Genomic DNA, 72,089 nt, shown 5'->3' on the forward strand with positions numbered 1-72,089 from the left:
TAAAACCAGGAGAATTGCACCTAAACTCCTAGGCTTCATCAGGTTCAAAACCGGTACAAGACAGCATTGATGAAACACCTGATGCAGGAAATGCCCACTGTAAATCATCTGTATCCATCCATTTATGTCTCATCTGCTAAGTGTGATGGGAAGGGCCACAAACACAAACAGAGCAAGGCTGATCAGCTTCATAACCTGTGACTCAATTTCTTCCCTGACAGGGCAGGACAGTGGTGCCCCAGGACTGCAGCTGTAGCTGCATTTGCAAAGCATGCTGCCTACATATCCTCCTTGGATCCCTCCCAGGCTAAGAACTGCAGGTATCAGGAACTGCAGCAGGCCCCATATGCAATTTATAGCAAAATATCCCACTGAAATGATAGGTGCTAAGTTTCACTAACAGTTGAGGTCACAATGCACATTTTATTTTGATTAGTTCCTATGACTCTTTCCAATTATTTTTAACCCAGCAACACTGCTTTCCAAGGTGTAGACCTGTGATGATTGGCAATTTCAGTATTGAGAGGGAGTTTTAATGACTTATGGTGAAATACAGCAAAGAAAAAAAAAAAATCCAAAAGCCTCTTTATGCAGGTCTCAAGATTCAACTCGAAAACCAAAGTTACCTGGATATTCTCCTGAGTTTGAAAGTGATATACTAAAAATGAAAATATTTAGAGAATTACGATTAACCATTACTTTGTAGAGACTAGGGTCACCTGAAATGCATAAGGTAGGCTCATTCTGTGAGTTTCTTTTCCACTAGCAAAACCAACTAGGGATGACCAAATGTTTATTTGAGGGCTTCTCCTTCAAGTCATTCAGGTCTACTATTTACGAGAATTAGAAATTCAGTGACTATATGTTTAGTGTTATCGTTAAAGCATTTCTAATTCTATTAAATACTTAACAGGGATCTCAAAAACTGGCTTTTGTGACAGAGGCGCTATCGGAGTGAGAAAAGTGGAATTCCAGATTTTATTTTATTTTTAAAGATTGAAAAAAAAACACACCCGGGATAAAAATTTCGTTGATCGATAAAAGTTCGAGAAAAGGAGCGAGTTGTTCCCAGACCCACTGGTGAACTTGAACTTGTGAACTGGTGAACTTGAACTTGTGAACTGGTGAACTTGAACTTGGAAATGGGGTTTTTGACAAGGGCCACTGTGGGAAACAAAGGTCTGAACCCATCTTCAGACACCACCTCCCGTTTTTCTTCCCACCCCCCAAGTGTTCAAGTGGCAGACAAAATAAATTAGCATAAATTATACGCCAAGGCAACTTAAAAACAACACAACGCGACGCGAGGCTAAGTGTCCCTCGATCCTTGGGGAGGTGTCTAACACTGTGTGCGCTTCTGGCCGCAGGCCCGGCAGGCAGGGACGGCTCACACGTCAGGGTAGTTGCAGTAATACACCGCGGAGCTGGCGTCCGACACCACCGAAGACAGGGCCCCGTGGCCGTCGGGCAGGGTCACGCCGGCGTCGTGTCCCGGGTAGGGGAGCCCCATCTCCGGCTTGCACACGAAGTGCAGGTATTGTTCGAACTCCGTGCGTTCCACCTCCCCGAGTAGCTCGGCCGGGGCGCCCGGGTCCGCGCTGTCCCGGCAGTGCAGCGCCTCGGGCGGGGGCGACGGCTGCCCCGGGCCGGGCGGGGGCGGCTGCGGCGGCATCTGGAAGCCGCGCCCCCCGCCCCCCGCCGCCGCCGCCGCCGCCGCCGGGGAGCCCACGGGGCCGTAGTACATGTGCAGGGCGCTGGGGGGCGCGAGGAGGCCCGGCATCGCGGGTCCTGCAGGCTCCGGGCCCAGCCGCGGGTGCAGAGGCCCCGCGCCGGGCGGCTCCGGGGGCCCAGCGTAGTCCGCGGCCGGGGCGTAGCTGTAGGGCCCAGGGGCCGGACAGTCCGCGGGCAGCGGCGCGGCGAAGAAGGCCGGGTCGGGTTCCACGCCGTCCAGCGGGGACGTGTCGGGCGTGGGCAGAGGGTAGCCGTCGAGCTGGGGCGCGCCCAGGCCTGGGCAGTCGCGGTAGTGGCCGCCCAGGTGCGGGGGCAGCAGCGGCGGGCCCGCTGGGAAGCCCTGCTCCGGGAAGGGCAGGCCCAGGCCGTCCATGGCCACGCGGCCGCCCTCGGGGCCCAGCGCGGCCGCCGCCGGCTCGGCCAGGCCGTGCAGGAAGCCGCCCTCCACCCGCTTCAGCCGCTTCACCTGCTTGCGCCGCCGCGGCCGGTACTTGTAGTTGGGATGGTCCTGCATGTGCTGGACGCGCAGCCGCTCGGCCTCCTCCACGAACGGCCGCTTCTCCGCCAGCGTCAGCGCCTTCCACGACTTGCCTGCGGGGCGCGGGGTGGACAGGGCCGCGGGTTTAGCGTCTGCGCCCCCGCTCCCAGGTCCAACCCGCCCCTACCGCCCCCCTGCAACTTCGGCTGGTGCCACTCCCGGAGGAGAGGGGAGAGAGGGTAAGGGATTAAGGGAAAGGTTGAAGGTTGGGGCTGCGGAGGCCGAGGGCAGGCCGGGCACTCGGGGAAGACGCCAGATCTCCGGGCCCTCCAAGACATTCCCTCCACCCCTCGCCGCCTCTCTGTCGCTCCTGGAAGCGGCTTCCCGCTCACCACCCGCACTCGTTCAAGGAACTGACCAGGAGTCGGGGGAACAGGCGACCCACCCAGCCCCCGCCAGGGTGCCCTCGCCGCCGTTTGGATGCGCGGGGAGCCGCCTCCCCGGAGCCCCAACCAACGGGGAATCCGGGCGCCGAGGCCCAAAGCCGCTTGGAGACTCGGAGAGCGGGCAGCGGGAAGGAACTGGGGCCCCAGGGAAGGACTTGGGGGCCGCGCACCCCTAGCCCCGGGCTTGAGGCCCGCACCTTCTGAGCCTCAACGTTCGCCGGGCCTGGGCCCCGGCGCGGACTCACCCAGCATCTTGCTCAACTCGGCGTTGTGCAGGTCTGGGTTCTGCTGCGCCAGGCGCTTGCGCTCGTCCTTCGCCCACACCATGAAGGCGTTCATCGGCCGCCGGATGCGAGACTCGCCCTTTGCTCGGCCCGCCGGCCCGGCCGGCGCCCCGCCGCTCGCCGCCGCCTCGCCCTTCATCTTCATGTCCCCGAGGGGACTCAGCGACTCGGCCCAGGGACAGGGGCCCAGGCCGGCCATCACGGCGGGCAGCGCGCTCCGGGGCTGGCTCTGCTCGTCACTGGCGTACCCCGCATCCGGGCTGCTCATGGCGCTCCAGCCCGGCCCCGCGCCCCGCAATCCTCCGCCGGACACGCCGCCTCCCCCTGCCGGGGGGGAGGGGGTGGGGAGCAAGAGAGGAGATGCCCAGCGGGCCACCCGCGTCCCCCGGCCGGACCCCGCCGCCCGCGTCCCTGGCAGATCGATCTTAGTCCCTGGCGCAGCCCGCGCCCGCGCCAGCCCAGTGCCACTGTGGGCGCCCCCCAGCCGCCGGGCCTTTTCTGCACAGACCCGGCCAATGGAGCGGCGGGGGCGGGCCGGCCGGCGACATTAGGCCCACGCCCAGCCCGCCGCCCAGGTCCTAAGTTTCAGCTCAACCCCACGCCCGCCCTTCCCCCCTCCCCGGCCCCGCGCCCAGGGCGACACCTGCCCCTGAGAAAACGGGTTGGAGCCGGGCTTTGGCGCCGCGTCGGCTCCCACCCTCCAAGGGGGACCCCTGATCAACCTTCTGGGGTGCTGATCGCCGTGCTGCATAGAAGTACTTGGCCACCGCAGTCTGGATCGACGCACGATGCAGCCACTCAACTTGGAGCTGAGGGGGTTTCAGCGGTGGGGGTCTCGCCTTCTTCTCAGAGTTCCACGGACATCTTCTCCTAACTGGAAAATACTTTCTCTCCCAAAGGACTCGACGTACCTGTATTATAATCAAAATGCTATGTCCGAGGTAAATTCTACTTTCGAAAACAAGATTACAAATGTCATCCTGAATAAATTTTTTTTAAAAAAGCTTTATCCAAAGAGACGAACCCACCCTTGAAAATGTGTACAGGAAATGTTTAATAAACTTAACAAAATGTTCTCCTATGTGTACAGGAAAAAAGGCAAGATTTAGTTTTGATTTCTTAAATGTGGTAAAGATAGCGATATTTATCTAAACGCCTGTCGAATGGAGGAAATAAAGCAACCTTTGAGGAACAAAATACCTGTAGCCCTTCGGGTCAGTTTAAGGTGGGGGGGCGGCGGATTCTTCAATGTTTCTCAAGACTGGAGTGAAAACTTTTAACTTCAGATTTAAACTTCTGTTTAAATTCGAGAGGCCTTTTCGTGGGTTTGTAAACAAACCCTTCTGTCACACACAAACATACAGCACACCAAACATCAGTCAACAAGTTTATCCTTATAACCCTGTGAGGTAGAGGCCATTCTGTCTTACAGGAGAGGAAGCTGAGGCCCAGAGACGTTGAGGACCTTGCCCACTAGCACAGCACTGGAGAGTGGAATTCACCTCCAGAAGTCTGCCCTCAGACTTGGCGCTATTAACCACTAACCCAAGCTGTTGTATTTGTGTATTTGTTTATGTGTTGTGTTGTTTGCTAAAGCAGTGAACACAGCTGCTCCTGCATAAATAGACAACTTTTATCAATCTCCACAACAGATTTGCTTTGTTTACTGTGAAGGGATGATGGAAACTAGGGCTTACATCCGGGATCTGGGAGGCAAGGCCTGAAGCTTATAGTGTGGCATTGCAGGACAGGTAGTCTGTCAAGGCTTCTTACTGGGGGCGTTCATAAAAACAAAGAAACAGCCTTTGAAAGCACTTGGCCTTCAGTTTCTCTGAGTTTGCTATTTCTCCAAAGAATTTCTGCACACTTGTTTTAAGCCAACTTAATTCCGTGAGGATCTGTGACGTTGGCTGCCCCCCACCCCCACCTTCACTGGCCAAAATGTGGTTGTAGTTTCTGGGTCTCTGAGATTCAGACAAGAAAAAAAGTTAATCTGCTTAAGGAAATAATAGAGAAGTATTATTTTTAATAGATAGTTTTGAAACTACTGATAATCTTGAACACATTTAACTAATTATGCACTTTTCCTTTCAGAGCTTATTTTTCCGTAAAAGAAAAATATGGGCTTGCAAATTAAGCATGATTGCATTGCAACTGGTTATCTAAGTAAGGAAACTATAGGAGTAGAGAGAACAAATTAATCCTGTAGGGACTCGTTCCTTGATGTTTTCTTGGCGATCGTCTCTAACTTTGCTGCAAAGTAATAAATATTTTCCAGAGATCTCAAAGCAGGATTTGCTGTTAGGGCAAAAGTTTTTGTGAAATAATAGTGTTCTTAAAATATCGATTGAAAAACCAAACAACAATAATGCCTGTTTCAGAATACATTTATCTCTCTAGATGAATCTATTTGATGAATTTCATAAAAAAAATAACATAGGGTACAGGAAATACAATCCAGGTGTGAGTTCAAAAACTATATATGCACAGGTTTACCCTGTTCATTTTATTCATCCTTAGGTGCCTCTTGGCCACCTCATTACAGGAAGAGGTGCCAAGAGGGTCGAGAAACTGATGGGGGTTTCTTGTTATTATTTGCACTTGTTCTTGGAATCTACTGTTTTTTGGGTTTTGTTTTTGTTTTTGTTTTTGTTTTGAGTAAGATATTGAGAAATTAGGTGAGAGAACAGGATGCATAGGATGGAGTTGGAGCTTCAGATTTTGGTGTCCCTCCCCCTCCCCCACTTATTATAACACTCTCCCTGGGAGTTATAAAGTAACAATTTACTTATATTTACAAGAGAGGAATTGTGGTGCCTTTCCAAGACGAGTCCCTCCTGCAGGCGGTTACCTGCGTCTCATTCCATCTTCTGACCCTGCTCTTGTCATAGATTTGAGGCGAGCATGTTGGGGTGGGGGGGTTGGCGGCGCCGCAGACCGTCCACGAGGTGTGTGTGGACTCTTCTATTTCAGTCTCTTAACGCGGCGTTGGAAGTCGAGCTCTGGATGTTATCAGAGCCAGCCACAAATGCCACATGAAAAGCAGCAAACATCCGGAGTGGCTTCCTGCGAGCCTTGCTTTTCTCATCACGAGAGATTTACGCGGGGGGAGGGGGGCAGACAAGTTGGCGAGGAAGAGCCGTGTCCACCCTCCCGCGTGGCCGGAGCGCGCGGGGACTGGGACCTCTGACTTCTGGCTGCTAATCCATGCCCAGTCCCCAGGCTGGGCCCAAGGCTGGAAAGTCTTGGCAAGGACGCGACTAGCGCGGCGCGAGGCCATGCCCGTTACCCCTCGGGGCCCGTGGCCGGCGGGCGCAGCGATGAATCCGGGTAGGTGGCGAGCCGCGGATCGGACCCCTGCGTGACCAGGCACCGGCCGTGGGTTTCCTGCACGCTTTTGTGTTTCGATGCTCAGGAAGCGAGAGCCGGACGAAGGACGCTTCGGCCTCCGGGGAAGGCCGTGGGCACCGGGACAGACCCTGCTCGGCTCGGGGGCGGGGGGAAAGGGAGGGCGCGCCGTGGGCACCGGGAACCGACAGACAATGGTATCCCCGGAACAAAGAACAACAATCAGGCCTTCGAGTTTATAAGTCGCGTGCCCGCGGCGGCCTCTGGGAGCCGAGCGGAAGGCGGCGCGCGGCACGGAGCGCGCCCAGGGCTCCGCACCGCCCAGGTAGGGCCGCGCGCCGGCTCTGCGTATCTCTCGCGTCTGCTCCCGGTACCCCGGCGGGTCCCCAGCGGGTCCGCGAGGCGAGGTTCAAAGTCGCGGGTGAGATGGGACGGGTGGGGAAGAAGGAGGGCCCGAGAGATCACGGCCACCAGCTCCCACCCCGGAGGCCCCCGAGGGTCAGAGCCCCGCTACCTCTCACCTGGCGCCCTACCCTGCCTTTGGGGCGCCCGCCTCTCCCGCAGAGCCGAGAGGGCTTTGGGGACGCTCGCTCTGCCCCAGGACAGGAGGCGTGCGTTCTGCTCCCACGCCCTCCGCCAGCATCCCGCCCCAGCATCCCGCCTGGTCCGCGGACCCCTCGAGGCCTCCCCGAACCCCGCCCCGGCAGCCGGCGACTCCTCGACCGTCACCCAGTTCCCGCTCGGCCGCGCCGGGGATTTGCACAGGCGAAGCAGGAAATGCGCTGTTCCCGGTCCGTTTCCCTGCTCAGAAACTGGTCCGCGGGGGGTGTTTCTTATATTCCCCCCTCCGCCTCCAGCCCCAGCTCGGGTCCCCGGGTGGGAGTTCTGACAGCTTCCCCTTACTACCCGGCTTGGAGAACCTCAGACTCCGCAGGGAGACGGCGTCGGGGGTGAAGGCAAGGCAATCCAGCTCATCCCCAGGACAGATTGCGGCCACACACTGGTCTGCTCACCCGCTTCATCTTGGCCTCTCTGAGCTCTAAATGCAATCTCAGTAGCGGTTGCTGTGCGCCCACTTCCGCCGACCCCCCCAATCCCACCTTCCTCTCACCCAGGAAAGGCCCGGGCTTTCCTGGTGGAGCTGTGTCGTCAGCTGAGCAGACAGGCTTAGCTGGACGTCCAGGGGAGCAGCAGCAGGACGTCCCCGGGAGCAGACACCTGCACATCGCCCCCTCCCCCTTCAGGGGGGAGCAGACATGGCCCCTGCATCTCAGGAATGCCCAGTAGGTACCATTAGTCTTCCCCTCTGATTGATTCGCGTGCAGCCGGGGTAGAATCTAGGCCCTCTCTACCTCAATCACTTGTTCCTGGCATGGAAAGGTGATGCTGACATCTCTAGGCCAAGCGCTCTGAGATTTTTTTTTTCTCTAGTAGAGGTCCTGCAACCGGTGGCCATTCTGCCCTGCAAACTGGCTTGCCAAGCTTCCCTAGTCAGCAGGGCTGGATTTTGCCAGGTGGTTGGTTAGGGCAAGGTGTGCGTCCTGTGATCATGGGAGTGATCAAAGTGAATAGGCTATAGGACAGGCCACTCCTGACACACTCATTACCCACCCTCTCGTGCAACTTGAACCACAACCACAAGCCTATCAGATTTGGAAATGGAGCCTGAATCGGCTCCAGTGTTTCTAAACAGCAGAGAACCTGAATCCTGTTGGATTCCTCTGCAGTCAGTGTTCAGCTGACCTCGGTTACATGAATTTTCTTCTCTGCCCATTTCTAGACCTTGCCAACAGCTTTATCAACACTCTTTAACGGCCTCTTTATTTTATTTATTTTGCTGGAATATAGTTGATTTACAATGCTGTGTTAGTTTCAGGTGTACAGCAAAGTGAATCAGTTATACATATATCCATTTTCTTAAAAGATTCTTTACCCTTATAGGTCATTACAGAGTACTGAGTAGAGTTCCCTGTGCTATACCATAGGTCCTTAGCTATCTATTTCATATACAGTGTGTGCATACGTCAATCCCAGTCTCCCAGTTTATCTCTCCCCTCAACAGCCTGTTTATGTCTCTCGAGCAGGGATACTGTAACAGTTTTTTTTTTTTTTTAACTTTTTATTTTGTACTGGAGTACAACCATAACAATATTATGATAGTCTCAGGTGGACAGCAAAGGGACTCAGCGATACATACACAAGTATCCATTCTCCCCCCAAATCCCCTGCTATCCAGACTGCCACAGTTGTTCTTGATCAGGTCGTGGGGTCATCTTCTTTGGAGGCAAAGCATTAAGAATTATCTCTGTAAACCTCTGTTTTCATCTGAGACACATCTGTGTAGACACACAGTCATCAGACTTCAGGCCTGCAATATTCTCTCTCACCCTCTCCTTCACCAGAGGTTCAATCTCCAGGCACTAGACACCTGAAATCTCGCCTTTTCTGAGGTTTAACTCAAGTCCTCTGGCTTTTCTGAACCCACTCAGCATGTAAGTCCAGGCTAAGAATGTACTTGGAAAATGTTGCATGTGGATATATGCATACATAAATTTCTATCTTTTGTCAAAACCCAAACCTTTAGTGTTAATTTCTCTGTAATCGTAGATTAGAGTTTACAAAGCAGTTTCTTGTATGTTAACTCATCTGAGTGTCAGGAGAGCCCTGGAGGGAAGCAGGGCAGCTTGTTATTATCCCCGTTTCAGAGAAGGAGATTGAGACTGAGACCAGGGGACCTGTTTGAGGTCCCATGACAAGGTTTCTCAGACCAGCTGTTTGCCCTGCTGTTAACAGTGGTGGGTCTTGTTTTGAGTTTCTTTCCATGCCCTGTCTGTGCCGGTGAAAGACCTCATGGGATTTGTAGAAACTCAATAAACCAGCAGGTAGGAAGGCATGGGTTAAGGACTTTAGCACAGAAACTTCCGGTGTGGTTCCTAATCAGATCACAATCGCACGATCTTTTTTTTTTCTTAAATATCATAGCTGCAGAGCTGTAACAAAAAAGTATTTTCATTTAGAAGATTTATAATTAGGCATTTTATTAGATCACATAATCAAAGCCCAAGATAACATCTCATTTAGAGTATCATTTTATACAAACAAATTCTAATTCAGCTGAAAAAATGAAAACAGTTCAAAGTTATATGGGGATAAAGTTCAGATATAAGGAAACTGAGCTCTCTGAACCTCTGCTCTTGTACTTCATTCAGACTGAAAAAGACATAGTTAACTATACCGAGTTGTGTGGCCTTGTCAGATGTTTAAGGTCTAAGCTGCTGGTCTCCTCTACACCTGTGGCTGACCAAACCTTTGGGGCATAAAAACATACATGTGGCAGCTAGGTAAATTCCCTTCATGTATACTGTTGTTTGGGAGAGAAATGGATAGCAAATATTATCAATTCTATTTTATGAAGTGGAAAATTAAGGCATGGAGCAATTGGGTGATTTCCTTAATGTTTTCAAACCAGTCTAAGAGACAAGAGAATTTCATCTGTTCATTTAATCAACCAATAATTCCCCCAGTACCTGTAAATCTAAGGCTCAGTACAGCATGGTATATTGGTTAAGACCACAGGTTTGGGAGTCAAACTGCTTGGGATTGAACCCTATGCAGCTCACCAGCTGTGCATCCTTGGACATATTGCTGAACCTTTCCGTACCAACTCTGTAAAATGAAGGAGAATTATAGTAATGGCCTCAGAGAATTTTATGTGGATTAAATGAGCTAATTGTTTACTAACTGCTTAGACTACAACCTGACACATAGTAAGAGTTACACAGGTATTTCATAATAAAATAAAATTTAAATTAATGAATGTGTGCACATGAAGACATTGGGAGAATAAATAAGAAAAGGTGACCATGATACTGAATGTGAGTACATTGTAACAGCTAAACAAATGTTTTCAAGGAAAAAATATTGTAACATCTGTGATAACAAGTAATTACTAACATCATGTTTTAATCAAGGTTAGTTGTTACACTGGCAAAAGCTTTTCTAGAGGTCTATTAACTATTGATCATTTTCTAATTACATTTGAAATGTCAACATTTTTACTTTGGTGGTAAAGTAAAAAGTCTATTTTATGCATGTCATTATCAAACTCTGTTAAGATTGTCCAGGAAAAAAAAAAATACACAGAATTGTAAAACATTCAGTATTCCACTAAAAGATCTTTGAAATGCAGACACCTTGCAGTGAGCATTTAACCTGGGTTAAATTCTTCTAAAGGCACAGAAAAAAGTTCAATTTTGAGAACTGTGCCTGGGACTCACATGTTTAAAGGAAAAAAGACCCACGAATGTACATACCCTGCCTAGCTCTTTCAGTGTGAAAAGATCCCAAATTCTTGTCTTCACTGTTCAGTAACATGCTGCCAGGTAATTGCAAGTCACTTAAAACTGCCTCATTTTCAGTGTTCTCAGATAAGAAAGGAGAAAATACCCAATCTCTTGCCCACTGTTCCAGGTACAGAAGAAAACAAATAATCATGCAGTTTTGCAGAATAAGAGTGATCAGTGAAACAGGACTCGTGTCTGCGGATATATGAGTTTATGGACATTCAGAGAAGGTTCTTTGTACATTAAAAAAAAGTAGCAAATTGAGATAAAAATGGAAATAGAGATTGTAAAGAAGACTGTACTGCTTTGGGTAATAATAGAATGCTGCTGTTTTGAAAGCAAAAATGTTTTAAAAGTTACTGCACACTGGGTCCCACCTTTGATCCAGGGCAAACCACGTTGTTTTTGTGAACTAAGGCTCTGGATTTATTGAACAGCCATTATTTTAGTAAATATTGATTATTTCAGTGGTTACTTTGGGTTTTTTTTTTTTTTCTTCTTCTCCCCAGTGGCTAATTTAAAACTGAAATTTGGAGACAAATAGACAACTGGTTCTTTTTTTACACTTTCTTATTATTATTATGTAAAACTTCCTTGGAACTCATCTGACATATACAAGGAGTCCTAGGGCTGAAGAGAACTGCATAACCCATCCTTGCTTTTCAGGTTCTGTAAAATTACCCCAGTGAGAGCTTGGACACAGGGGAATGCCTTACATAGGAAATAACATATTAAATGCTAATATATGAATGCACTTGTTGCTATGCTGGTACACAGCATTCTTTCTAAATCACTTATTTTAAAATAACTTCAAACTTACAGAGAAGTTGCAAGAATAGTATAAAGAAGACTAGCCAATTTCTTAGCATTTTACCTCTTTTGGCTCCATCTTGATTTATAACAACAAAAATTTCCCTACATTTGCTGTCTCTGTTGCTCTCTTTTTAAAAAAAATAAGTAAATGGATATAACAATATAAATCTGTAGTCATATTTATCGTAGAGCATACTGACATATACCGCATACTGACATATACCGATACATTGTAGATAACTACCTAAATATATACTACATCTATATAGCATGTTATATATTAATACCTATGTATGTATGTCTGAATGTGTGTGTGGTTAGCCTTTTTTCTGAACCACTTGAGAGCAGGCTGAGACATAATGTCTCACTCAGCCTAAATACTCCAGAGAACATTCTCCCATATAATCAGCCATCAAATAGCCAACAAATTGGTTATTAGGAAATACCATTCCTACCTAAGCCACTTGCCCGATTCAAATTTTGCAACAAAGTCCATTTCTTTTGGTCCAACATTCTATCCAGGATCACATATTGCCCCTAGGTACCATGTCTCTTTAGACTTCCATCTTTTCTAATAGTTCTTTATGGTTTTCAAGAGTACAGGTCTTTCATTCCATAAGGGTCTCACATGCAGTCTGTCTGGTCTGGGCTCCTGCATTCCTGGCAGGAAAACTACAGAGACGGTGGTGTGCCCTTCCCAGAGCATGACAAGGGAGGCTACCTGAAGCCTCATCATACTGCTGAGTTAACCTTGACCACCTGACCAGTTGGTGTCTGCTCAGTTTCTCTCGCTTCAAGTCACCATTTCCCCCCAATGCAATGGATAAGTATTTTCTGTAGGGGGAACTGTGCCCTGTATTATACCAATATCCTCATCAAGCTTCCACCCACCTGCCTTAGCATCTGCTTAGATGGGTGACAAGGGGTGGTTTTGAATTCCCATCCTTCCTCTGTATTTATGTGTTCCTTCTACTGTAAGAAAGTTTTCCTTTCCTTTATATTAGTATGGGCTGTAGATTCCTTCTTCACTCAGTGCTTTATCATCCTTAATTAATATTATTTGTTTGGGTGCTCAGGTTGTCACCAATTTGGCATGTGGGGCACCTTTTAAGCTGGCTCCTGTATCCTTTTGATTTGTCCTAATCCTTTGACTATTTCTTTATATTGTAGCATAACAAGATATTCCAGGCTTGGGACATTCCTGGCAGACCAGTGGTTGAGATTCCATGCTTCCAGTGCAAGGGGAGTGGGTTTGATCCTTGATCTCGGAACTAAGATCCTACATGCCACGTGGGGCGTCCAAAAAGTAAAAAAAAAAAAAATTCCAGGTTCATCTTGTATTTTTCCTGCCTCAACCCTGATTCAGTCATTTCTGCAAGGAGTTGAGAACATCTTTTAGTGAAAGAGGGTGTTTAGAAACCAGGATCTGGGTTCGCATGAGTACTGGGCTATCATCATTTCTAGATACTCTCAGCAGTATATATACATGCATCTTGCATATATCTGTAGCTATTTCTTATCTTCCTCCCCAAATTATTAAAACCTTGAGTTACTTGAAGATTCCTCCAATTTCAATCCAACATCTCAGGGTTCTTGCTAGCCTGCTACCTCTCTGTATTTCTAAATGCCTTTTCTGACGGTTAAGAACCTGGCTCCCACTATCCTTAATATACCTGCTACTTGCTTGCTGTAATCCACCTCCCGGCCACCCCACCTGCCTGCTCTTAACTTCCAGACCAGCACCTCTGTGCAGGTCTCCTGCAGCGCTCCACTGTTTCCATGTTCAAAAGCAAAACAAAGACATAATAATTACTCATTTAAATTTATCTTTAAATTGTGCGTGTATGCTTAGTCATGTCTGACTCTCTGCGACCCCATGGACTGTAGCCAGCCAGGCTCCCCTGTCCATGGGATTTCACAGGCAAGAATACTGGAGTGGGTTGCCATTTCCTCCTCCAGGGGATCTTCCCGACCCAGGGATTGAGCCCAAGTCTCCTGAGTCTCCTGCATTGGCAGGCAGGTTTTTTTACTGCTGAGCCACCAGGGAAGCCATTTTTCAATTATTTTAAGTATAAAATGTGACCATGGACTATAATAACAAAAGTTCCTTCTTTACTACCTTTCCTTGCTGGCAAATTCCTCAGAAGTCAATTAAAAACAAAATTACAAGGGATTATTTTTATCTGTTTGGAGTGGGGTCACACATACTTTTGAGAATGTAAGATTGAATGTCGAAAACCAAAAGATGTTATTTGTCAGTCATGGCTAGAACAAAAACTAGAAATTGGCTTGACCTAATAGGCTTTCTTTTACTAAAAATGATAAGAAAGGGCAGTAAGAATTAAACAGTATTTTTTCGAAGCATTCACAGAATTTGTGGCAGTTTTGAGGAAATACTTCATAAATACGCTGCCTCTCCCCTCTTGTCAGCCACACCCACACACACATTACTCTCCATGATCTTAAATGAAGAAAATAATGCATACCAAGTCAGATTTCATGACTTGCCCCAAGTTCAGAGGTTGGCCAATCTAATTTACACTGCTTCTATGCATGACTGAATTCCCATGAGTCATTTTCATCTTCAGAGAGAGAGTTCTGTGGAACCATGTTAACATGAAGACCAATCCCCTGAGCCTTCAGATGAGGCTCAGCCCCTCCCCCCCTTCCATAGCTGTTTCTCCCTGCAGAGCTCAGAACAACCCCGAAGGTGAGCGAGTCCAAGTTCAGCTGCAATGGACAGCCATGGGCACCTAGCAAGCACCTCTCTCCTTGACACATCTTTCCTCTTTTTCCAGAGCTAAAGGAGGAAAATGTTACTGGGTCATTTCTACAGAAAGGGTGATGATAAAACATCCCAGGTCTAGAAGGGGCAGGCTCTGGTTAAGCAAAGACTAGAAGCACAAATGCTTGAACAAATATTTAATCGTATGGGTATGTATTAACTGGTTTGGTCATTATATGTAGTGAGACTTACCAAACGTATCTAATATACCAGTTCAGTTTTAGGGCAGTCGTTCGTACTGAAGCTTTAATTCTTAAGAGCAGTGTAAGTCTTCAGTAGTTCAAGGACCTCTGCTAATTTGATTTTGCCAATACTTATTCTATGCAACAAATGAATTATAATAGTATATTTATGAAGAAAATTAGTAAATACTTTCCAACACCTCCACTTAGCCTTTGAGTTGGGTACATTTTATTAGTGAACATTTCCGATGCATGTGCATAACATAGATACCCTGCCCATTACAACAGCCTGCATAGCCACATACACCTCATATTAAGGGGCTCTTTCCTTTCTGTCTACCCCTGTCTCACTGCTCTCTGCCTCCGTTGCTATATTCCTGCCAACTGGCCTCTGGCTGCTTCTAAAACATGCCAAGTTCTTTCCTCCTTGAAGCCTACATTCTCTTTCATCTGTGTGGAACCAAGGTCCCCCAGATTCTGCTATGGCTAGCCCCCTCCTCCAAGGACACCAGCTCCAGGAGACCATCCTACCTAAAATAGCCAATGTCTGCCACTGCCCCCACAAACTTGTCAGACTCTCTTCTCTCACTTGGTTTATAATTTCCTAAAGTACCTGTTACTAGCAGTCATCATGTTTTTTAATCTGTTTATTGTCTCTCTTTCCCCATTAAAATGCTAACTCCCCGAGATACTATGGGTGCTTGTGCACTGCCCTATCCCTGAAGCCAGGGATACATCAACAAGATTTGTTGAATGAATGAAAGACAGCCCAAGACAGCTCATCAGAGGATTTCCCCCTGCCAAAAGTGCAGAGGCTTTGACTACTAGTTGGTCTTTTGCACCGTCATGCATTTTTCTTGAAAACACCCTTGTCCCTGAGAGCTTGTATTGCTCCTAGCTAAAGCCTCATCCTGTCACTTTAAGAGGAGGAATGCCCCCTCTGGACACGTATTTCATTAACAGAGTATTATCTCCCAGAGTAACTAAGCACTTTCAAAAGAAGGGTGATGGTTACAAGAGCCTCTAAATAATTTGGACTGATTAGGTATCTTAATCCAGTTGCCAGTTAATTGTGTTTGTTTGTGATCAAGAATATGATTTTCACCTAGCCCCCCTCCACAATCTCGCTGTGTTTGGAGAAGGCCCATCTCAGTATCTGCAGCGGGCTCTTTGAAGGTGTTTGCCGAGGGGGTGGGACCGCAGCGCTCACCTGGAGCCAGGAGCTGCAGGAAGGCATGTCGGCCCACCACCTGCGGATGGACTAAGCTAGATCCCACCGCCCACCGCAAACAGCCTGGAGATCTGAAGACTCGAGCACAGCCCCACCCGATCCCTCCGAGCCCGGGTAACTATTTCTGGAGGGAAAATGACTCCTCCAGGCTTAAAAGGCTGATGGGAATGAAGGGTGGTCCAAAACGGAGCTTCTCAAAGTAGCCGCGCAGAGGGATCAGATTTCCCCTTGATTCCCGATCTGTTACCCACTGACACTTTTAAAATACCAAAAGAAAAAAAAAAAAAAAAAGGGAAAAAAACCTAGAAAAATAAAATAACGAAATCAAGCAAAATATTGATACGAGCTCACACTTTTTATTAGGAGGAGCCTCAGACATCAACCTGTTCTCAATTGCTCCCAAAGCTCCTTGCTGCTTCCCGCATCCCGCCCCAGACCTCAGCCCCCCAGTTCTAGGGCTGTTTCCACCGCAACCGCATCCCAGGGTCCCACCCCAGAGTCGGGTGGGTCAGACCTCAGCCCCCTGCCCTCGACGGAAGACTGGCCTTAAACCTGCAGTCCTCTCCTCACTTTGCAGTTTTAGGTCCCTACTTCCTTATTTAATTTTTTAAAAGGAGACACTAATGGATATTGCGAGTGATACTAGATGAGAACTTCTGTCACAGATAAGCATCAACTCAACAATAAGCCGTTTATTGACATTATTCACTGTTAAACACCGGGGTTGTTTACCTTTGAAAGTTGGGTCTGGGCCGCGGCTCTGAGTGGGGTCGGGGTGGGCGCGCCCTGAACGCATTCAGATTCGCTGCTGGGGGCTTGTGTTGGGGCGGGAGAGGGCGCCTGGCCAGCGAGGTGGGGGCGAAGAGAAGAGAGAGGGCAGACGGATCGCTTAGGTTCACTAACCCTTCAGTGATCTGCTTCTGTGTCACCGAAGTGAATTCTTTCTTCTGCTGCCAAATAGTTAAAGCTGTATTATTAGCTGTAGCTACTCCTAGGCAGCATGTATCTAATATATGGGATATAATATTGGTGATTCAATATAATTTCTACATTGTATGTAAAATACAGAAATGATGTATATAAAATATAGAAACTATATTGCATACAATTATATATAATTATTGTATGTCTTGCATACAATTATGTATGTATAATAAAAACATAAATGTGTATGAATGTATAAAATGTATATATAATATATATACACACATTTGTGTTTGTTTTAGCAGTGGAGAAACAAGTTTCACATAGTCAGTCTAGGGGATCTGGAACCAGAAGCCAAAGCTAGAGAATGCAGTACATCACCTAAAGTGTTTGTGGCTCAGGAGCCACAGTGTGATTTTCCTCTAGGTAGCCAGGGCTCCCTCCCTGACTTGTGGGGACCCTTTGTCTTTTAATGGGATCAGGCTTTTTGGCCAAGTTCTGCTCATCCCACCCTCCAACTCATTCTGACTTCTAACTTGATGAGTTCCCTTGAAATTCTGGCTGCCACAAATCCCTTCCCTTTCCATCTTCCTTTTGTCCCCATCACCATCAACAAAGGGCTGTGATGGCAAGTGTCCATCTATGGAACTTATTTACATATAATAAAATATTGACTTGTTCGGTACCATTTGTATATTATCACCATACTAAGGCCTTTGTTCAGAGAGAGGGTTTTAAATCATTAATTGATCTGAATTTGTGTTATCCAGGCAGACACTGTTTCTAAGATTCTTTCCATTCTAAATTACAATTAACTGGACTCTCACAAATAATCTACTTATATTTAAATTTTTTAAATTTTTTCATAAATAGCTTTCTTGAATTCAAATGATCTTCAAATTCTTTTACTTTACTATTTCATGTATCTGTAGGTTTTCTCTAAACCAGGCATCTGCAAATATCTGCAAGTCTTTTAGAGCAAGGACTTTCTCTAAGAAGACCTAAAATTGTGACAATATCAGAACTGCCACAACCTGGAGTAATACACCAAAAAGAAAATTTTTTTCTTTTGTAGATTTATTTTCGGATATAATGGATTTGCATAATAAATTTACAGTGGTATGTTGGTTCCTTTAAAAAAAGTTGATATTGTTTCTTAAAGGATATGAATACAGAAAAGTGATTCACTGTTTTACTAAATATAATAATTAATATTTATACATTACTTCAAAAGTGTTTTATATACATACTTCAATTTAATCTTTAAAATAACCCTACTAGTTAGACGTTCTTACTTCTTTCTTTTTTAAATTAATTTTTATTGGAGTATAGTTGATTTACAATATTGTGTTAATTTCAGGTGTACAGCAAAGTGAATCAGTTATACATATACACGTACTCACTCTTTTTTAGATTCCTTTCCCATAAGGTCATTACAAAGTATTGAGTAGAGTTCCCTGTACTATACAGTAGGTCCTCATTAGTTATGTGTTTTCTATATAGTAGTGTGTACGTGTCAATCCCAGACTCCCAGTTTATCCCTCCCCTTCCTTTCCCCTCAGTAACTGTAAGTTTGTTTACTATTGTGAGTGTGTTTCTGTTTTGTAAATAGGTTCATTTGTACCATTTTTTTTTTAGGTTCCACACAGAAATGATATCATATAATATTTGTCTTTCTCTGACTTCTTTATTCAATATGACAATCTCTGTGTCCAACCATGTTGTTGCAAATGGCATTATGTCATTCTTTTTATGGCTGAGTAATATTCCATTGTATATATGTACCATTATCTTTTTTATCCATTCTTCCACTGATGAACATTCACATTGCTTCCACGTTCTGTCTATTATAAACTTTTTATTTTTTTTTAATTTTTTGCTAAAAGATGATGATGTTTGGAGAGATGAATTGATTCACCCAGAGTCACAAATCTAGGAAGGATTGGATCACTTGATTCCACAATTTATGCTTTTTCTACAATTCCGCTATGCTAACATGGCTTCACACAGGCAAAAACACAATTCTACCATCGTCCTATTAGCCACTGATGATTCCTCCACTGCCTAAAGGCTTCCAGTCCCCTTAGATTACTACAGCACTTCAGCCTGTCTTGAGGACTGAGGGCAACATGCTTTTCATTCAGTATTTTTGCAGTAACATTTTCTATGTCCACAAACTAAGCTTTGATAACAAATATAGTAACACAGAATTCTAAATTTAGCTAATCATCATGAACTCCTGGGGGAACATGCTCTAAATTTTCCCAGACTTCTGCCAGCAGAGATTCAGTTCCACCTGGCGCGGGTCCTACAGATGTGTATTACAAGAATCCTAGTGGGGCCATTCCTAGGGCTGAAAAACATTGCTTTAACATATTAGAAGTAGTAAATTGTTAATGATGTGCACTAAAATTGTTGCAAGATAGAGGAAAGTTGTAATGTATGCCAGTTTAAATTTAGGGACCCCAAGTACAATTTTTTTCTAAAACACAAACTAAAAAAGCTTCCTTAGGGTCCTAGCTCCCTGATTATTTGTAAAATAATAATATTTCAGAGGAAAGAAACCTCTTAACTTCATCTTATCACTTTTTCCATAAAAAAGACATAACCTAGAACATCTTTAAGACCTTTGACCAGTAGGAAAAAATCTCTCAAAGCTTTCTGGAGTTACAACCACTTCTGGGATTCTTGGAGTGGCTTCCTCCCAGAAAGAATTGTTTGTACCTTATTCATGCCTATTAATTATAGCTATTTTTCATTATTTTGCTTACAGAGTTCAGGCTATAATATATTGCAGTTGGTTGTTTTTGTTACAATTGACCGCTTGTCCTATTTCTCTATATACCACTTTCTATCACTTTTGGACACAAGGTAAGGTACTTAATAAATGTTTATTGATTATAAGTCTGATTTGATAAGAAAGATGGGAAAGGACTTGGTATCTTCTTGGGCTCCTGAAATCCTGTTTCTTGTATGTTCTTTTCAGTTCATTTCAGTTTCTAGAGTCTTACAATCTCATGTACTGCTGGGCACATAAAAAAATCAGTTGGCCCATTTCAGATACGTGTCTACCACTGAGTTAGCCCTTGGGTTTTAAGTCATTTTAAGAAGGTTCAAAAAGGCAATCCAAGCTCCTTATAAGCATTCATTAAATAAATAAAATTTTTAAAAAATTTTTGCTGCAGTAACAAAGACATTGAAAGCCTTTAGACATCTGATTAGCAATACTTGAATCTAGAAAAAGGATATATGCAGTTTGTACAAATTTTTAAAAATGTATTTTATTGAAGTATATTTGATACACAATGTTATGTTAATTTATACTCTACAGCAAAGTGATTCAGTTCCACATAATGTTCTTTTTCATTACAGTTTATCACAGGATATTGAATATAGTTCTCTGTGCTATACAATAGGACCTTGTTGTTTATCCTTTCTATACATAATAGTTTGCATTTGCTAACCCCAAACTCCCAATCCATTTCTCCCCCACCACCTTCCCTCTTTTGTGTACCATTTTTATCTTTAGTAACTCTTCTGTAAGTTTGACATTCTTCCCAAATGAAAGTTGGCTTTTTAGTTAGACATTAAACCTTGAAAATACATTACACTGAGAGAAGAAACCAGTCACAAGAGATCACATACTGGGTGATTCCATTTATATGACACCCAGAATAGGCAAATCCATAGACAGAAAAGAGATTATCAGTTGCTTAGGGGTGCTGGGGGTAGAGGGCTGAAGGGAGCTGGAGGCAGGGAGTGATAACTAAAGGGCACGGGGTTTCTTTGGGGGGTGATGAAAATATAAATTTGATTGTGGTGATCATTGCACAACTGAATTTACTGAAAACCACTGGATTGTACACTTCAAATGGGCAAATTTTAGAATATTATATCTTCATGAAAAATTAGAATTATCTAAACTGAAAATTAGATTGAAAATTATCTTATTAGAAAAATTAGAAATTAGAGACTATCTGGAGAAGACTCCGATATTAAATCTTTTATTTGAAATTGAACACTGGTTGGACAATGCACCATGTTAGATGACACCAATCAGTACAGAATTCCCCCCTTTCCCCTCTCCCACCAGGGGCATTTTCACTTGACACTAAGTGGATTACCCTCTCTTCCAGGGTAGTTAATAGGAAAGGGCTCTAGCACATAAACTAATTGATTTGTGATTAATCATAGGATGATATTATCATCTGACAAATTTGCTTTTAAACTTTATCTACCATTTTATGTCTTATTTTAGACTTGAATTCATAGTTACTTGTGAGCTTTCTTAAAGCATTCTGCAAATCTCATTCAGAATCCTAAGTGTCTACCCTCCTCCCAGCCTCCTTCCTGGAATGGATAAAATGAATTTTCACCCTCTCTCTCTCAGTCTTACTAAGATTAAGTGACAATTAAGTTTTGTGGTAGGAATACTGATGAATATTTAAAAGAGAGAAAAGATAAGTTTACGTTCAGTTAATCAATTTGTCAATGTCAGACTACTCTATATAAAATAATCAACAAGGACCTTCTGTATAGCACAGGAACTCTACTCAATACTCTGTAAAAACCTACATGGGAAAAGAATCTGAAGAAGAATGGATATATGTATATGTGTAACCGAGTCACCTAACACAACATTGTAAATCAACTATCCTCCAACATAAAATTAAGACTTAAAAATGACATTTGTAATTGTAGGAATGGAAGATAATTTTAACATACAACCTTCTTTCACTTCCCTAATACATGCTGCTTAGTGATTTTTCCCAATCTCACTTGTTCATTTTGGGACCTGAAAAAATATTTCGGAAAAATTGTGCTTACTATTTAGTAGGGTCGGGGGCTAAATGAGCTTGACAAATATTTGTGTAGGAAGAAATTTTCATCACTAGTCAATATTTCAACTTTTTATATAAGAAGCAAAATAATTTTACAAATGGATTTAAAAGATTCATGACCATATTCTGGGTGAAAGTGTCTTTAAATGCCCGAGGACTCAAAATGAAAAAGAGAATAATTATTTCTTTACAAATTGAGCTTTTTATAACTAGTATTTTCAGATTTAAGTCCAAGTGTCCGTGGCAGTGTGCCTTAACATGGCAATTTCTAGAAGGTTCCTCTTGGGTGCAAGAACACTGGTTTCATTGTGAGGTGGGATGTCCCAGGTGTGGGGAAGGTCGGCATCCCTCTTCCACACCAAGAGTCTACCAGTTGTTTTCTAAACATCTTATTTGTCCTCAGAGAAATATTTTTCTAAGATTGATTGTGGTAAGTTATCTGTTTTTGTTAGAAGAGAAAACAAGAGTTCTTCTATTGGTAAACAAACCAAGAATTTACTATTCAGTTTTTAAATCTGTGGGGTTTTTTCCTATCCAAACAAGTAATATATTGTAGTCACAATGAAAACTTTAACTCACTTTAGATTCTTATATTTATGGCACACTTTGGGGAACTTAGTCACTTCTATTTTTGGCCAGGAAGAAAAGAGGGATTGCAGCCTTAAAAAGAATCAAGATTTCTCAATAACCAAGTGGGTGTTTTACTTTTACTCACTTCAAACTAGTTTTCCCTCTTCTGATAAAAATGCAATTCTGTATTTTCTATACAACTAGTTAATTCCTAACATAAACAGAAAAGCATTACGAATAAAATTTAAGATCATGGAAAGGCATGTTCTTTCTTTAACAGAACAAACAAACCAACAAAAAAAATCAACAGTGAAAAATCTAAGTTTGAAAATTGAGTTAGAAATCTGCTATCACATGCTTATACAGACACAGTCGTTCCATTTCTGATTTCAGAAAGTTAATTGGTGGAGGAAGGTTTAATAATTATTCCTCTCTATACTGTTCTGATTATTCAGATTTTTTAAAGTTTATAATTAATTTCAGAAGATGTAGCCACTGAATAGAGTCTGGTAACATTTAACTTAATGGGATGACTGTCAGTAGAACAGAATTCTGTTCTATAATATGAATGGCACTAAATAATTCTATATTCTAGTTTACAGTTCCAATTTGAATTTTGACTCATCAGAGACAGGGACATTTTCTAGAAGGGCCAAGTCATTGAAAGTTACCTGGAATCGGCTCTGAATTTGAGGACAGTCGTTCGTCCCACTGATTAATTGTGAATATTCATTGGTAGAAGGACCTTCAAAACAGCTAACAAAATACCATCTTTTACCAAATTCATTAATTGCATTTAAAATAAATGCATTTCTCTTGGTAAAAAAAAAATCTTTGAATTTTAGAATGTCATCATTTTGACCTACTTTTTACACTCTGATTACTTTAAGTTAGATCAAACACAGGTTCTTTGCCTCAACTCAATGGATGGGCTACAGTGGCTCCCAGGCTGATTTGTAGAACTCATTATGGACTCACAAAGTGTTCAAGGTTACCTTTCAATTTGTTTCAGCCAGAATCAATAAATCTCTCACCTGGTTTCTTTGCTGTACGTATTGTACTGGTTAATCATGTATACACACAGCACAGCACATTAGACCTGGAGAAAGAGTTTTCTGATGGGAGCCAATTTTTAACTACTGTGCTGTTGAAATTGGAAAACAAAGAGAAACTGCCCCTGTTTATTATTAAGGTGTGATGTGAACCAGGAGCCATAAATAATCTTGCTGGCCAATTCCCAGGACAGAAGAAGGAAGGAAAGAAGGAGGAGCAGGGGAAAGAGAGAGAGAACCATCTTGTGAAAATGTTTTGTTGAAGAACCTCAACTTGTAGAAAATTCTACGTAGGGAGCCACTAGTGCGCAACTAGAAAAGGGGAAATAGTCAACTCCAGCAACACAGAAGTAGGCTTTCTTACTTGTTGTTCAGTTGCTCAGTCATGTCCAACTCTTTGCGACCCCATGGACTGCAGCATGCCAGGCTTCCCTGTCTGTCCTTCACTATCCCCCAGAGTTTCTTACTTACATACACACATAATATTTAAGAGACAGCATGAAATGCTTTCTAAAAACTAAATATTAAACTGTTTGAATTAAAAAGCTGTGATAGAGGGACTTCCCTGGTGGTTCAGTGGTTAAGACTTTGCCTTCCAATTCAGGCGGTGCAGGATCAATCCCTGGTCAGGGAGCTGAGACGCCACATGCCTCATGGCCAAAAAACCAAAACATAAAACAGAAGCAGTATTGTAAGAAATAGACTTTAAAAATGGTCCACATCAAAAAATATTAAAAAAGAAAAAAAAAAGAGGGAGAGAGAAAGCTTTTTAAAAAAGAAAGCTGTGGTAGAGAAAATTTTAAAATATTATCTCTGCAGAGGATCCCTCCCTTTTTCTCATGCCATTTCCATCCCTCTTTGCTCTGGAGTTCCCTATGTATGTTTGGAACTAAGATTCAGGGTCCCACCTAATAGTGGATGGACAGAGCATGGACTTCCCTGGTGCCCAGGTAGTTTAGTTCTGTCCCAGCCGATACAGGGCATTGCTCTGACATCACAACACAGTCTGCCTGGTCTCTGTCATACCCCTATCTATCTAGTGGTGTGGTTTGGGGTTAACCATCAAGTCTGTTCTTCCACATAGTGAGAGGGTTGCACCAGGTGACTCTAGGGTACCTCTCAGTTTTCACATTCTGGGATTCTGCACTTCTCCAAATGGCAACAATATTTCAAAAGTCCCAGATCTCTGATGCATTAGGGGAGTAGAATATTTCTAAATCTATATATTCTAGTCTGCATAAAAATCACCTAGGGGTGTGGAAGGTTGGAAGTAACTCATGAATCTGCATTTTTTACCAAGCAGCTGAGGAAATTCTCACCCAGATGGCTCTTTAAGAGGCTTGGGAAGGCTTGCCCTCGGGATTCTTTAAGCTTCTAAGGCTGTGAAAATCAAAACTTTCTAAATGAATTTACCTAGGGGTATCTTTAACGTTCTGAATGGAAATAACAGCTTGTGCATTTAGGAAATTAACCTATATAAAAGACAATCCCAGGAAGAGGGGCTTTAGTCTTAGCTGGGGGACAATTTCTAGATTTAAGCTTCACATTCCCATTGCTGGTTGTGAAGAATGAGTCTGAGAGATAAAGAATGACAAGAACAATGTCCCTATTTTCAATTTTAGTGTGAATTATTTCCTGTAACAAAATAAAGTTCAAACTATGAATCAACTGAAAAGCCTCACGTTCCTTAAATCTTAACTGTTTGTTTTATATGCCTTAATACCATTAAGAGACGTTCAGAATTGCTCTTTCTAGTCTTACTCATTCTAAGCTAGTTTAATCAATGTTTAATAATGCTGAATCCAGTATTGACCCATCCACTCTCTCTTTTTTAAATAACAACTCTTTTTGAGGTACGTTTCAGGTATCCTGTAATTCACCCTTTAAAAGTGTTCGATTCAATGACTCTATATTCACTGATATCTGCAACCTTAACTACAATTTTAAAAGGTTCATCACCCTGAACAGAAACTTTTTGCATCACTCCTCCTCCTCACCCCCTACACCTCAAGGACCTCAGGAAATTGATAACAGACTTTCTGTCTCTGTAGTTTTGCCTATTTTGGACATTTCATAGACATGGAATAACAGACTGTGTGGTCTTTTGTGACTGGCTTCACTTACGTAGCCGGATGCTTTCCAGGCTCATCCCTGTGGATGTCAGGCAGGTGTCAGGATCTCTTTCCTTTCTCTGGCTGAATAATATTCCATTGACCAGATACGCCACGTTTCATCTATCCATTGATAGACATTTGGATTGTTTCTACTTTGGAGCTGTTATGAATAATGCGGCTCTCAACATTTGCATACAAGTTTTTGTGCAGATTGATGTTTTCCGTTCTCTTGGGGCAGAACTGCTAGACCATACAGTAATGTTATGTTTAACCATTTGAAGAACTACTAGACTATTTTCCAAAGTGCCTGCACCATCTTAAAAATCCTACCAGCAATGTGTGAGGTTTCTAGTTTCTCCACATCTTTGCTAGTTCTTGATATTATCGGTCTTTTTTATTATGGCATCCTACTGGGTATGAACCAGTATCTCCATGTGGTTTCACTTGAATTACCCTAATGACTAATGATGTTGAGCATCTTTTCATGTGCTTATTGGTGATTCATGTATTTTCCTTTGAGAAAGAGTCCTAATCAGACTCTTAAGCTCATTTTGAAATTGGCAGTCTTTTTATTGTTGAGTTGTAAGAATTCTTTTTATATTCAGATACCAGTTCCTGGAGAAGGGAAAGACTACCCACTCTAGTATTCTGGCCTAGAGAATTCCATGGACTCGCAAAGAGTTGGACACGACTGAATGACTTTCACTTCACTTCTCCAAAAGGACTTGGAGAAGGAAATGTTAACCCACGCCAGTATTCTTGTCTGGGAAACCTCATGGACAGAGAAGCCTGGCTACAGTCCATGAGATCGCAAGAGTCAGACACGACTTAGCAACTAACCACCACCACCACCATCACCACCACCAGTTCCTTATCAGATGTATGATTTGCAAATATTTCTCCCAGGTTGTCATTTCACTCTGTTGAGGAGTCCTTAGAAGCACAAAATTTGTTGATTTTGATGAAGTTCATTTTTGTCTGTCTCTTTATCAGTTTGTTTTTTTGTGTTGTATCTAATAAACTATTTCCTAATCCAAGATCATGAACATTTATGCCTATATTTTATGAATTTTATAATTTTAGCCCTTACATTTATGTCTGATCTATTTCTTAGAATTTCATCTATTTTTTAATTGATGAAAAACACATAGCATAATATTACCATTTTAAAACTATTTTTTTTAAGTGCACAGTTCAATAGCATCAGAATTGTGCAACTAATATCCAGAACTCTTCTCATCTTTCAAAGCTGAAATTCTATAGCAATCAAACAACAGCCAAATCCTCTCAAGTCTCTGACCACCCTCATTCTACTTTCTGTTCTATGAATTTGACTACCTCCTAAAAATAGTTGTCTTTTGTGACTGGCTTATATCACTTTGCATAATGTTCTCAAACTCTATCTGTGTTGTAGCATGTGTTAGAATTTCCTCCCTTTTTTAGGTTGAATAATATTTTATTGTGTGTATAGACCACATTTTTTAAGTGTTCAATCCATTTTGAGTTCATTATTGTTGTTTATGGTGTGAAGTATTCCAATTTCATTTATTCTTTTGTATGTGGAAATCCTGTTGTCTTGGCACTATTTGTGGCCCATTTATTCTTAGCACAGATGAGTAATTGAATTTAAATGCCTGTTGTTTCAAACGCTTAAATGTCTGGGGTGGGGGGAAAGGCAAAGACTGGTTTAAAAGAAATAGGATAATAGTATAATCAGGATACTTTGTGTTGTGGGTAAGGATCTGTATTTCAAGACAAGTATTTTTTAATGTAAAATTATCATGTCATTGCTTCTTCCTTATATTCCAGAATCCTACTTTTTTGTTTTACTATTTAAAAGTAGACCATCACTTCATGTGATGCTTTAAGGGAATTGTGAAACTGAATCATTCAAGCCATAACTTTAAAATATTCAATGATTATTATTATCATCAATGTTTAAATATATTGGGTATCATCAAGTTTGCATATGGATTTGGGAAAAAAGGAGTCAAAATCACCTTTACCTTTTAACAGAAATGTCATTCACCAAGAGTTAATGTATACTTGACTACCAATAGGTGGCGCTAGACATTTAGTCAGTATTTCACTGATTTGTCTATAGCCTATAATATAAAAAACTATAAAATCTTCCACTGGAAAAGAAACCATCTCTATAGGGAGTATAAAACCACTGGGAGAAAATGGACTCTCTTCCTCATAGTCACATTCACGCTGACAATAAGTGAACGCTACTGTCATTCAAAATGATTCCACAGGGACATGTTTACAGATTTTAGCTGCCCCAACATCCAGTGGTAAAGAATCCTCCTGCCAGCGCAGGAGATGCAAGAGACGCAGGTTCAATTTCTGGGTAGAGAAGATCCCCTGAAGGAGGAAATGGCAACCCACTCCAGTATTCTTGCCTGGGAAATCTCATGGACAGAGGAACCTGGAAGGCTACAGTTCATGGGATCACGAAGAGTTGGACATGACTGAGTGACTAAGCACACACACCTTGAGGAGAGAGAGGAAGGACTTAAGGACTTCTTTTGGCCTAAAAGATCAGAAAGAATGACTTTTTAAATTTACTTGTTAAATGTTTATGCATTTGACAGGACTTAGCCCAAGATTTGCAAGTTTTTTGAGAGAAACTGTATTGCCCCAGCCACCTCCAGTCCCTGGAAGCTACTGATGTTCATGAAAAGATGTTTGGCCATGTGGGCTCAGTCAGTGGGCCCACGACAAACAATGAAGCCTCGAAGCCCTTTAAAGTTGAGCAGAACATGGGTTTTTGGTCACATCCACTTGAATTTTACTTTAAGTAATGCAACAACTATAAGAAAGCACACATCAACTGCAACCAGGTTTTGTCGGGAGTTTTTTGAGCTGCTTGCATTTCAGAATTTTGGATAAATAATGATTGATTTGAACACGTTCTACCACTTGATCATTATGTGATTTTGAGAGAGTCACCACTTGATGCCTCGGGAGGGTAATTTATAAATCAGGGAATGATTTGCCATGAGGATTAAACCAGCTGGTGTCACACACAATGCCATGAATGTTATAAGAATTCCAAAGATGCAGGTTCTCTTGCGTGCCCGCAGCAGCAGTCAGATCTGGCTAATTTCATCAAAAGGGCTGGGTGAAGAGAGATGTGGATAAGTGAGAAAATCTCAGGAAGAGCTGAACTGTCAGAGAGGTGGGAGGTGGAGGAGCAGAGGAAGCAGGATTGATGGACGTGGAGAACCGGTTTCTGTGATCCCCAAGGTGTGTTACTCCGATCAAGGTGGGCTCTGCCAGCACCTGCAATGGAGGTGGAATGGGAGGCTGCTTTCATCTCTCCATCCTTAATTCCTGCACCAAGACTGTGTCCTGTAAGAAGCGGCTCAGTTCCTGTGGGTTCTAATTGCAATGAATAGCTCATTACAAACTCAGGGGAAAGGAGCCAATAACAGAAAAAAAATGTCATGTGTGAAATATGATGTTTAATGGTCTAATTTCAAATATTGGCCCATTTATGTGTGTGAGGTTGGGCAAATCTCTCTGAGCCTCCTGTCTTTATTTATTTTGAGCCTCCTGTCTTTAAAGCAGGTCACCCAATATTTATAGCAGAGCTATTTATGATAGTCAAGACATGGATGAACACAAATGTCCATCAGTGGAGAAATGGACAAAGAAGATGTGGTACATATATGCAATGGAATATTACTCAGCCATGAAAAGAATGAAATAATGCCATTTGCAGCAACATGGATAGACCTAGAGATTGTGACACCAAGTGAAGTAAGTCAGAGAAAGACAAATACTGTATGACATTACTTACATGTGAAATTAAAAAAAAAATGATATAAATGAACTTACTTACAAAACAGAAACAGACTCACAGACATAGAAAACAAAATTTTGGTTACCAGAGGGGAAAGGTGGGTGTGGAGGATAAATTAGGAGTTTGAGGTTACCATATACATACCAGTATATCTAAAATAGAAAACCAAAAAGGACCTACTGTACAGCACAGGGAACTTTGCTCAATACTCTGTAATGACCTAAATGGGTAAAGAATTTGAAAAAGAAGTGATACATGTATACATTTAATGGAACCACTTAACCATACACCTGAAACTCGCACAACATTGTCAAACAAATATCGTCCAATATAAAATAAAAATTGATTGGAAAATGAGCAATGGAAAATTATGCTAATAGAGGTAGAAGAAGTTTATTCAAATTAATATCAGTGTTATTAGGTTTATACTTATTTGCTTCCCTATGTAATAAAAATCTTATAAAAATAAAAATTGAAATAGGATAAATAAATAAAGCAGGTTATAATGGTGCCACATCCCATGGCTGTGGTCAGTGTGATGGTGGCCCCTGTGTGGGTACTTGGATGCACTTACATTGACTTCAGTGTTAGCCTTGGCAGATTGCAAACAAAACATCTAATCAAACAAGGTACATTTTCACACCATTCTGTTTTGTCGCAGCTGCAGCTGCCCTTGGTAGGGAACTCAGGTCACAAAGGTAAACACGGGAACCAGAGAATGAATAGCTGCACATCAAAGCCACTCCCGGGGGTAGGAGGTAGAGGTCTGGGTGCAGGGGCTGGTTAACATGTCACTAGAGGCTCTCTGAGGGTGCAGTTTGGTTTCATTCCTTCCTTTCTTTCTGCCTTTCTTCCTTCCTTCAGCTCACTCCACTGCCCAGGGCTGGGTGGGTTATCAATGCTGGGGACAGTTGAGACATAGAAATAGATTTCATATGTGTTTTAAGATAATGCTAATTGATTCCCTCTTTTTGAATATTACTTTTCTCAGCAAAATAAAATAACCTGGATAAAGACATATATTAAAATAATCACTCCTATATATTAAAAAAAAAAAAACTACACCACAAGACAGAAAAGTAAAGGCACATTCTAAAAATGCAGATTGTGTCAGAAGAGCAGTGGCATGTTTGAGCTGATGAGAATTATCAACAGGGAAATTCAGTCCTGCAGGTTCTCAGTAGACTCTCCACTGTCTTTTCTTGTCTCTCAAAAGGCCCTAAGGGTCAGGAACTGGAGAACATCAAATCTGATATTGCTTCTAGGCCTTTTGACTGAGATCTAGTGTAGTATGGAGGCTTCCCAGGTAGCTCAAGTGGTTAAGAATTCACCTGCCCATACAGGAAACACAAGAGATTCAGGATCGATCCCTGGGTCGGGAAGGTCCCCTGGAAGAGGGTATGGCAACCCACTCCAGTATTCTTGCCTGGAGAATCCCATGGACAGAGGAAACCTGGCAGACTTGAGTCCATGGGGTCGCAAAGAGTCGGACACGACTGAGTACCCATGCACGCGATGGAATCTGGAATCTCCGCTTCCACCCTATAAGACGGATGTCTCCATTGCTTTGTGATCCACTTTCTCTGAAATAAGCCGTCAGAGGTAATCCCCAGCCCAACCCCGCCAAACTGCACTATTCAGCCTGCTTGATAAGAGATGAGTGAAAACAGACCTTGTCTGAACAATCAGAGTGAATCTGAGGAATGCCTAAAGGTCCGAGAGGCATCAACTGTCAGACTTCGGCACTGGTGGTGACAGGGAGGGTCACTCAGAAACCAGTGGGATCACCAACACTAAGACATGATAGGGCTGGGGACACTATATGAAGCCACTGGAGTGTGGTGGGTGCCAGAGGCTAGGTCAGAGGGAGGTGGAGAGACAAGGGGGGCAGGGGGATGCAGTCCTGATGCTCCCCCGGGGAAAGGAGCCCATCGGAGGGCCTGTGTGACCCCTGCAGGGGGATGATGATGTTGGGGCGGTTGCCTAAGAAGACCGCTGAGAGCAGGGGCTGTTCCCTCTCTGCTGATTTGTCCAAAGGCTACCCAGGTGGGGTTGCTGAACACAGCCAGAAATAAGCAGGAAATATGGGAGTAGAGTCTAACTCTTGCTGACCTGTGTCCCAAACTGCTAGAACTCTAGTAAAGGGTAACCCAAAGGCTTGGGAACTTGGGAACATCTCTGCTTCTTCAGATTAGTCTGCCAACAATGTCACCCCTTCATAAATGCCCTTTGATGTGATCTGTGAGCGTGACATATGTGTTGATGTCCCGTCCTGCCCAGCTCTGTTCTCTGGAATTCACGTGTATGGACTCGTTCATCTCAAACACCCCGGGAGACAGGCCTGTTCTCCTCCGTCTCTTGTCCACAGCCTAGGAAGTCAGGCCTTAAGTATATTCTGATTTCGATATTATAATAGCATAAGATTTTGGATATGGTTTTGAAAGGAAAACCAACTGGATTGCCACTGAGAAAGTCAACAGAGTAAATCCTGATGGGAAAAGGGCGTATTTAGGGTTCTGAGCTCACGAGGGGCATGAGCAAGTAGAGCGGGAGGAAAAGGATTCAATTCCCCAAAGTTCTGTGTGTAGACTATGCTTTACTTTTAACACTACACCAAAAAATATCTTCCTGTTTTGGAAAGATCTTCTTCAATGAAGTTGAAAAGGAGAATAATATAATTCACAGCTTCATCTAGTGAACATTCAAACATGTCTTTTTTTTTTTCTTTCTCTTTTTCTTTGGCTGTGCCACGGGGCATGCGGGATCTTAGTTCCCCAATCAGGGATCGAACCTATGCTCCCTGCAGTGGAAGCGTGGAGTCCTAACCACTGGACAACCAGGAAAGAGCCAAAACATATCTTTTAAATAAACAGGTAATGAAACACATGAAATATTTTAATGAACATAAAGGTACTAATATGGTAAAGTATCTTTATTTTTCTGATGAATTTGGGCATTTTTCTTTCAGTGTGACTCGATGGAAATAAATTAATGGGCTGCCATACAAGATGGCTGTTTAATATGAACTCTCTAAATACTGCGCTTAGTACTATGTGCTTTAAGACAGCAATATATATTCAGACTTCAGATTCTCAGTGGATCTTCTGACCAAAAGTTTGGTAAGACGTTAAGGCCTGCCATGTGCTACATCAACTTCCTTTTAAAAACAAGTCCTAGATATTGCTAGAGACCAAAGGTTTGAATCAAAATGTTTCTGTTGGTTTCCATGTGGACGCTGCCACAGTGTACATCACCCGACGCACACTACCTGGAACTCAGAGCTGGACGTTTGAAGAATCGTGTGGACAAAATGATGGAGAATTCCCTGGCAACAGAGCCTCCAGCATCTTCTAGCTGGTTGGTGCTATGACAGAGATAAGCCATTTCAGCCACACATGTCTTTCTCCAGCCTTGGAAGGCATCCAAAGGAAACACAGAGACTTCTGACATCAGAAAACACCTGTTGACTTTGGAGCATCCATATCAATGAAGGCAAAACATACAGCAGATGTGAGCCTGCTCTTCGGGAATAAAAAGAATGTCAAGCATGAGAAAAAAAAAATCAGGAGGAAATGGAGATAGACACTTCCAGATTCTTCCACCTCTTTGTAAATACGCCATTACTTAGGTTAATGTCTTAGAAATTTGGCCTCAAAGACAATTCTATGATGGTATTTTCAGTTTTCCATTCCCTTAAAACTCTAGTTATAGATATTTTTAAAGATCAGTAGATATATGACCTCAACCCCCAAGTTCCTCCTACAGTGTTAATACGAACTATCAATAATGAATGATACGATGAGGAAGAAGAGTCAGTTTCTAAAAGGTTAGCAATATTTATCTAAATATTTTTATGTATTATTGAAAAAGAAAGGACTGAGAGTTCTTATAAGATTCTTCATCTGCATTCACCAGAATCAGGAGAAAAAGATAAGAAGACTTCCAGAGAAATAGGCAGTTAAATTACCAACCTGGGTTGTTAGATATCGCTTGTCAGAGTTCTCTTCCTCTGCCTGTCGTGGCTCCTGACCGTAGGTCCCCAGCTGCTCCTCTTCCCACTGCACACTGCTCCCTGGCCCATCTCACCTACTCCCATGAGTGCTGAGGACCCCCAGACCACCCCCCACTCCCTCCTGAGCCCTGGATCTTTGGGCCCAACAACATGGTTGATCCCTATGATTTAATCTTTCAAAGGCAGAACTAACTAATGCAAAAAAGTACTAGAGCTAAGAAATGAATTGGGCACATTGCCTCAATCTCTGACCTTCATATCTCTTGAGTATCTTGCCTCTGTCTCTTCCCCTCCATCCACAGGCCCATTCTCATGATTCGTAATGCCATCATTGCTCCCAGGCTTGCCATCTCCCTGTTCATCCTCTATGATTGAGCCAAAGGCAAGGATCCACTTTGGGAAGGGCAAGAGCTCAGAGGCTGTGATGCACCTGTGTGACATCCCGGTGCCTCAGAGAACTGGTACCCAGCACTCCTAGTCTGAAACCTGGGGAAGGACCCAAGTGTGTCCAGCTCCTGCCATACAGTCATTCAGGATGGACAGTGGTAAAGAAGACCTATTTCCAGCTCTCAAGGAGTTGGTAAGTCATGAGGGCCAAGTCCACAGTGATGAGGAACGGTGCTGGCGGATGGAGAGCCCCTCCCTTCCCTAGGGACCCGGAAATCGGGAAGGCACTCCTACTCATGAAACCTTGGGCATCAGTCAAGGAAAAAGCTTCAGGAGATGGTGAGCTGAGAATGAGTTCACCTTCCAAGGCACACTCTGGAGATCTTTGTCTCCCCTGTCAAGTTGGCCTGCGTATACAACTAGTCACCTGGCAGCTGGCCTCTCTCCTAAAGGGTCCAGGGAGCAGGACAAGCTGCATAGGTCTGGGTGTTCCCAGGCCACGTCCTGGACTGCAGGAGGACAGTGATACTTGAAAGTCTGGGCTCCCTGATGCCACATTCTGGTCAATTCTGCACAAAAAGCCAGAGGATGGTCTGGGGTCTCCCTCCAAGGATATTAAGCCCTGAGCATCCCTGGGTGTGACCACAGGCCCTGAGAACTGAGCCAGCGCTGGAAGGTCAACCGGGCTTTCTCCTTCCATGTTCCGCCCTAGGGATTGGGGAAAGAGAGCCCAGTGAACCTGAAAGCAGTTCCTGGTGGGCAGCAGAGAAGGGTCAGGAAGGTCTTGGGAAAAGGCAGGCACACTGAGCACCAGGCTTCACCCGCGGCTCTGCGTCCGTCCTCATGGTTTTCAGTCTCCATAAAGGAGCAGCCTGGGGATGGCTTCCCACAACCTCAGACATGAAAAACAGCTTTGACTTCAGGTCAGAAAACGATCCGGAAAACCAGAGAAGTGCTGTGTGTCACAGTGAGGAAGCGCAGATTAGGCGGAAATGGCTTCTGTATTTCCACAGGTGATTATACCATCATTAAGGAAACAGAGACAGCTATTAGCATGACATGAATGTGTCTGTTTTGGAGGGTCATTCAGGTGGATTACGCCTGAGTTGCACATATCATTTTTTCAAAGTATACATGAACAATATTTAGCTCCTGCTTCTTCACTATTCCTTGATGTAAATGATGACTCTTAAATATTCCATTTCTGAATTGCCTCCAAAATTAACACTAAAAGAGTAAATACATGCAAGAAACTGTTATTTTAAATAAAAGAGTTCCACCATTACTAATATTGTCATTACACAGAGCTAAGCCCTGGTGAAAATCAGTGCGGTTTGTCAATATTTATTTAGGTAGTCAACTGGATGACTGGGGATGGGGGGTGACTTCTCAACCTGGGGTGCTAGAAAAATAAGGAAGGACCTAGCTTCCTTTCTTGGGCAAGATCTATTATCTGTGGGGAACTCTCGGCTGCAAAGCACAACCCTGTGTTCTACGTATGGCCTTGTTGATGGACTGGGCTCTTTGAAGGCACACAACCAGGGTTTGTTTCAAGTGAATAGTGTTAACAGACAAAATCTCCAATTAACCTGAAATGTTGGTGCAGGCAGTGGAGAGAAAGGGAGGGCCTTTGGATGATGTAGGTAGTCATTCGTCTTGTGGGGTCCTTCTGTCTCAAACTGATATGAAGATTGGATTCTCCTTCATACTCTACGTTATTGTGTGCTCAGTCATGTCCGACTCTTTGTGACCCCATGGACTGTAGCCCGCCAGGCTCCTCTGTCCATTGCATTCTCCAGGCAAGAATACTGGAGCAGGTTGCCATTTCCTTCTCCAGGGGATCTTCCTGACCCAGGGATCGAACTCACATCTCCTTCACTGGCAGGCAGATTCTTTACCGCTGAGCCACCTCTGCTAGACATAGGTTCAGCTAATGCAGGTGTGGACCATGGTTGGGATGAGGTACCTCTTGCTTGTATACAGCAGCAATGTTTTACCCTGCAGAGAGGGTCTGTGGGTGACATGAACTGGCTTGTTTACTGCTTTACAAGATTACAGCTTTTATTCATATGTGGATCTCTTTTTCAAATTTATTTATTTATGGCTGTGCTAGGTCATTATTACTGTGTGCAGGCTTTTCCTCTAGTTGCAGCAAGTGGGGCCTACTGTTCATTGTGGTCACAGGCTTCTCATTGAGGGGGCTTGTCTTGTTATGGAGCACAGGCTCTAGGCACTCAGGCTGAGTAGTTGTGCCTCCCAGTCTTAGTTGCTCCATGGCATGTGGGATCTTCCCAGATCAGGGATCGAACCCATGCCCCCTGCATTGGTAGACAGATTCTTGTCCACTGGACCACCAGGGAAGTCTTCCTACACGGATCTCTTAGGGTCACACTGAAAACTTCAGTTTAGCAGCACGTGAGGGACCCAGCTGGGATCGCCAGGGTGTGCAGCTGCCTAGAACCCTGCGGGAGAAGGGCTGCTGGAAAGACCACACGCCCAGGGGGAGGACTGCCCAGGGCAATGTTAGATGCTGCCAAATTGTTATGGGCACCTCAGAATAAAAGGGCTTCCCTAGTGGCTCAGCGGTAAAGAATCCACCTGCCAACGCAGGAGATGCAACCCACTCCAGTATTCTTACCTAGAGAATTTCATGGACAGAGGAGCCTGGCAGGCTACAATCCATAGGGTCGCAAAGGGTCGGACACAAATGAGTGACTAACACACAGAATAAAAATCTCCATCTATCACTTTCTGTAACAGCTAACTGTATGACCTAGTAGTGAGTGCATCAGCGCCCTTAACCCTCATGGAAATCCTATGACAGAGGCCAGAGAGACTTGGCCATGGCTGGAGGAGGAGCCGAGTGGCAGGAGGCTATGTTTTTCTCCCCACTGCTCAGCCAAACTGCTAGAGTGTCTTGGTGTCAGGCTTTCCCTCATGATGTCCCCCTGCCATCTTCCTCTCATCATTTGTGAACATGCACAAAGGATGGGTGAACAGCCTCTAATGACTTGGGGAGCCAACACCAATTCCTCTAAATCAGACTGGCTCATGGTTCTGAAAATACGTCCTGGAATTTGGGACATGCCCAAAGGACAGTCTTGGCAGTAAGCAGAGAAGCAGATGATGTAATGTGGCAGCAGGTGTGCTGGAGTCAGGAACCCAGGTTCTGATTCCGGCCCTTCTCCAGACCCGCTGAGTGTCCGCAGGCCAGCCGCTGCCTCTCTGCCCCCAACGTCCCAGTGGAGGATCCCTCTGCTTCTCTCAGGCTCAGACATTCTATAGTCCCATGGAAGAGCTTTGAGAGGTCTTACAAAGCGTTACAGAAAACAGGTGCCAGGTCAGGAAGAATGTTAACCTAAACATGAAATTTGAAATGTGTTCTCCACTTCCTGCTCACAGCTCCATCTTCCTTCTGATGGACAATCTTTGGGCAGAATTGATGAAGCCTTACCTGAGTGATAGAACTTGTGTTGCTACTTTGTTTCTAAATCCTCAGTTAATAGTTCGATGTTTCGGGAGGACTAAAAATGACATGTACAATGGAATACTACTCAGCCAAGAAAAAAGAATGAAACGGGTAGTTTCTGCCATTTGCACCTGAAGATTATCATACTAAGTGAAGTAAGTCAGACAGAGAAAGACAAATACATGATATCACTTATCTGTGTAATCTAAGATATGACACAAATGAACCTATCTACAAAACAGAAACACTCACAGATATAGAGAAGGGGCTGGTGGTTGCCAAGAGGGGCGTGGGGAGGGATGGATTGGGAGTTTGGGGTTGGTAGATGCAAACTGTTACATATAGAATGGACAAACTACAAGGTCCTACAGTGTAGCACAGGGAACTATATTCAATATTCTGTGATAAACCATAATGGAAAAGAATATAAAAAAGAATATATATATATGTGTGTATGTGTGTGTGTGTGTGTGTGTGTAACAATCACTTTGCTATACAGCACAAATTAACACAATGTTGTAAATCAACTCTATTTTGATAAAAAAATGTTAAAGATAAATGGAGACTAGTAATGCCAACATGAGGATGTACATGCACAGAACACTTGTCTCAACAGTTGGTTCTTTTCCATTCAGCAGGTAGCTTTTTATTAAACAAATGAAAGTTCCAATTCTGGAGAAAATCTTTGTTTAAAAAAAATGAGGGATTTGTAAGCTCAACCCTTATGTTCTGCTACAAATTCTAACTTGTAGCCTTGATCTCCTCTATATTTTTGAAACAAGAGTTATTTCTGATTTGTGGCATCAAACAGTATTAAATTTGGGATAGGACCTTATTAAAATCCTATTGAAACACAGCAGAGGAAGAAACTGAACACAGTAATTGCGGTTCTATAGGCACCTCATTGTAAACCAAACTCCCAGTTTTGGAAACACTTGCATCAACTGGCTGTGATGTCCAGAAAGTGGAGGTTCCAGTCCCACTGCAGGGGCTCTGGCCTTTTGACCCTGGACTGCCTCTCAGAGAAAGCCTGCCTGGATGTGGGGTCGGCGTGGACACACACTTAGAGACAATGTCAAGAAGCCGGCGTGAGCTCCAGCTCTGAAAAGAATTGTGAAGCTGCATCCTGTCACCATTTCCTCTCATTCCTGTATTTCTTTTCCCTGTAGCTCCTGATTGGCAACAAATCGGCTATTCTTCCGTCCTGTTTCTGTGCATTCTTTCCCACAAGGCTTTCTCTTTTTCTATCTCCCTCATCCCCATTCCAGGACCTCTTTTTCTCTGGGTAACTCACCTGGTTTTCCTTTTCTTCCACCTGAGTTCTTTCATTCCCGAACCCCACCTTTCTCTCCACATCCTTCTCCACGTTGCTCATCTCTGAGAAGCAAACAAAAACTACAGGGAGAGGGAACCTTCATCTCATCTGTATCACCTGAGTTAGTTATTCTGTACCTGTTTTCTCCAGGATGAAGCAATTCAGTGTCCATCTTGATTTAGCTAGGAAGAGCAGTGAATTTCTCTACTGTGGGTTCAGGGAGAAAGCATGAGAGCCCTAATCTGACACCGTCCCACCCACCCAAATCACCCACCCACCCACAGCTACTAGAGAGCTTGGAAGGCTGCTGGCGTAGAGGACACACAGCCCCACTCTCGGGGCTGCTGGGGAAATGGAGACAAGTATCTACAGTACAGTGAGGTGTGATTAGGGCTGATTCAAATAGACTTCTGTATTCTCAAGATAAACTCAGCCAGTGTGCCTTGGGCTGAGCGAGAGGCAAGATCTCAGAGAGGATGTGATCTTTAGGAAGAGTTCTGGAAAAAATAGGAGCATCCCCCACCCCCAGGATAGTTCTGCTGAGAGCCCCCTTGAGCCAAGGAACAAAGCAGTGCTCAGAAATAGGGCATCTGTTGGGGGTGCAAGAGACACAGCTGGGAAGGTCAATTCAACTCAAGCCATTCTGCAGATACAGCATGCTAAAAGCAGCGCATGCGTGCTTAGTCTCTCTGTCATGTCTGACACGTTGTGACCCCACGGACTGTTGCCCACCAGGCTCCTCTGCCCATGGGATTCTCCAGGCAAGAATACTGGAGTGGGTGGCCATAATCTTCTCCAGGAGATCTTCCCAACCTAGAGATCGAACCTGCATCTCCTGCATTGGCAGGCAGGTTCTTTACCGTCTGAGCCACCAGGGAAGATCAATAGAACCAAATAATGAAAGACTTTGTGCGCCAGAGCCTGGCAAAGAACTGTGAGCTCACAGTGAGGAGGAAGGGTAGAAGAATTTTAAAAACCAAAAGTGACGTTGGACCCACACACATGTCTGGTGGGTAACTGACAGCTGAGGCTGCCTGACCAATAGGATGGTCGCAGTAGTTCAGGAAAAAGGTAATGTGAGCAGCAACAAGGGGAGGGAAAGAATAGATATAAGAGCATCTGGCAGCCACAGCTGGATCTGAGGATCTACTGCCTTTGGTGGGGGCAGGAAATCTGAGGATCTACTGCCTTTGGTGGCGGTGAGGGGAGGTGGATCTGAGGGTCTATTGCCTTTGGTGGGGGGGTGGTTGGGAAGAGGAGGACTCAAAGATAACTTCACAAGGTTTAAAAATTATTGTTTTGAGTTTCCTTTTTTATTGTTTCCAAATGAATGAATAATAATATTAAGAACCCAAGTTAAAAAAAAAAAGTGAGTTTGGGAGGTTGATGAGTTTCAGTTGGAATGTTCACTTGGAGATGCTCGGTGTGGGGGAGGGGTGGGAGGCAGACACTGATATGCATTTGAAGGGGGGGCATCCAGCCCAGGGAAGCGATGCTGATTTGGAAATGATGGACATATTGGCAGCGGCTGAAGTCAAGGATGTGAATGAGACACCCCAGGAAAAGCATTCAGAGAGTGAGAGAGAGGACTCAAGTTGGAACCCTGAGAATAACCAGGGTGGACGGAGTCAGCAAGGGGCAGAGAAGGGCAGGAGGAGGGGAGAGATAGAGAGAGAGGGTTGGTGTGGAAAACATCAAAGCGAGAAGGATTTTTTCAGGAGAAGACAACAATGGTAGGCTTAAGGGTGGTCAAACAAGATAAGAAACTAACACTGAACTGGATTTTGAAATTTAGGATTTATAGGTAATCTTACCTATAAGTAATCTTACTTTTAGAGATAAGCAAAGGGTTTCAGACAAGCAGTAGAAGAAGAAAGCGATGTTGAGAAATACTGAGAAACACCAGAGACTTGAGAAAGTCAGGATCATGAGTAGATAGATCAGCATCTCTCAGACCTTAGGTCTTGAGAACCTCTACACCGCATGATTAAGTCCTCATACAGTCGTAATGTCAGTAGTAACCACATTAAATATGAAAACAGAACTTTTCAAAATACTTACAAAATCATCAGAACAATAACAAATTACTATAGGCAATATAAACAACATGCCCTTTGTGAAAAATAATTATATTGTCAAAACAGAAGTTTCTTTTGGGGTTAACGAATATGTTCTAAAATGGATTGTGGTTAACACAACTCTGTAACTATACTAAAGACCATGGAATTGTACACTGTAAGTGGGTGAATTGTATGGTCTGTGAATTATACTTAACAAATAACAAAATGATGAAAAAACACAAGAGTGACCATAGGATGTTTAACATACATATTTATGGAATGATTAAAGTGTCAAGTTGTAAACATTCATTGAATAATTTTAGTAACACTAATTACTTCATCTCACTCTCAAACACACAAACAATCCAAAAAAAAAGATTTTTGAGTCTCTTCTTCTTGGGGTTAAGTGTGGGACATTGGAAAAAGAGAGATGTCATGCTTTTCCTCACAAACAAAACAGTCGTACAGGATTTCATTATCCTTTCCCTCTCTTTTTAAAAAACAAGTTCATTCTGTTATCATTTATACACCATAAAGTCTATCCATTTTACATCTACAATTCAATGATTTTGTGTAAGTTAAATACAGTTACTCAGTTCTTCACAATTCATCACCTCCATTACCCTGAAATTCCCTGGTGACCACATTCAAGCAATCCCTTCTCCTACAGAAAACCCACTTATTTTTGTCTCTGTTTTTCTGCTTTTATTGCATGTAAATGTTATCAGACAATATGATATTTTCAGTCTGGCTTCTTTCACTTAGCATAATGTTTCGAGATTCAGCCACATTATGTAAATTAATAGTTCTTTCGTTTTTCTTGCTGAGTAATACTTCTTTGAATTAACACATGCATTTTATTTATAGATTCATTAGTATATGGAGTTTTGCACTGTTTCTAGGTTTTGGTTAATATGAATAGAACTGCTGTAAACATTTGTGGACAAGTCTGGGTGGTTTATGTTTCTAGCTTCTCTTAGTTGAAGTGCTGGGTTATAGGTATGCATGTGCTCAACTTTTTAAGAAATGTTAACTCTTTCCCAAAGCGGTCGTAACATTTCCGCCGGCAATGTATGAAGCTCTGGTTTCTCCATATCCTTGTCAACTTGGTATCATTAACCCATTTGATTTTATCCATTCTAATAGGTAGATAGTGACCTATTCTTACTCACCCCACCCCTACTCCCAGCCCCAGGCAACGACAAGCCTGTTTTCTATCTGTGTGGATTTACTTATTTGTATAAATGGAATTGGACTTTCCTGATAGCTCAGATGGTTAAGAATCTGCCTGCAAAGCAAGAGACCCAGGTTCGATTCCCTGGATCCCCGGATCGGGAAGATTCCCTGGAGAGGGGAATGGCAACTCACTCCCATATTCTGGCCTGGAGAATTCCACAGACAGAGGAGCCTGGCGGGCTACAGTCCATGGGGTCACAAAGAGTCAGACATGACTGAGCAACTAACACACACATAAGTGGATTTATACAATATGTGGGCCTTTGTGATTCCCTTCTTAAATGTGTCATCATGTTTTCAAGTTTTAGTATGAATCAGTACTTTGTCTCTTAATTACATATTTTATGTATTCATTCATCAAGTTGATGGACATATGGGTTGTTTCCACTTTTGGACTGTATGTATACATTGCTTTTATAAGCATTCATATACAAGTTCTGTGGGATGTCTGTTTTCATTTTTCTCTAGGAATGGAATTGTGGGATCATATGGTAACTATGTTTAATTGCTGGAGGAAATATCAAACTGTTTTCTAGAGGGCTGCACCATTTTATATTCCCACCAGTGGTGTATGAGGGTTTCAACTTCTCTACAGTCTCATTAACACTTATCACCTGTCTTCTTGATTGCAGCCTTCCAGCATCCTAGCGGCCATGAAGCAGCATCTCATTGAAGTTTTGATTTGCACTTCCTAACGACTAGTGATAGTGAGCATCTTTTCTTGTGCTTATTGGCCATTGTCATGATATCATTATGAGTACGTCTAATAGGATTTAGTTATATTATCTTGGTTTATTTCCTTGCCACCACTGATAAGATCATGAAACACACAGAAGTCAAAGATCAAAATTATACATAACAACTCAACCGCAAAGAAATAATTATTTTATTATTATCACTTAAAAGTATAGGAAACTGCTAAGGTCAACAAAGAAGGAAAATAGATTTTAATTTTCATGTAAGCCCCTTGAGAAATACTTCCTATTGGATCAGAGGTAGGGTGTGCAAAATCAATTTGTCTTGTCTTCTGAATTTGAAGTCTCTACTCATGTGTGGCACAGGAGCCCCAAATTGTGGGAATCGCAGACACGTCCCAGTACTCCAAAGCGATCCGGCCCAAGATCTGGGCGTCTAATCTGGGAACGTCCTTCCCCAGCTCGGCCAGCTTCCCTGCCATTCTTCACAAGGACTGTGTGTATGGCACTCGAATCACTTTCCCAGAAGTGCTTCTGGGACCTCAGGCTGCACAAAGGGGCTGTTAACCGAGGTCCCCTCCCTGCTGGCTCAGCTGACTCCAGGCCCCCGGTCACACACGGCTCCCAGTTCCTATCAACTTTTCCCAAAGGAGCCCTGGGCTCCTGCAGGAGCCAGCACTTCTCTGGAACAGGAAGCTCTATTTACACTGTCTTGGAGCCCGGTGCTCATCCATAAAAGGGAAAAGACTCCTTTAGGAAAAGGGCAGGGTGCCTGGAAACTTTAAAAGTGAAAGCTTTGCAACGGGTTTCTACTGTTTTAATGCTTTTGTTTGATAGTTTTTTGAAATATAAAAACACATGCTCTTTGGGAGTTGAACAGTAAATCTGAAAGCTGACATGACAAGAAACAGAAAATATAGGGAGTATGTCATGTGGACTCTCCAGAGTACACACCTAGGGCAGTTATTTCTCTCTTTAGCTTTCTAGACTATAAGTCCATGCAGACATCCTGGCTTATACGTGAATTATTCAATCATACTTTAAATGAGGAAGAAGGGTTACCACGGTTATATCATGATACCATGGTCTATGGATGGTTGTTACCAATTTTCCATGTAAATCCTCTCTTATCAGCTGATAAACACACTTAAGGAGTGATCTGAACCCCAAATTCAGCAAAGGGTATGCATCTGTCAAGAAAAGGGTGCAGTGGGGGAAGGGCATTGGGGGTGAGCTTTCGGAATCAGAGCTCTCAGAGGGCTTCATCATAAAGCATAATGGTCAATAAATTGTTTACTGATAATTTGAATTATTAACAATAATTGTGAATCACACTTACCATTAGTGGTAATTAAGGACAACTGTTATGAATTGTTACTAAGCATTGAGTTAAGTGCTTTACACATATAAACTCATTTAAGCCTCATGATAATCTTGTGAATTACACTGCTGTTGTTTAGATGCTAAGTTGTGTCTGACTCTGCGGCCCCAGGGACTGTAGGGCCCCAGGCTCCTCTGTCCATGGAATTCTCCAGGCAAGAATATTGGAGTGGGTTGCCAGTTCCTCCTCCAGGAGATCTTCCCAACCCAGGGATCAAACCCATGTCTCCTGCACTGCAGGCACATTCTTTACCACTGAACCACCTGGGAAGCCTGTGAATTACATACATAGGAACTAATGCTAAGGAACTTGGTTAAAGTAACAGTAAGTAGTGAAGTCAGGACATAAACTCTGGATATCTAGTCTCACAGATTGGTGCCCTAACCATTGTGCTCCATTGCCTCTTATACTCTGTGCCTAACCAGGTTCTGAGCAGTTTAGATGCACCAGCACTTTCAATTTAAACAACACCAATAATGTGGCAGGTCTCATGAGAGACCATAGCCACTCATTCTTCATTTATTCAGAGCCTGATAACACCAAGGACCATGCCTAGATCAAAAGAGGTGATTCTGATGTCCTCGAGGCTGGAGAGACAGGCCGAGAGGCCAGCATCCTCACTCTATGTGAGCACCTCCGCACTCCCGGGCAGAGATCTACCCATCTAGCCAGCCGCGTCTCCCTCACCTCCATCATCACCTCCTCCCCAGGCTTCTGTGAGAGGTCCCCTGTATATCTCTGGGCACATGTTTTCACTGGCTGGCACATGCTTCCTGCCTTTCGGCCACTCGAGTTCACCTCTCAAACCCCAGCTCAGACATCGCCTTTCCTGACTGCTGCAAAGAGGCTTCATCTTCCTTCTTCCTTTGGGCTCCCTGGGTCCCGCCGGCCTCACCCACTGCTGGTAGCGATGTTTCACCGTCCCTTTGTCACAGCGCCAGCCTGAGGCTCTGGAGAACAGAGCTGGATCTTAGGCACCCGTGAAGTTCTACCTGAGCCCAGCGCCTCACACAGAGTCCTCGGTTGGGGCATGTGGAATTGTCCTGATAAGCTGAGTCTATCATCTTCTTTGAAGTTACCCTCTCCAAACCTCCAGGACTCTGGAGAAATTTTATTATAGAGAGAAGTGACCAAATAGGCCTGCAGCTGAGAGGTGCAAGCTTGAGGGCAGCTTTTGTTTCTTGCTCACCTTGCAGCTGCTCCTACTGTGCAGATGACACAGGTCTGGAGGCAAGAGATTGGGTGGAGAGGAAGGAGGGGAGGATGAAGGTGATAGCTCAGAGCCTAAGCTTTGGGAGAAAAAAGTACATAATTGCCTCCCTCTGTAATCGAATTTCTCAAATGAGTTGTCCATAGCTATCTTGTTGCTTTCCAGCTCTTTCCATGTGACTTTCTTGGGGTTACCGGTGACCTCCACATGGCTGCTCCCACAAACCACTTCTCTGTATCTTCAGGATCAGACCAGGATGGAAGGAAGTCTTCTTTAGAGGAGGAGCGGCTGCTCAGTTGTATCAGGAGGAGAGGAAAACTCCAACAAGTGTAGGTGATGGTAGAGACTTGGAGGCCCCAAATCCAGAGAGATCTTGTCTGATATGTCTGTGTGTTATGAAGCAAAAATGGAAGCCAAAGTCTGTGAGGGAGAGGTGGGACATATTTGAGGTTGAAGGAGATAGAGAATGTTGGAAAGCTTTCTCAGAGGCTGGAGTATAAGCAGATCAGAGAGGCATGGTGAGATTGCTGACAAAAGGAGCACTGTGTGGTTGGTGGTCCAGGGAGTACAGTGATGCTGGTGTGCCTGGCTGGGGACCTTTCCTCTAGCAGCATTAGCTGCCTGGTGCAAGGACAGTGAGTATTGTCGGTTCATCCTGCCTTGACTCTGCCAGGCAGAGGCATGTGAGTTTAGAGCCGGCAAGAAAAAGGTGGCCTGAGGGGCCTCCACATCTGACCTGAAACCGGGGACAGTCAGTTGAGGAGGGGACCGTGTGGAAGTGTGAACACCACCCGAGGTCAAAGGATGGTGGTGGCGGGACTCTGACCAAGAAGAGGCAGGAACAGGCTGTGTGACCATCAAGGAGGATGTCTGAGTCTGTCATTTTGGAGGTGGACCAGTTTTAAGAGATAACACAGTTCAGACTTCACATTCTGCACCATGAGAACGGGAAGCCGTGGCCCAGCAGAGAATTTGGTCATTGGGTCAGAGAGCTAAGAGGTCGCAGGGTCGGATGTGTCAGAACGAAGGGAAACACAGGGATGGAGAGGAAGAATCAGGTTCTGAGTCTCTGATGAAGGGTGGTGAGTGTCCAGGAGAGGCCTTGGCAGAGGTCTCTGTCTTCAAACTTGTTTGGGGTGTGGGAGAGGTGCAGGCTGACCTTGACAGCGCTTTGTTTGTCAGTTTCCTTTTGAGGATACCTATACACCTTCCTGGAGGCTCAGTGGTAAAGCATCCCCCTGCCAATGCAGGAGACGGGGATTCGATCCCTGGGTCAGGAAGATCCCTTGGAGAAGAGAATGGCAACCCACTCCAGCATTCTTTCCTGGAGAATTCCATGGACAGAGGAGCCTGGCAGGCTACAGTTCACAAGGTCGCCAAGAGTCAGACACGACTTAGCGCAGACAGATAGCACTTCTCCAAGGCTATGAGAGAGTCAGTAGCCAAACCCTAACTCACCTCCTGCCTTCTACACTCAGGCTTTATCTGCTCTTCTGGGCTGGCCATTTGAAACCTTCTTAGCTATGAGAACTGTTGACTCAAATTAAAGAGAGGAATGAAAGTATAAAAAAAATAATGCAAATGGGACAGTTTTCTGTTTAAAATTAGAAAACCCACCGCTTTTAAAACTAGATTTGTATGCAGCCAAAGGAAAAAAAAATGGGGTCCTATAAATTCAAAGAAAAATTGGTGGTGGATTTAGCACCTGGGAGAGTGAGCTTGGAGTGGTGGGGGCAGGGGTGGGTGGGTGAGGGGTTTGGGTGGGAGTGAGGCAGGACCTCACAGCACACATTGCTTCCTCCTAAGCATCCAACATCTTCTGGAAGCCAGCTGGACTGCTCACGGGGCGCTGTGCCCTTTCTCAGCCCACATCAAGGAACCTGGAACAAAGCCAGGTTTTGTCTCCTGGGCTAACAGAGGAGGCTGAAGAACATTTTTTTATTTGATATCATATCACTTTGGGATCAGGCAACTCCCAAACAGATTTCCTCTGTGGTGAAATACCTTTTCTCCTTTAAAAAAAATGGCAATTTCTTAGTAAAGATTACTCAGCTACTCCTTACCATAACCCATGAAGACAAGATGTATTTTTAGTTTTTGTCTTAACAGCAAGGAAACTCACTCACGGTGGAAAATGATTTCACTAAGCCCATCCAGTGACTCAGGCCCAGGGCTGAGCTGGACAAATGAGGTATTCCAGGTCTCCACTATTAAATTTCTAGGTACCGCTAATAACCGGAGACAAAAGGGAGGGAAAAAAAGCAGCCTCATGGTACCTTTGGAAAGTCATTTCAACGCCAAGTTTTGTGATTAGAGAGCCTGGCACCCTTCCCCATGGAAAGACTCTGTTCAGTACTGCAGTGAGGAAGACAGGAGGAGACAGGTGTGATGAACAGAGCACAAGATCGGGATACAAAAGCTGCTCAATAAAAGAGGCCCCTCTGTCACTGCCCTGTCCACCGGTTGGCCTCCTTCCATGGCATCCCCCAGTGAGGCTGGACTCATAGGGTGACAGTCCCCCCTCCCAGAGTCTTTCTCCATCATGGACCTGACCTCCTCCTGGTCCACCTCCTACAAAGAAACAAATGAGCTGAGCACCAGACTGTTTTTCAGTCTCCGTGCTGAGGTTCCTGCAAAGTCTATACTTCTAACTACACATGTGAGAACCTAATTCTGCCTGAGGAGGATTTAGTCGCTAAGTCGTGTCTGACTCTTGCAACTCCATGGACTGTATAGCCCTCCAGGCTCCTCTGTCCATGGAATTTTCCAGATAAGAAGACTGGAGTGGGTTTGCCATTTCCTTTTCCAGGGAATCTTCCCGACCCAGAGATCGAACCCCCGTCTCCTGCATTACAGGTGGATTCTTTACAACTGAGCCACCAGGGAAGCCTTCTGCCTAAGGGACTTATTAAGTCATTCAGAAAAACAAAACACTACCTTGGTCAACAGAGCATTCTGAGACAAGAAGTCTAGATTTCCTAAACTCTGCCAAAATCAGCAGCGCCTCACACACAAGGATGGATGTGTCACTGATTGTCCCACAGGGGTTCTGGTCCTCGTTTCTTTCCACAAATCCTATTTCAACGGCACACGTCTCTCTGTAGGTCAGACTGATAGAGATGGTGTGACAATGGCAATCTGTGTATAATGAAGATATTCCCCCAGTTATTTTATGGCTCATTTCTTTTAAGTGAAGTATGAATAGTTCTTTCCTTCAATGCCATGTTGTTTAGAAACAGGATTATATCTGTGCTTCTTTTTAAAGTTCAGGGGGAATCTTGCTGAGAAAAGATTATATAATCACTAAAGGAAGAAGGTTTGGGTATTTAGTTCAGAATCCCTGAATTCTGACATAACCTTATTATGATGCTTTCTCATTCTCCTCCGTCAATAAGGTGTTAGCTTCTCCCTTCTGAACAGAAGAGTCAAAAAAAAAAAAAAAAGAACCCTAGTACTTAAAAAAAAACAAACATTCTTCTTACTTTTAAAAAGCCTGTTCTAGTGTTTGAGGGAAAAAATAGATAGTGAATCTCCCCCACTGAATTTTAACACAGTTTCATAAACTACTGTAGAACATTGGGATGACTTTTAGAGTTAAACAGGTTGAGGAGTTTACACTACAGGCCCAATGTTAGAAAATGCTCCACTAACACAGAACTGCGGAGCCACGAATATTACCTGCAGGGCGTTCGGAGCAGGCGCGCCTACTAGGCGGGGGTCTCAGCCTTGCTGGCCTCCAAGGGACACAGGGCAGTGAACAGACCCCGTTCCCACCCCAACGGCCTTCAAACCCTCCCCTTGACCTTCGCTCCCTTGGCCCACAACCCTCGCCCTCCCCGCGCCCCCAGGCCTTCGCCAGGGCTTGTGCAAACTCAGGTCCCCCAGAGCGAGGCGGGAGGTTCGCCCCCAGGGCCCACCGAGATCCCACTGGCTCCCGGATCAGATCTCCGGCCTCTCGGAGGGGACTGGGGATGAGAGCTCCACCTCTGCGTACTCCCCCAACGCCCCTTGTCCATCCCAGGGCAAGTCCTGGGCCAGCTCCATTCAACCGCCTCACAGAGCTCCCCTCGCTGCCCGCAGCACATGCCCGTCCAGTTTTCGTTGTCCTCCTTAGCAAACCCACCACGCCCCAAACCCGACCCTACCTGCTCCCTCTCCCCGCCCGCTCCTTCAAGGGCACCTCATCCACCCCCTAAAGGGCCATGGGGACAGAATCAGAGTGGACCCCTGAGGACCACTGGACTCCTGACCCGCCCTCCTCCCGGTCCTTGCACCTCCTCCTGCCCAGGGCCTGCTTTCTAAACTTCCTCCTCTGGTCTCCTCCTCAGCCTTCGGACAAAGTCCGCCCCCTGGCCATCAGAGGCGGGGGTCTAAGAGTGTCTCCCTCTAGGATGTCACCCATGGTCTTAGGCGGGTTCATGCCCTCCCCTGCTCCTCTTACCTCCTGGACTCTCTCCTCTTTCAGCAAACTTTCTCTAGCTCCCATTTCCCACGCCCAGGTGGGAAAGGCGAGGTGCCTCTCAGGGACCGCCACTCCATGTTTACCCGGCTACCCGGGTCGTAGTCAGCATCCTACCACAAGCGATATCCTTGGTCATCATTCTCCCCAAGACCGTGGTGAGAGGTGATCTGGGTCCTTCTCTGCTTGGCTGTTATTTTCCATCTCTCCTCTGTGCCTGCTTTCTCTCGAGTACCTGCATTTCCCATTTTTCCTGTATCTGAGGAAGGAAGAGCTGAGCCTGCTCATGCTTGGCTGTCTACAGAGTAAAGAGTAGGTGGCAATACCTGCACAGCGCCTCACTGCTCTGCTTCCACTGGCTCGAGTCTCACTTTCCCAGCAGGCGTAAAGCTAAGTAGATTCATTTGCTTATGGCATCCTCTCAAATAGTGTGGTGTGTGTGTGTTAGTCATTCAGTTGCCTCTGACTCTTGTGACCCTGTGGACCGTAGCCCACCAAGCTCCTCTGTTCATGGGGTTTCTCAGGCAAGAATGCTAGAGTAGGTTGCCATTTCCTTCTCTAGGGGATCTTCCTGACTCAGAGACTGAACTCAGGTCTCCCGCATTGCAGACAGATTCTTTACCATCTGAGCTACAGGAAACAAAAGCTGCACGTATTTAGTATTTTATTAAAAAAAAAAAAATCTGACACATACAAGTAAGAAAAAAATCACCTATAATTCTAGTTAAAATTTTAAAATATTTTATAATTTCAAAGCCCACAAATAGTTTTTATATTATTCAAATTGTGAGTGTTTCATGGGTCTAGGCTTTCATTTTGCGGAAGATGTAAAATTTCTGGAGGTAGATGGTGCTGGTAGTTGCAAAACACTGTGAATGCGCTTAATGCTACTGAAAAGTTCACCCTCAAAACAGTTAAAATGATATGATTTGTGCCACGTGTACTTTTACTATAATTTTATCTTAAAAGAGAAAAACATTAATCAAAGCTGTGTGTTTATGGTTTGCACACTTTTCTACACATAAAAGTCTTTTTTAAAGCCTATTAAGCCTAAGTTTATTTTTGTTTTTATTTTTGTTACGCTTGGTGGTGGGTCAAAAAAGATCTTGCTGTCATACAAAGTGAAGTAAGTCAGAAAGAGAAAAACAAATATCATATATATTGACATTTCATATATATATGAATTTCAAATATCACATAATTTCAAGTATCATATATATATTTCTATATATGAAATCTAGAAAAATGGTACAGATGAACTTATTTGCAGGGCAAGAATAGAGACACAGACCTAGAGAACAGATATGTGAACATAGTGGGTGCAAAAGGGGAGGAACTGGGAGATTGGAATTGACATATATACACTATTGACACTATGTAACTAATGAGAACCTACTGCATAGCACAGAGAACTCTACTCAATGCTCTGCGGTGACCTAAATGGAAAGAAAATAAAAAAAAGAGGGGATATATGTAAATGTAATGTATAGCTAATTCACTTTGCTGTACAGCAGAAACTAATACAACGTTGTAAAGCAACTAAACTCTGATAACTTAATTAAATTAAATAAAAACCACTCAAATCTTAGTTGTAATCATCACTCTTTGGAAACTTTTGAAACATGGTGTTTTTCCATCCATTGGACTGGCAAATATTTCTATTTACTGAAGAACTGAAGGATAGTTCCTGCTTTTTCATCTCACTTCCCAAATCAAAAAACCTAAAATTTGACAACTTGGTGACTCCCCCTTACTGCTATTTCCTGAGGTTTGTCGGCAGCTATTTATGCTTCTGCTTAGATTTCCCTCTTCCAACATGGCCCGGGCTGGCGGGCGTGTCCTCCAGTAATGAGGAGACCAAGTTCTCACTCAGGCTTCCTCTTCATGAGGGGACCCCCGGGGTTAGACCGTCATCTAGTGATGGCCAGGGTCAAGCTTTCAAAGATTCTCTGATTATCAGGAAGCCTTCTTCAGCTAAATGATTTTTTTAAACTTCCCTGTCAGCAGGAAAAAAATCCTTCTGAAATAAATTATTTGCTTTGGGCATGGAAATCAAGGGAAAATGTTAGAAGATATTTATTTAAGATAACACTGCTAATTTATCATTATAATTTACTTAAAAAAACATTCATGAGCCACTTCTTCTTGAAATGCAAGATCACTTGCTCTTGAACAATGTAAGTTTTGGTGACAGTTCATAACTACATAACAGTTACACTAATTATAAAGAATTATTTATTTAGATAAAATGGATTTGCTATATTTATGATCTGAAAAGGCACTATCTATCCAGACAGATTTAATTAGGGAGGATTGTATGTGTATGTGTGTGTGCATATTCTAAATTCTCTTGGTTGATAAAAATAGGAAAAAAATTAATTGTGAGTTATTTAAACTGCCTGCAATACAGGAGACCCAGGGGTATGATCCCTGGGTTGGGAAGATTCCCTGGAGAAGGAAATGGCTATACCCACTCCAGTATTCTTTGGAGAATCCCGTGGACAGAGGAGCCTGGAGGGTTACAATCCATGGGGTCGCAGAGTTGGACACGACTGAGCCCTATTTACTGAACTGCTGACTTGGATATTTCTTAACTGTATAAATCAAAAAAAGAAAGCCAGGAAGTTAAAAATCCAGACTCTTTTAAAGATGAACTTCCTTTGTAGTCTGTACTCAGTAAAATAATATTTTTAATTTAATTTTTACATTTAAAAGTATTTGTCATGTTGGTGTAGTATCATATGCGCTATCTCAGTTTTTAATACGAAAATGAACTCATAGCAACTTCCCTGGTGGTCCATTGGCTAACACTCTGAGCTCCCAGTGCAGGGGGGCTAGATCCCCACTCAATGAAGATCAAAGATTCAGAGTGCTGCAACTAAGACCTGGCACAGCCAAATAAATAAACAAATATTTTAGAAAATTAGTTCAGACTATGTGTCAATTTATATGTCCTGAAACCATAAGTACTGTTTAGATTTGCAAGACCATCAAGTGAAGCTACATTTTTACCAGGTGTGTAAAATTACCCTTCCTCTTTATTTGTATGTTGAGTTACATTGAGAAGACCTCCATTGATTCTGCATCTAATGGACACACTTAGTCTCTAAAATGTTTGAAGATTTATTCAAACAACTTTTTGAATATATGAAGAATTAATTTATTTTCCCCTAACTTTATTGCAGGTACAATATTTTTTTGGCCTTGTCGCTCATGTGATCTTAGTTGCCCGACCAGTGATTGAACTTGTGCCCTCTGCAGTGAATTTGCAGAGTCCTATCCGCTGTCCCACCAGGGAATTGTGGTTGGTACACCTATTGGGTGTATTATTAATAGTGATACAATCATATGTCAGTCAAATAGTTATTCTGTGCATCTTAAAAGTATACAGTGCTGTATGTCAATTATATCTCAATAAAACTGGAAGAAAATAATAATAATAATACAATCAGAGTCCTAACTCATATTCAATGAGCATTTTCTGTTTTCCAGGCGCTATTCCTGCATTTTACGTTTATAATGTCATTTAATCCTCACGTTAGCTCTGGGGTGGTGACAGTACTATTATTATCCCCCATTTTCAGAGGAGGGAAGCCAAGCACAGAGAAGTTAAGTAGCACAGATTTAACCTGTGAAAGCAGCTACTTAACAAGAGTCAGAGAAACCCCAACAGGACTGGGAGGCAGCACATTTCCATCCTTAGTCTGCTCAGGATCCATCCTGCTTGGTGTGATGGTTCCACATTTTGTCCATATCTAGCCAACAGCACATCCACAGTCATTTTGATTCCAAGTCTCTGCAACCACTGGACAGTCGCTGACTTGAGGAGAGGGGTCAGACCAGTCCTCTCTGAGACTCCATGGGCGAGGTTCCATCCACTGCCAGAGAGGTGAGAAAGTCTGGCCAAGTAAATCTGGTGAGGACTGGAGTCTACCCAATTTCCAATGCAAAATAACTTTGAGGCTGAACTTTAATCTTTCAACACTTCAGTGAAGTAGAATTTAGACAGAACATCTCAGGATTTCCTGACCTTACCTTTACTCTGACTGAGAATCCTCGCCATACAGTTGAAAAAACCTTTAATTCAACTCTTTAATTGTCTTTAATTCAACTTTTGAACTTTCTTGGCTCTGGAAAACTTATTGGAGGGAAACAGCCAGGCTCTAAAGTTTAGTTTATTTTCAGAGTCACAACTAATATCACCACCTAAATCTGGAAGATTCTGGCAAATGGCTGAAGCTGGGATGAGTAAGGTAGTGCTTGCCTTCTAGGTCTTCCACAAGGAATAAGTGATACAATGAATATTGGAAAGGCTGAACTGGAAAGCCTGGATCATTGTTTTATCCATGTTTATCATTTCAAAGAGCTTCAGAGGGTTCTGTATGGCAAACACCATCAAGAAAGTGAAAAGACAGCCCACAGAATGGGAAAAAATATTTGTAAATCATAAATCTGATAAAGGACTTATATCTAGCATATATAAAGTGTTCTACACATATGTTGGAGAAGGCAATGGCACCCCACTCCAGTACTCTTGCCTGGGAAACCCTATGGACAGAGGAGCCTGGTAGACTGCAGCCCATGGGGTCGTGAAGAGTCGGACATGACTGAGCGACTTCACTTTCACTTTTCACTTTCATGCACTGGAGAAGGAAATGGCAACCCACTCCAGTATTCTTGCCTGGAGAATCCCAGGGACAGAGGAGCCTGGTGGGCTGCCGTCTATGGTGTCGCACAGAGTCAGACACGACTGATGCGACTTAGCAGCAGCACAGATATGTTAATAATTAAAAAACAAGTAATTAAATGTTTTATATGGTCAAAGGATATGAATAAATATTTCACCAAAAAAGGTGTACAAATAGCCAACAAGTACATGAAAAGATACTCAACATCATTAGTCATTAGGGAAATGCAAATCAAAACAAGACACCATTTCACACCTACTAGGATGGCTATAATTAAAAAAATCAGACAATAAGCATTGACAAGGATACAGAGAAATTGGAACCCTCATATGACCACTGGTGGGAATGAAAAATGATATGTGTTCACACAAAGCTTGTACAGAAATATTCATAGCAGCATTGTTCATAATAGCCAAAAGTGGGAACAACCCAAATGCTCACAAATGGATGAATAAATAAATAAAATGTGATACTTCCATAGAATGAAATATTAGACAGTAAGAAAGAACAAAGCACCAATACACACTACAACACGGATGAACCATAAAAATGCTATGTTCAGTGAAAGTCAGACACAAGAGGTCATATATCGTATGACTCCATTTATGTGAAATGACAGAACAGGCAAATGCACAAAGAAAGCAGATCAGTGGTGGCCTCAATCTGGGAAGTGGGAGGAGGGGGCATGACTATTGACTTAACAGCATTTTTTCACAAGTGGTTCATGAAAATGTTCTAAAATTAACTGTTATGATTGTACAATTCTGTGACTATATTAAAAATAATTGAATGGTACACTTGAAAGAGATGAATTGTATGGTTCGTGAACTCTATCTCAATGAGCCCATCAACAAGGCTATATACATTACAATACAACTTATATTCAAATTTTAAGACTAGCAGAACAACATTACATGTTGCACATACAAACACATACTTGGAAACACGCAGGCCAGGGTGGCTTTCAAAACTATTGAAAAACTTGTACTGACTCATCAGAATCGATGCCATGCTTTACCCAGCAGGGAACACTTGGAGAACATCCACCTAGCAGGTGAGAAAGGCAAACCCCAAAGTTCAGACAGCAGTCACCTCCTTGTGGGGAGGGATAGGTGGGACATTGGAGAGGGGACCACACTGTCCTCAACTGTTCCTTTAAAAGAAAGCGCTCCAGTAAACAACACAAAATGTCTAGATCTCATCAAAGGTGGCTGGTGAGTACCAGAACATCTATTGTCTGATTCCCTATGTTTTCCTGTATGCTGCAGAGATGTCACAGTTTCAAAAACTGTACTTTCCAGGCCTGTCCCACTAAAGGCCCTGACAAATGTCTAAGCAGGGCTGTTTATTGCTGGTTGTTAAACATTTGCCAGCATTCTGCTGAGTGCAGACCAAAAAAGCCTGGTCATTTACACAAAAGCAAGAACAAGAGGGATCTTCATGGGTCATGGGGAGGGAAAGACGCTGTCTAGGCATGAAATTGCCCAGGTCTCCCGAAATCATGTTTGCACAACAGGAACAGGAATTGTCCTAGAGCACACAGCAGCCAGTCAGCTTCCCCTGAAACCAGGCTGTCCAGCTCCCCCGAAACACTCTTCCAGGAGTGTCCATGCTGGCCAGAAACTTCCTGACCTGGAAGCAGAAGGTTTAAGAGCACTTCTGGTAACTCTTGGATTAAACCCCTGATTTCTGGGAGCAAGTTATTAAAAGTTTTAAACTTTCTGGCACAGGCATGTTGCTAGAAATACTTCGTCTGTTGTTTAATAAACTAACCACAATATTCCAACTTCAAGGATGCCAGCAAAACAAAACAAAATCTAAGTCTTTCTTGTCCTTTTCAACTGTAGGACCGGCGTTTGAAGACTTTAAATTTTTTATATAATTTAATCTGAGGGCTGTATTTAAGAGTCCCATAAGAGTTTAGATCAAAAAAAAAAAGAGTTTAGATCAAATTCAGTGAAAATATAGCAAGTGTTGACTGGATGTTAAAGTAAGCTGCCTCCAGCAACTTGGCTAGGTGTGCCCAAGTGGAAAACAAAAACACGCACCCCACCTCCCCCTCCCTCCCAAGTGCAGTCTCTACTCTCCGGGCGCATCAAGTTGCTGCGGATTCTGGAGTGGGCAGGGGAGTGCGAGGATGGGCGCTCGGGAACAGATGGTGCCCTGTGCCCTCTCAGGTCACTTTGTAGCCGGTGCTGTTCTCCCCGCTCCGAGAAGCCCATGGAGTCGCCTGCATCTCATAAACCCCTTGGCGAGTTCGTCCCTTCCCCCGGTGATTCAGGACCGCGCGTCCTTCCAAGGGGGATAAAAATACAATGCATGACAGCATCGCAGCGTCTGCAATTCCCAAGGAAGAAGGCGCTTATGGACGTTCCCTGCCGAGCCCGGCGACCGAGCGCCAGGGAGTGTGTCCGAAGGCGCGGGGCCCCGGGACAGTCTGTGCCGCTGCGGGCAGGAAGCGGCGGTCGCTGCAGCGCGCTGGCCGAGATAACGCCATTGTGTGGCCGCCGGCGGCCGCTCCCAGCGCGAGAGCCGGGCCTGGCGTCGGGCGCCCTGGCCGCGCGCCAGCGGGCTTGCAGCCCCTCCCGGCGCGCACACACAGAGCGGCCACACCTCTCCTTCCCGAGGAAATCTGGCCAGAAAGCCAGACTTCGTGACTTCGCCTCCTTCTCTTTACGAGCCCGCCCGCCCCCAGCCAGGCCCGGCTTTTGTTTTCCACTTGGGCGCAGCGCTCGTATTAGCTCTGCCCTGCCTCTGCGCGTGCTCGGCTTGGGATGCGGGCTTCCAGGCCCAACTGGAGCCGGTGACCTGGTGATGGGGAAGGTATGGTCCCAGGTTGTACAGGAGGTGATGCCAGGGCGATGGGGAAGGTATCTAAAGGTCCCAGGCTGTACAGGAAGGATTATACAATGGTGAGGAAGATGCTGAGACCTGCCAGGCCTCTGCCTCAGTCAGAGTGAGACCTTCCCACTCACAGGGACCCTGGCTCTCATCACTCCTCTAAGAGTGCTCACCAAGGACTATTTTAGACATATTTAGCAGCAATATTGTTTGATTTTAACTGGACATTGTTCTAAACACACAAAAGAGTTCAAGGATGTGGCCCGTTGTGTTGTATTCTTCTCCACCCCCACGCCGCCCCCACCCCAAGCTGTCAGCTTTCTCTGGGAAAATGGGATGAAAATGTTTGGGGACATTTCCACAATAAAACACTCTAAAATATTTTTTTAAGATTTCCTTTCTAGTCATGTCCAGATTATAACTCAAATCTGCAGAAGTCAGGAAATTCCAAATTTATGTTGACACTTTCCTCTTAAAAGTCTCACCAGATGATAAAGAGTGTATAAATCCTGTTCCAATTCAAATGTTCCAAAGATGACACAGGTTGCCAGATTCTTCTAACAGAAAGATGCTTCGGGACAAGAACAAATGGCCTTTAAAGAAGTAAATACTCTTTCAAGCCAAGACTTTTTTTCTAAGTGCTTTTTTAGTGTAGAAGGTGAAATAATCATTTCAGGTGGGTTGGTTTCTTGATTTAACTTTTATACATTGAAAGAATTCCATTTAATAGTAGAAACAAATGAAAAAGTGGTGGAATTTATCCAGAGATCAGCAGTTCTCAAGGTAGGAAGAAGTCCATGGTGTCATCCCGGGGACCTTTCTGGGCCATCCAGTCAGTTCACTCCCAAGAGTTCCATCCACCCCAAGTTGGAATCTCAGGGGCAGTGGCCCAGTTTCCCAGGGGTACAGGCTGGACTCAACCCCAACCCTGCTAGCAGCAAGCTATAGATGAGAGCATATTATTTCCATGTCTAAGCCCCAGTATTCTCATCTGCAAAACAGAGGATGATCATCATATTTCTACCTCATGAATTATTTGAGATTAAATGAGAAAGTGCATGCTAGCATAAGAAAGGATGTCTAAAAATCCCTCCATAAACATTAGTGAAAATAACAATCATCTAACAATGTTCATGGTTTTAGGGAAAATAAGCACTGTCAGCATGAGATCAAACAAGTGCTTTTGAATACGTTTAAGACTGGAACCGTTTTAGACGGGAACCCTGATGCTGGGAGAGATAGAGGGCAAGAGGAGAAGGGACCACAGAGGATGAGATGGTTGGATGGCATCACCAACTCAATGGACATGAATTTGAACAAACTCTGGGAGATGGTGAAGGACAGGAAAGCCTGGTGTGCTGCAGTCCATGGGGTCGCAAAGAGTCAGACACGACTTAGGGACTGAACAAAACAACAAAGATGGGAACAGGGAGAACCTGATAAAAAGAAAAGCTTAGGGATAAAGTGTTTCATCTTTGTTTTTTTTTTTTAATTGATGTATAGTGGATTTATTAATACAACATTATATAGGTTACAGGTGTAGAGTATAGTGATTCACAATTTTTAAAGGTTATACTCCATTTATAGTTACTATAAGTGAAGTGAAGTGAAAGTCACTCAGTCGGGTACGACTCTTTGCGACCCCATGGCCTATACAATCCATGGAATTCTCTTGGCCAGAATACTGGCCATGATCCCCTTCTCTGGGGATCTTCCCAACCCAGGGATTGAACCCAGATCTGCCACATTGCAGGCAGATTCTTTACCAGCTAAGCCACAAGGGAAGCCCAAGAATATTGGAGTGGATAGCCTAACCTTTCTACAACAGATCTTCCCAACCGAGGAATCGAACCCCGGTCTCCTGCATTGCAGGCAGATTCTTCATCAACTGAGCTATCAGGAAAGTCCCTATAAAATATAGGCTATATTCCCTGCATTGTACAATATATCCTTGTAGCTTATTTATTTTATAATTAATAGTTCATACCTCTTAATCCCCTACCCCTATTTTGTCCCTCCCGCTTCCCTCTTCCCACTGGTAACAACTAGTTTGTTCTCCAGATCTGTGAATCTGCTTCTTTTTTGTTATGTTCACTAGTTTGTTGTATTTTTTAGATTTTATATATAAGTAACATCATACAGTATTTGTCTTTCTTTGTCTGACTTACTTCACTTAGCCTAATACCCTCCAAGTTCATCTGTGTTGCTGCAAATGGCAAAATTATGTTCTCTTTTTAATAGCTGAGTAGTTTTCCATTATATATATATATATATGCACCACATTTTATTCATTCCATTCCTCTGTTGATGGACACTGAGTTTCCTCCCATATCTTGGGTTAGGGATAAAGTTTTACAAGAAAATGAAATGTACTCTTAAATTTTTTTTTATTTTGGTTGTTCTTTAAAATTTTTTTGTTTTTTCTTTTTTTAATATTGAATTATTTGGCTGCACCAGGTCTTAGTTGTGGCATGTGGAATCTTTAGTCACCGCATGTGGAGTCTAATTCCCTGACCAGGGATCAACCCCAGGCCCCGTGCACTGGGAGCACAGAGTCTTAGCCACTGAACCAACAGGCAAGCCGGTGATGTACTCTTAACAGACATTTCTAGGGCCACAGAAATAACTAATTACACTGACAGAGAAGGTTGGTGATGAAACCCAAACATCAGCCTGCTCTGTCCAGGGTCTGAAAGATCCAATGGGCTGCAGATAAAGAAAGCAGCAGCATGGGGCTTCCAAGTCATAGACAAAAACTTAAACACAAGAAGAGACAGGCCTTCTGGGGAACACAGAGTTCTGGGTTATAGACAGTCAGCAAAAAAGACCAGGAAGAGTGCAGGGGTCTGGTTCCTCCACGCCCACCTGTGTACACCTGTGACCACTTGGCCGTGGCCTGGGACTGGGGAGCAGGGTGACCGCAGTCCCACAGCGCCGAGTATGTTGACCCCATGTCTCCTACTGACCTGACCTAGGGGACAGCCCGGGGAATTAAGTCACCACCTTTTTTTAGACTATGGTATGATAAGGAAGTCTTGGCGGGCTGAAGAGGCAAATACATTGTCTCTTGTGTTAAAAAAAAAAAACAAAAAAACAATAGTTCTGCCCATGAAATGGATAGATCAGCTTAATTTTCCTGTCTGCAAGGATATTATACTTAAAAGCCATCTATCAATACACAACCACAGAGACTGTGGGAAGGGGAAGCCCTTCCAGACCAATTTCACTTCCGTCCGTGATGGACAGTGAGACTGTAATAAAGGCCAAACAATGGACGTGGAATTGGAGGAAGTTCATCCCAGCCTCTGCTGACTGTCTGGGAGCCTGGCCCGAGGGCTCCCCAGCTGCCTCCCTCCTCAGCCTCCCCAGGCCCCTGGCCGGTCTCCCTGACCACCTGCCAGCCGGCTGCTTCTCCCCAGGCCGACTCACGGCTGTTGTGTGCCTTTAGATTTGTTTCCCCGATCCAGCCCACAGCTGCTGTTTTCTGGGTTTAAGTGGCAACAAAGTGGCTCAGTGGTAAAGAATCTGCCTGCAATGCAAGAAGACCTGGGTTTGATCCCTGGGTCGGGAAAATCTCCTGGAGAAGGGAATGGCTACCCACTCCAGTATTCTCGCCTGGAGAATTCCATGACACGATGTACGGTCGAGGGGGTCACAAAGAGTTGGATATGACTGAGTGATTAACAATTTTACTTTCAAAGATTCTTCGGAGCAATGAGGGTGGGACTGGGGCTCAGAACAGAACAGTCATGGCTGCCCAGCCCTGCCGGTTGCTTCTGTAGACTCAGGGCATCACTGATGCTTTCGCACTGAGATAACATCTCTTATCCAGTGGGGATCAAAAGGCCATCCTTTGCTGATAACAAGGAGGATTAAAAATCAAGGACAACTGTGATGCTCGGTTCAGTACGTGTTTATTCCTGTGTGTCTCACATCTTTTCCAGCCCTATGCTTTATTGAGGCTCTAGATTCTTCTGGAAAGAATGTGCTTATGCTTCCCAAAGCAGCCTTAGAATTCCCAGGGTTAGGTGTTTCGTTCTCTCCGTGGCTGCTGCTATTCCCACAGTTTAGTTTGCATCCGGAAAGCAGGCCACGGTCAGGGGCCCGGGAACATTACAGAAGGAAGTGTGGCCGTCACCCTGGCTGCAAGGACCTTCCTTCCCTTTCTGTCTGTCCTTCATCTCCTCTTTGCCTCTTTTTCCTTCTCTTCTAGTTCCTAGGCCTTGGTCTTGACAATGAGGGAACTCACACAGCCTACAAACTTGTGCCTGACACCAAGATTATTTTCAAGGCACCATCTGGGGGTCAAATGAGAACAGCATTTCAATGAATAGATGCAGAGGTCAGTGAGTCCCATCCTCCCTGGGCCCTCGGGCATCTGGGACTCGGCAGACTTGGCCACACGTCACCTCTGCCTCCTCCATGATCTCCTGGACACTCCGAACCCTGCGTGTCAGTTATTTCTCCCTGGATGGGCTGAACTTAGACCTCTCACTTCAAGGTTCTCGGATTAGATGTGTCCTTGGCTTTCTCATTATTCACCATCTGCTTGTCACCTCCAGACTCTAACTCTCTGCTGAAAAGAAGAAAAAGGCAACAGAGAAGACCCATTCAGATGGATCAGTAAAGAAACAGACAGGTCCTGGGAAGAAGCAGGACTAGACGCCAGCAAAAGCAGAAGCATGCAGTGCAAAGTTCAGCAAAGTGCCCCCGAAGGAAAAGGAAACCAGCAGTTTCCTCGATGAACTACCCAGGTTTCTGTTCCACTGTCCCTTTCAGTTTGGGGGAATGGTCTCAACATATCAATGAAATTGACAAACTGAACTTTTGAACATCTGAGAGAGTTCCTCACCTCTTTCATAAGAAGCTTTTCAGGATATCATAACAATATGAGTCTATAGTAAGTGAACTGTGATGAAGAAGAAAAAATTACTTGGCATAACTATGAATTGATAGAGAATATGTTCTGACAATGAAAAAATAAAATATAAAGCAAAACAATGCTTTGTCTCAACCCAAATGGTGCAATATTATATGGATATGTGCGTTTCAAAATTAACAATATGTACAATGATCTTTTTTTAAGAAGAAGGTCGTTTTAAAATTTTTAAAATTTATTTAAAATTTTTAAAATTTATACTGGGTCTTAGTTGAGGCATTTGGGGTCTTTTATTTGCCAAGTTCAGAATCTCTAGTTGTGACATGCAAACTCTTAGTTGCTGGATGTCAGTTCCCTGACCAGGGAATCGAACCCAGTCCCCCTGCATTGGGAACTCGGAATCTTAGCCACTGGACGACCAGGGAAGTCCCTGTAAGATGAACTTTTGAAATATCAGCTTGAGGACTCAATGTTCATTCTTGGAAAGTAGCAGGACCTGGGGGAAGCTTTCAGAAGAGTGATTAAACCCATGGGCTGTGGGCTGAGCCCACCTGGGCTAGAGCACTAGCTCCACCACTTTGCCACTCACTAGCTGTGTGACTCTGGGCAAGTTACTTAATTGCTCTGTGCCTTGGTTTCCCCAGATGTTAGAGTGACAACACCTCCCTCACAGAGTAGCTGTGAGCATGAAGGTTGATACCCAGTCCAATCAGTGGGCACAGTGCTCATGACATAAGAGAGAGGAAACCTGATGAACGAGATCACACTGTTAAATGAAATCATTTCAGTGAAAATGCCTTCTAACATGTACTGTTCTGGATACATGTCAGCTATGTTTATAAGCATTACTAATAATAGTTGATACATGTAAAAATCTAAAAAATAAAACGAACAATTAAAACAAAACAAATGGACACAACTGATGAGTGGATAAACAAATAAACAAAATGTGTTATATTTGTACAAAGGACTAGTATGCAGCCTTGAAAAGGAAGGAAGCACTGCTGCATGCCATAGCCTGGATGGACCTTGAAGACATTATGCTAAGCGAAGTCAGTCAGACACAAAAGAACAAATACTGTGTGATTCCATGTATGTGAGGTCCCTAGAGAATGACACTCATAGAGACAGAAAGCAGAAGCATGGGAGCCAGGGTCTTGGGGAAAGAGGGTTAGGGAGTTAGGGTTTAAAAGATTCAGAGCCTGAAATCATCCACTTTTGAAGCCAGAGAGAAGAAAGCTCTCCTTGCCCCTTCTTTTTTCTGCAGCCCCCTATCCAATCTGCCAGCAAGTTCCCATCCTAATTACCAACTACTTCAAACCACATTTCCAAAGGATCTTCTGCCAGGCACCTCCACTGCCAACCCTGTCCTCTCTCCACTAGACAGTGGTGACAGCCCCTGACTTCTGGACCTGCATCTTCCTAGTCTTCCACCCCATTCTCCACATAGCAGTCAGAATAATGATTCTAAAATTTTTTATAGTGGTGAAAATATACCTAGGGCTTCCCAGGAGGCTCAGTGGCAGAGAACTCGCCTGCAATGCGGGAGGCATGAGTTAAATCCTTGGATCAGGAAGATCCCCCAGAGAAGGAAATGACAACCCACTTCAGTATTCTTGCCTGGGAGATCTCATGGGCAGAGGAGACTGGTGGGCTACAGTCCATGAGGTTGCAAAGAGTTGGACACGACTGAGTGGCTAACACTTTTGGGGGGCTTCCCAGGTGGTGCTAATGGTAAAGAACCCACCTGCCAACACAGGAGACTTAGGAGACACAAGTTCGATCCCTGGGTCAGGAAGATCCACTGGAGGAGGGCATGGAAACCACTCCAGTATTCTTGCCTGGAGAATCCCATGAACAGAAGAGCCTGGCAGGCTACAGTTCATGGGACCACAAAGAGTCGGACATGACTGAATGAGCACACACATACACACACAAAAATATGCATAATGTAAAATTTACCATTTCAACCATTTTAAAGTTTTCATTCGGGTGGTTTTAAGTACCTCCCCAAAATTCACCTCCAAAACTTTTTCATCTTCTCCAGCTGAAACTCAGTCCCATTAAACACTAAAACTCCCCAGTACCCACTTCACCTGACCCCTAGTACCCACCATTCTCTCCTTCTCTACTAACTCGATCTCTATATACTGCACACAAGTGGAATCACACAGTATTTGCCCTTTTGTCTTCGGCTTATGTCACTTAGTATAAAGTCTTCAAGGTCCCCTCTATGCTATTTCAAGTGACAGAATTTCCTTCCATTTTAAAGATTTTTAAAAATATGGACCATTTTAAAAGTCTTTATCGAATTTGTCTCAATATTGCTTCTGTTGTTTATTCTTTGGTGTTTTAGCTGTGAGGCATGTGGGATCTTAGAATCTCAACCAAGGATCAAACCTGCACCCCCTACTTTGGAAGGCGAAGTCTTAACTTCCCTGGACTGCCAGAGAAGTCCCAGAGTTTCCTTCCTTTATAAGGATGAATAGCATTCCTTGTATGTATAGCTCGTATTTTTTAGGATAATACTTTCAAATCATAAAAAATAGCTGATAATGTAACGAACACAGATGATTTATCTACATTAATTTATTAAACCCTTAAATTTACTAAGTGGTAATTTTACTACTATTATTATTCTCTTTTTTGCAGTCGAAGGACCAGAAAATTTAAGGAACTTACACAATTACATCAATAAAGCAGGTGGGAAGGAGAAAAGGAAAAATCCAGAGAAACCCAAATCGAATGACACTCTAAAAAGTGACCAGTCAATATTCTTCAAAGACATTGATGTTAAAAGATAAATACTAAGAACTGCCTCAAAGTTAAGAAAACTGTCAAGACACAACTAAGTGTAACAAATGACACTGGTCTGGATCCTACAGCAGACCAGTGCTTTTAAAAATAGCCATGAAGCACCTTATTAAGATAATCAAGGAATTGGAATATGGGATACATATTAGATAAAAGTTTTGAAATAATTTAAAATTTCCCAAATTTGACCATTAATCTGTGGATTTGTAAGAGAATATTCCCATTTTGGGGAAAGCTTGTAGGAAATACACACTAATGGGCATGATATAGACAACTACATACAAATGGTTTTATACATATATAAAAACAAATATATACAGAATGAGATAGAGAATTATAAAGTCAGTGAATTAACCAAGCAAGCAGTAAACACTGGAGACTTAATCCAACCACAGTAGGTTAATTCTGAAGGGCACTTTTCCTGGCTGGCAACATGGATTAAAGGGGTGACTTTAAATTTTGTCATAGACTCGTTGGACAAGCAGCATTCATGTCCTCCATGTTGTTAATTAGTGATCTAGAATCGCCCAGCAACTAGGAGGAGACAACCTTCTGCAGAATTCGGGAGCAGTCACGTACAAAGGGATCATATCTTGACTGACACTGTCTTCAAAGTTCTGCTAATCCCAGTGTCCATGTGAATTGTTTTATGACACAAACTGAGTTACCAGCTGGACTTGATGTTGATGGAAAATACTCTAAAGCAAATAGCATAGATTTCTTGCTTATCACAATAAGATTAGCATTTGCAGATAGATCTCTGAAAACCACCTTGTTTCTTTCATGACAGAGTTAAACAGACCCCAGAGGAGCAGAGAGAAGGGAACACTGCCTCCGTGAGTCACGTCTGGGGACTTTCCTCGGCTAAGGTTGACCAAAACAATCTCAACTATGGACAAACAGAATTAATCTTTCTATATGGACTTTTCCAAAATGGCTCAATTTTTATGAATAATTGAAATACTCAGGAGAGTTGGATGTCCACGTGAAAGAGAAATGGAGCAACTGTGCATTTGCTGCTTGAGCAGATCAGGGGTCTGTGGAGCTGATCATGTCTAAGCTTTGGAAAAAGAGGTGCCTTGTATTTATAGTTAGTTATACTCAGCCGGTTGTGGAAATGATTTCCAATTATGCTTTTTGTATGCAGGTGTTCTAACTGGGGCACGGGGCAGTTAGGTGCGCCCTCTACTAAACAGACTGCAGGTGTAGCTGTGTGTGTGAACTCACTTGTGTTGACTCTTTGCGACCCCATGGACAGTGGCCCACCAGGCTCCTCTCTCCATGAGATTTTTCAGGCAAGAATACTGGAGTGGGTTGCCATTTCCTCCTCCTTCCTGGCCCAGGGATCGAACCCATATCTCTTGTGTCTCCTACATTGGCAGGCAGATTCTTTACTGCTAAGCCATCTGGGCAGGTGTAACTACACAACCTCAGACATACCTGCCTTCTAGCTTCAGAGCTGGGATGGAGGAGACCAAGAAGAGAGGGCTCTCATGGGGTCAGGAACCAGATTGGACGCATCTGGGAGAGAGCCTGGCAGGTTCTGGGAAGAGGGCTGAACTACTGCTCTGAGACCAGATTGCTTCTCCTCCTCACTCCTTGGGGGAAAAGGGAGCTTTCCTGGTATGAATCACGGGGCACAACGCCCATGCCAAATGCCCCACCATCACCATCCCATGAAGTAAGAGAGCCAATTTTCTTAAAAAAATTTTTTTTTATTTTTTATGGGCCAGTTTTAAAGTCTTTATTGAATTTGTCACAACATTGTTTATGTTTTATGTTTTGATATTTTGGCCAAAAAGCATGGGGGATCTTAGCTCCTAGATCAGGGGTTGAACCGACACCCCCTGCATTGGAAGGTGAAATCTTAACCACTGCTCCTCCAGGGAAGCCCCCAAGAGTCACTTTTCTTCTCGAACTGAGCTCTGCACATTTTCCCATTCTTTGTGGCCTATTGGACACATTGCCTTTTCACATGTTCGCAGCTCTACCAACTACAAAGAACTTAGGAGACATGCGTGAGAATAATGGCCCTTATTTAATGAGTGGGGATATAAATGGCCAGGGCATGAGGAGGGGCAGGGAGAATAGAAGAGGAGATTGGTGCAATTCAAATGGGAAACGCATTTCTGTTTTAAGGCAATAACCTAGGAATACTATGAACTATTAACAGCAGTTACCAGAATTTCAAGATGCGACTTTGCTTTTAAAAGTTAGTCATTGAGTGCACCCTAAGAGGGGATGGGTTAAGCCAAGGCCACTTTAGAAAATTTCTCTTCTCCAGGTGGTGGTTGAGAGTTGCCCTCTTGAACAGTCAGTGGCCACTCTGTGAAGGTAGGTGACTAATGCCTTTTTTTCTGGCATTCTTTCTCTCAGCTTCCCCAAACTCCCTTGACCCTCTCTGCTCCAGTTTAACAATGAAATCAATGACATTGTTGCAACCCAAGGAAAGAAAAAGGAATCTTTCAGGGTCCTTTCTCGGAGGAAATTAATTTGGGTGTTCTCCAGCCCACGTCTAAAGCCTTAGGATCTCTGTAACAGATGGAGTCTCAGCAGGGCAGGCAACAAACGAAAGACACAGGATGCAGCAGCTTTTTACCTAAAAAGGCAAACTGCCTTAACCACAAACAATCCACCTGCCCCCATGAGAAATTGAGAAAGATAAGTGTTCTGCTTCACCTACATCCACGTCTGGACCTGGGAGTAAAAGTTTTCCATCTTAAACCCCAAGGACAGGTGTAAACAGAGGCTCAGCCTTCCTGAGAGGCTGATTACAAAGAAGAACTGATCCGAAGCCTTTCATCTCTGACCCTTTACCCTCAGGTCTATTCCGGGGCACGGAGGTGACAGGGTCTGGGTCCTTTGTGCCAAAGGAAGTGACCGGCAGCCTGCTGATCAATAACGCCCCTTTGGTAGTGTCTTCAGAACTGAGAAGAGGGGCCAGAAAACGAAGCAGAAATCGATACCCAGGTCTGGGGAGAAGGAGGTTATCATCGCATTAATTTCGTTTTTGAAAGAGAAGAAACAACAAAGGCAATGACATATGTGTTTGTTGGGAATGAATATTCTCTAAAGACGAGGACCCCAGAGTCAGGGATTTAGTCCGTGTGATACCCAAGACAGGTGGGGCTGCGTCTCTGAGATCTGGTGTTCCCTGTGCTAGTCACCGGGGCAGCAACTCACTTTTCCAAGAACTGCTAGCAGGACAACAACTTGTAGCAAAAAAAAAAAAAAAAACAGGAAAGGGAAGAATTTCTGACAACAAACCTGAAGCTGTAGGAATGGGCAGTTCAGTAGACAAATGGGAAAGTTTGCGAGAAATCAGCAAAGCAATTAAGACCCCAGGGGATTGATTTGTGGGAAGATCAGTCCTTTGATGTCTAGCTTGGCTAATCAATGATTCTTTTTTGCCTTTTTTTGATGTGGACTGAGGGACAAGAGAAGAGTAAGAGATTAAGATTAGTAACCTAGAAATACCTGAAATACATAATTTTACAGGACAGATAGGAACTCCTTTTGGATTGTCCAACATAATTTAGTAAACCTAAGAAATTAATTCAAAAAGTGCTGTGTCACAATTTTTTAAAATCCCCCAGTCAGCTCTTCTTATACTGAATATACATTCACTGACTCTGTTAGTTTAAAATAGAAAAAAAAATTGCAATTTAAATTCTTAGTAGAAGGATGTTTGAAATATGAAAACAATTGCCTTTGAGAAACAATGAAGACTCCCCACAGGAGATATTTAAAACTACATCAACACTAAGTTGAATCAGATAGAGATGAAAGAACTGAATTTCTCTCTTCCATTTCTGGTATATAAAAATTCTGTGGGAAACGTGTTTTGAAATTTTCTTAACATAGTCTCCTATTAAACCCTTCTAATTAGTATAAGATTAAGGTCTGGGGGCTATGACTCTGACACCAGAATAACTACTTAGCTCTTATTTGATTTTTTTAAAAATGAAAAGGCTGAAGTTAGAGACCAGCACTCAGGAACTCCCTTGTAGAATCAGTACCAGCATCTCAGGGCCAGGCTGATACCTGGTTCCCCTGCTGTCCTTCTGGTCAACCCCCCACTCCTTGGACTCTTCTCCACGTGCCTCTTGCAGGCAGAGGAGCCTTCTATAAGTACGCACTGGATCGTGTCACCTTCTCCCTCTGAGGCTTCCCATCCTACTGGGATTGAGACCATGCCCTGACCACACATCTTTGAGAACCAAGCACACTACGATCTCCCTCTGCATCCCCCACTTGCTTTCCAAAGGCACCCCCTCCCCTGCCTGATGGCTCTTCCTTCAGGTCTGGACTGAGTCCACCCTTCACCCCACACTACCCCCACCCCCGCCCACCCCGTCTCACTCAGGAGAGGCGCCCAGACCGAGCTACATCGCATGGCAGCACACACCCTCCCTTCCAGATTTCTGTGGAGTATTTATTGCTCTTCTGAGTCATATTATTTATTCACGTATGCATTTATTATTTGTCTTCTCCAGTGTTAGTTCATCCCACGGAGGAGCGACCTTGCTCTCTGAAGCAGCACCCCCAGCAAAGGGCAACATCAGACTTGTATTTGTTGAAAGGAAGGAGAGGGGAAGGAAGGCAGGGAGGGAGGGAGGGAAAAGAAAGAAGAAAGGGAGAGGAACTTTCCTGGTGGTTCAGTGGCTGACTCCCTGTTCTCAATGCCAGGGGGCCCGGGTTTGATCCCTGGCCAGGGAGCTAGATCCCACATACTTCAACAAAGAGCCTGCACAGACAAGTAAATAAATAAACAAATATTTAAAGAACAGAAGAAAAACGGGAGGGAGGAGGAGTCACTCACTGAGTAGTCACAAGGGGCTCTGGAGAGAAGCATAAATACTACGAGTCCCTGAAAAGCAGAGGGTACTTCTTTTTGTGAGCAGCATACACTTGCCTGGTGTCTAGCACATAACTCGAAGATACTTGAGAGCAGAAATTTAATAGTGGCTTGACAACCCTGTTGAGGATGGTCTCACACAGGTCAAAGTGCAGTAACAGGTCTGCAGCCTGGTCCTGCTGTAGCTTCTTTGCAAGATCAGTGCTGGACTAATCCTCACAACAACCCGAGGAGAGGCACCCTGGGTGAGCCCCATTTAAAGCTGTGGACCCAAAAGCGCCATCCACAAAGGTGGTGTGTGTCCCAGACGTAAGCTCATGAGTACAGGGCTGGGTCTGAGAAAACGGCCTGGCTCCAGGATCTGCGCTCATAATTGGAGCATCTCGTCACTCAATGCGGTGCGATCTCATTGGAAGACGAGGCTCACAGATTGTGTGGGGGGGTGAGAATAGCCCAGAGAGCAGGTGGGGAGCAGATGGGGGTTGGGGAGCCATGTGGCAGGTGTGGGGAAGCACAGATGGAGAGATCTCCAGGGTAGATGGTCCAGGGGAGTGGTAAAGAACCCACCTGCCAATGAAGGAGATGCAGGAAATGTGGATTCAATCCCTGGGTCCGGAAGACCCCCTGGAGGAGGAAATGGCAGCCCATTCCAGCATTTTTTTTTTTTTTTCACTCCAGTATTCTTGCCTGGAGAATCCCATGGACAGAGAAGCCTGGAAGGCCTCAGTCCCATGGAGTCGAAAAGGGTCAGACACGACTGTAGCGACTTAGCCAGCATGGCATATTTCTAGGCAAAATAACAGGTTATTAAGAGGTTGTCTGGGTTGTAACCTATAGGGATGCATCTTGAAGGTTCTGTTGGAGGAATTCACACATGGGAGAATGTGTTGGTTCCAAGGGCCAGCGTGGCCCTGGGTATTCCCTTCCATGAGGAGACTCCATTTCTGAAGCTGAGTCAAGTCCTGGCTCAGACTATGCGGAGGCAGCGAGGCCTGGAACAGACCTGCCTTCACTCAGGCACCCGGCAGGGCCTCCTAAGCAACCTGGGCAGAATGGGCGGCTGCCTCACCACTCCTTGGGGCTCCCAGAGATTTCCAGATGCCTTATCTGAGCCCTGGAGTCAGCTCTGGGGCCTGACTCACCCCTTCTCTTGCCAGCAGATCCTGGTGGCCCACAATGTGAGGAAGTCAGCAGAACACAATCAATTGGGGAGGCCTTTTGTGTGGCCATGAGCTTCACTTTTCCTGACTGTAAATAGCGCCTCCGCAGTGGCAGCGCCATGGCAGGGTCGCTTCTATTTTCAGTTCTGCAGGCTGAGCTTCTGTAGGTTTATGTTAAACCAAATGTCCAGGGATGTTTCCTTTCATTAATACTATGACTTCATCTACAAAGTGATGACAGCACCCACTCCTTTCAAGAATTGTGAAAAGCTGCCTCCCGCTCTTGTATATTGATACGTGGCCATCCAAATATTTTCATCTTAAATTTAAATAATTGCAAAGAATAACTATAATATATAGTGGAACCATATGTAACCTTGTTCTATGTATTTTCTAAATCGCCTGTCAATGTGTTACCACACTTTCATAATTTAAAAGAGAAAAAGAAAAAATAAATAGTTGCAAAAGATTGACCTCCAGTGTGTTGGGAAAATTTAAATTTGTGAATAAAAACAAGTATAACTGAATCACTTTGCTATACACCTGAAACCAATACAAATTGTAAATCAACTATACTCCAATAAAAGTTATTTTAAAAAAAAAGATTAGCTGAACTAGTCAACAAAAAAAGTTGTGAATAAAACTCTTTATCTAACTTTCCAATGCACCAGTGGAATTCTAGCACCAGGGTCATTATCTGTTTAAAACACTGAAACAAGATTTTTCAGAAATCATCAGACATCTGACATCAGTCCATTCTGCCCCCCTCCCAAAATACCTTTACATTCCACATCTTTTTCAGAATCTTATCCTCATTTAATATATTTATTAGCTTGAAAGTTTAGTTTACTGATCGCCCATAATGTGGCCCTGGAAATAAATGTACATAAATTAAAACCTGATATTTTGAATTGAGCTACCATATAGTCCAACAACCCCATTTCTGAGCACATATCCAGAAAAGATAAAAAGTCTAATTCTAAAAGGTACATTCATCCCAATGTTCATTGCAGCGCTATTTACAATAGCCAGACATGGAAGCAACCTAAGTGTCCATCAACAGAGTAATGGATAAAGTAGGTGTGGTACATATACACAATGGAATACTTCTCAGTCATAAAAAAAGAATGAAATAATGCCATTTGCAACAACATGGATGCACATAGAGATTATCCTACTAAGTCAAACAGAAAAAGACAAAGATCATATGTTATCACTCATGTGAAATCTAAAACATAATACAAACAAATGTTTATGTCTGAAACATAAACAGACTCACAGACAGAAGATAAACTAATGGTTACCAAGGGGAAGACGGTCAAATTGGGAGTTTGGGATCAACAGATATACACTATTGTAAAATCGATAAATAACAAGGATTTACTGTATCACACAGGGAACTATATTCAATATAGTATAATGATCTATAATGGAAATGAATCTGAAAAATTATACATATATATATGAACCACTTTGCTGTGTACCTAAAACCAATACAATGTTTTAAAAAGCTGATATTTCTAATATTTCTTGTGACCAGGTGGTTTTAAGTGTTAAAAAAATTTATCCTGGATGGAATAATCAAGGATATTTTGATTATTTTGCTAGTATACAACTAAGCAAAACATTTCCTAAATTTTATAAGTAATTATTAAATATTAAGGTAAGATTT

At 43.7% G+C, this 72,089-nt stretch overlaps 1 protein-coding gene and 1 long non-coding RNA gene across 2 annotated transcripts; one reads left to right on the top strand and one right to left on the bottom strand.

Moving 5' to 3' along the window:
• Positions 1-403: 403 nt before the first annotated feature.
• SOX17 (SRY-box transcription factor 17) lies at positions 404-3,404 on the bottom strand. Its single transcript, XM_081505330.1, has 2 exons — positions 2,901-3,404; positions 404-2,322 (listed from the first exon to the last, which is right to left on the bottom strand). The coding sequence occupies exons 1-2, from the start codon at positions 3,205-3,207 to the stop codon at positions 1,388-1,390; spliced, it is 1,242 nt and encodes a 413-aa protein (XP_081361456.1). The 5' UTR covers positions 3,208-3,404; the 3' UTR covers positions 404-1,387.
• A 3,147-nt stretch (positions 3,405-6,551) lies between these two features.
• On the top strand, positions 6,552-27,795 carry LOC145511727 (uncharacterized). Its single transcript, XR_014058107.1, has 3 exons — positions 6,552-6,612; positions 15,520-15,755; positions 25,748-27,795. It is a non-coding gene; the product is annotated as an uncharacterized LOC145511727 (long non-coding RNA).
• Positions 27,796-72,089: the final 44,294 nt, after the last annotated feature.

This window comes from Giraffa tippelskirchi, chromosome 6, assembly GCF_054371585.1.
Source record: "Giraffa tippelskirchi isolate mGirTip1 chromosome 6, T2T-mGirTip1v1.2.pri, whole genome shotgun sequence".
Classification (NCBI taxonomy): Eukaryota; Metazoa; Chordata; class Mammalia; order Artiodactyla; family Giraffidae; genus Giraffa; species Giraffa tippelskirchi.

What these genes read in the sequence shown, in the direction of transcription:
- SOX17 (XM_081505330.1), bottom strand. Translation starts at nt 3,207, where the DNA reads ATGAGCAGCCCGGATGCGGGGTACGCCAGTGACGAGCAGAGCCAGCCC. An exon ending in CGAGTTGAGCAAGATGCTGG is followed by an intron (nt 2,323 to 2,900) that starts GTGAGTCCGCGC and finishes CGCGCCCCGCAG; the next exon opens with GCAAGTCGTGGAAGGCGCTG.